Here is a 72,089-nt window from a genome sequence, read left to right on the forward strand (position 1 = left end):
TAGTGAAAACCAGGGGAAAATAACTAGAAGCATTTTTAAAATAATCTGTATACATAGACCTATTTGGTTCAACGTAAAATAGACTTTGGGCAATTTTTTTTTTTTTTATATAATCAGTTTTTGAGGCAAGGTAATATTGGGTAGAGGTAATGGGCTTATTATAAAGATTATAAGGTGTACTAGGAGCAGATGAAAATGAAGCATGTTTAATAGTAGGAATACTACCAAGGTAGTAAACCTATTAGTAATATCTAATGGAGTAGGAGACTCATTTTTAATGAGCTTAATGTTAGGAATTGGGGGAGGAGTGACAATCTTCTTCTCATTGTCTTTTTTCTTCCTCATGGTTGCTGCAAGAATTTACGAGTAAGAAAATTAGGAATAGAATTTTGAGATCTTTTAATATATTCAATATCAAAATCAAATACAATTAAAGTAGCTTGCCATCTACCAAAAATATACTTAGAAGTAATGTTTTCAATATTTTTTTCTAAAACATATTTAACACTTTTACAATCAATACGTAATAAAACTTTTTATTTAACAAATCACTTTGAAATTTAGAAATACAAAGTACTATAGATAAAATTTATTTCTTAATTGTATTATAATTAAGTTGTGTATTATTCCAGACTCCAGAATGGAAATGAACAATTTGTTCAGATGAGCCTGGGGAAGCAGTTTGTTTCAGAATGACACCATAATCAATGTCCGAGACATCTATTTCAACAATTTTGAAAGAAGCATAAGTACGAATACCAAGACACGAAATATTTTTAACATGTGTCTTGATTTGTTTAATAAGATTAGTATGAATTTCAGTCCAAGCATGAGAGTTGAAATGTAGTCGCTCAAAGATGATTATGAAATCCTTGTAGAATTCTGCAACATAGTTGAGAGAACCAAGAAATCTCTACAACTGGGTTTTATCAAGAATAAAATTGAGAAAATTTTCAGCAAATTCAATAGTATAGCTAATAAGTTGAATTGTGCTTTCAAAAATATCATAACTAAGGAATCTAATATTGGTTTAGAACAATTTGATTTTCTTAGCAGAGACAACAAAACCATTTTTTCTAATGATATCTAGAAACGAATTTAAATGTTTTTAGTGTTCATTAATATACTTTGAATAAATAAGAACACCATCAATGTAAACAATAGTGAAATTGGTGAATGAATTGAAAATATTATTCATAATGTTTTGGAATTCACTAAGGACATTTTTTAGTCCAAAAGGCATTACATTCCACTCATAATGTCTAAATGGGGTAGTAAGGGAAGTCTTATATCTATCTGACTCACTACTTTGAATTAGCCAAAATCTTGATTTCATGTCAAACTTGGAGAAGACTACTGTGTTACTAAGCCTATGAATCAAATCATTCTTATTGGGGATACGATACATAATCTACTCTAGGACTTTATTCAATTGTTTGTAATTAATAACTAGGTGATGTGTCTCTCTCTCAATCTCTATATTTTTCTGGATATAAAATGCAGCACAAGACCAAGAAAACTTACTGAGCTTAATAATACTCCTAGCAAGCAAATCCTGTATTTCAAATTTGCAAAATTCTAAATTCTCAATATTCATTTGAATAGGTCGAGCTTTGGTAGAGATATTTTTCTCAGAAAATATTTAAAATAAGGTAAAGTAACAACATGTTTCGTCTTATGCTAAAAAGATTTGGAAGATCCAAATCTTTAGTAATAGTAACTTTATAAAACCATTTGGAAAGAGTAGTATGATGGATCAAGCAAATTTGATTGTTGTCAGAAGGAGAAGGTTTTTCCTCCTTTTGACTCAAATCTGAATAATTTATTTGCTCATCATTATCATAAGGAATATCTTGATTTAAATGTTTATCAAATTTTAAACACAATAATTCTTGTTTAAAAGAGTCATTCTCAGATTTGAGATTGTTAATCTCAATTTTAAATTCAACAACTTCTTTTTTAATAAAACAACTTCACGTTGTAAATCAATAGTAGAAATTTCTTTGGGTTTGTTCTTTTCAAATCTTCCCAAAGTTTCTTGAAAACTAATTTTTGATTTAGAAGTTTCATGTCCTTGGTGAACCATCGTCTTTTTGAACTTATGAAGATATTCTTTTTTGAGCTCAGGATTAGTAATTTGACTAATCAAGGTTAATAAAAGATTTTTTTGTTCTTCAGCTTTGGTTAATACATTGATTGTTTTATCCAAAGGTTTGCAATAAGAATCATTACAACCCAGCTTAATATTTGGAGAATCAGATTGTTCAGTTTCTAAGTGATAATCATTACTTGAATTGAATTAATTGATATCAGATGATTCAGAGGATTTTGATTCTAAAATCTGAATCAGTTCCTCACAATCATTGTTATCAAATTTTAATTGATTAATCTTGTTTTGAAATTTACTGGGTTTCCTGGTGCATTCTTTGGAGAAATGACCATACTTGCCAAAATTATAACATTTTCCTTTTGAAGGATTTTTGGAAGTATTTTTCTTATAAAATATTTTTTCTTATAAGAAGAAACAATTTTCTTATAAAATTCATTTTTTCTTATAAGAAGAAACAATTTTCTTATAAAATTCATCACTCTTAGTATAATTTTTCTTAGCGTGAGTTTTGTAATTACTAGATTTATCAAAGCGCTTGTGCTTCTGTCTAGAAGGAGCAATAGGATGAAGGCTAAATTGTTCACAGAAATTATCCATTTCATATTTGGCTTCCTTACTATTCTTCATCTGTTGACAATTTTTTTTTATCGTTGCACATACTAATACCAAACTTCTTAATTGTACTGATAATATCACCATAAGTGTAATCATCATAATTAAGAAGTCACGAGATATCAGTAAGATCATCCTTAACTTTGTGAGCAAATAAATGAGGTTATCCATCAATGAACTTTTCTTTCTAGTAGGGTTTGTGACTATCATCCTTAAGTATAACTTTAGAAAGAAAAACTTCTTGATACCATCTATAGTCATACATTTGACGACATCTTAAATTATTCAAATAATCACTAAGACGATTAATAATGTTGGAGAGAGTTCCAACAAAATGTTTATGGATAGTATAAATCAAAATATTAAGACCATCAGTGATACCCCTTCCTATGGTTGTATCAAAAATAGGTAAACTTTTATCATCATGCTTAACTGCATTCCGAATGGTTTCTTTTACTTCTCTTGGGAGATGTTTATCCTACCAATGTCAAAGTATACCAGAAAATCTTGTAGTTAATAGATCAAAAATCTCAGTTTGGCAAAGAGTGTTGTTATTAACATAGGCAATTGCAACCATGGACATTTTATTCATGGCATTGAGAATTTTTTGTTCAAAGAATCCATCAATATTCTATTCATACAATTTATCAGAAGAAACAGAAAACTAGGTTTGAAAAAGTCTTTCTTCAAATTGTAAATCAGAAAGAGTAGGTTTAGGATTCTAATTCTTCGTTAGACTCATTGGATGGAGCCTTTTTGAAGAAAATCTTTTAATCCCAGATTTTCCCAAATCAATATCTTGAAATTTTTTTTTCAAGTAAAACAATATCTTTATTAGTAGAATAATCAGTATCCGATGATTCCTTTGTAGAAAAATCAGAAACAACTTCCTTGTCATTGCTATTTAAAGCACTGGTAAAGGGTTGTTCTTTCTTTAAATCAGCAAGCATTTGATTAATTTTATCAAGAGTGTTGGCCTATTTGGTCTCAGGACCTTGCATATTCTCTAGTAAAATAATCAAAAGGTTTTCAATTTTGGAAGTCGAAATAGAAACAGGACTTCTGATCTTTTCTTAAATACAAACCAATTGCTGACCTATAACATGAAGAGTTTGATTGATAAAATTGTTTTGTTCAATAATCTTTTTTGTTTCAGTAAAAGTGGTAGCTTTAGGATAAACATTAGGTACTTTAAATGGAGAAGCATTTATATCGGCTCCCTTATGAGAAATAACAATTGTCTATAAAGGAGGGTGACTAGATTTAAGCACTGTCCTTCCTTCTTCTTTAACAAAATTGATTTTAACAACATTTAACTATACTTAAGAAATATAATAATGTTCAAAGAAATCAAAGAAAAATATATGTTTCTGTAGGGCATTCATTTTTTCTTTCCATTTCCTTTTAACACGTAATTTTTCAGAATCAGAAAAAGTAGCTTGATAAGATTATCTGTTATCGCTATTTTTAGTAGAATTATATTCATTATATAAAACAATTAAATCAATTTCAAAAACTCTATTAATCACAATAAGTTGGCTGTGATGAATAGAAGCAACCATATCTAAAGCTGTAGGAGATAAAGATTGATGGGCACCAAGATGGACCTAGTCTTAAAAATCTTTTGCAAGTTTCAAATGAGCCAATTACAAGATCAAGAGCCAAGAAGATCAAGGAGATAATGCAAGGATTGGTGCAATCCACTTGGGATGAAGCTAACAAAACTCTAACACTAAAGATGGGTTTCAGAGAAGGAGATCCAGTTTTGATCCACTTGATACAAGCTATGGAAGACATGAGCTAGAGTTATTGTTTGGACCTTGTTTAATTTATTAAAATGGCTTATTTATTAGTTATATGAATTAGTCTAGAATAGTAGGGCTTGAGGATGTTTGGCCCACATATGTTATATGTTTTATAAACTAAGGTTTCAAGAAAAGTTTTTAAGGGTATTTTAAAGGTTGTCTTAATTTGCAGCTAGGGTTTCTTTTGGGAAAGCCATGAATTTCACCCAAAGGTATTTTGAGAAATGATTTTTTGTTAACTTAGGCTCGTTTGTTTTCGCATATGAAATAAGATGAGATGAGATAAATTGAGATTAAAATTAAAAAGTTGAATAAAGTATTATTATAATATATCTTTTAATATTATTTTTGTTTTGAAATAGTTATAGTAATTAGATAAGATGAGATGAGATATTTTCTGAAAACAAACGAGGCAGGGTTTTTGGGGGATTGAGATATGTAAGTTACTATAGCCAAGTACTGTAGCCGCAACACTTTTCACTCAGGGATATTTTTGAAAGATGGGGATTTATTTTGGTTAGAGTTTTAATTAAATTTTGGTTTAAATACTTTTTGTAACCTCATTTTAATAAGTTTTATGAAATTTGATGAATTTATTCATTGTAAGTTAAGTTTATCTCCTCTTGTTCTTGAATGAACTTTTGAACTTATCAAAAGTAAATCACAACTTTTGTGGTATTCTTCCTTATAATTTAGGTTCTTGAGACAGATCTTTCAACGGGTCTAGATTTTCATATAATCTAAGTTCTTGAAACAAATTCTTCAACAGGTCTAAATTTTTCAATGGCTTGATTTTGGCTTTCTTGGGTGAGTTTTTCAATTGATTGTGGGTTTAAAGGATTCTATTCCCACGGGTTCATATCATTTGGTATTCAGAGCTCGGTTTCCAATCAGATCTAATTCTATCTTTTAATTCTTACATCTTTAAATTTAATTCTAGGGCTTCATTGTTCTAGGGTTGCAAAAAAAAAAAACAACAATAACAACAGAAGAAAAAATAGGCTGCCGAAATTCTTAGTATTTTTGGTTTTATTGAAATTTGCATCACGTAGGGTTTCAAAATTTTAGGGTTTCTTGCATCTCTTAGTTTGTCAATTGCATGGAGTGCCGTTTCATTGTATCTCATCTATTTCATTGTCAATTCTTGTATGCTTTAATTTAATTGCTTATTTTCACAATTGAATATTGCTTTTTGTGATTGAATTAGAGAAAAAGATGAGAAAAGAAAAAAAAAGGAAAAGAAAAAAAAATTCAAAAAAAAAGAGGAAAAAAAATGTAGCATATTCAAAGGTTGCTACATAGTTATAACAAAAAGAAAGAAAGACATTTGTTGATTGGACTTTATCATCAAAGGGGTTGAATACATCTTTCTAATTCGTATCTTGTTTTATAATTACTCTTTTGTTCATATAAATTCATTGAGTCTCGTCTCATTTTATTCCTTCTTTATTTCTTGTTTTTGTTTCTTGGATATATATTACTGGTTGGAATAAAACAATTTTGTATTGTCTTGATTTAATTTAATTAGTTCTTAAAAGGCAAGAGAATGTAAGACTATTATTGAGAAAAAATCCATTAAGAGTGAAACACAAGTGGAGTGTCATTATTTGAATGTAAACATGTAAGAGAGTGTGAGATTTTCCACTAACATTCTTTTTGTGCAGCACATTACGATATTTCATAGAAGTGAATCATCACCAAAGGGGATGTCAGATAACTCATCATTTGTATTGCAGACCATCCAACAATAGTTTGAGTGATTGAACTTGGTGTTAGGGGAAGTGAGGGATATGATGGATCATCAAGAAGCAATAATTAGAAATCTACAAGGTAAGAGAGATAGAAGGCGACGTGAGCTTAATATTGAGAATGTGTATGAGAATGGAGAGTATGGTGAGAATGAGGAAGACCTAATACCTGAAGTTGGATTTGGTAGATATAGAGGAGTTAGACGTGAAAGAGGACTTAGGGGAAACCCAGGGGGTCGAGATGGAGTAAATAGAACCTTGGGAGCATCAAAATGAAAATACCATCATTCCAAGGTAGAACTGACCCTGAAGTTTATTTAGAGTGAAAGAAAATAATAGAGTTTGTGTTTGATTGTCATAATTACTCTGAGGAGAAGAATGTGAAGTTGGCAGTAATTGAGTTCACTAATTATGCGATTATTTAGTGGGATCAATTAGTGACCAAAAGGAGGAGGAATCTTGAGAGGCCTGTAGAAACATGGAGAGAGTTGAAAGCTATCATGAGGCGGAGATTTGTACCTAGCCACTACTATAGAGACCTCTACCAAAAATTACAAAATCTTACACATGGATCTAAGAGTGTAAAGGATTACCATAAGGAGATGGAGGTGGCTATGATTCGGGCTAATGTAGTGAAGGATCGGGAGGCCACGATGACTAGATTTTTAAGTGGGTTGAATAGGGAGATAACCAATGTAATTGAACTGCAACATTATATGGAGGTAGTGGACATGGTGCACATGGCTATAAAGGTGGAAAGGCAATTAAAGAGAAAGGGTACAACAATGTATACTTCGGTTTCTAGCACTCCTTGGAAACTAAAGTGGAACAAAAATGATCAAGCTGTAATAAAGGAGAAGACCGAACCACCTAAAGGGAAATATGAGTGAAATAGCAACAAATCCAAAGTGGAATCCCAATGTTTTAAGTGTTTGGGTTTAGGGCACATCGCATCTTAATGCCCAAATATGAGGTAGATGATTATGCGTGACAATGGAGAGGTGATGACTGAGAGTGAGGGTGATAGTGAGGAGATGTTCGGGTTGGTTGATACTAGTGATGATGATGGAGTGGAGTACCCCATGATAGGTGAATCTCTTGTTACCAGACGTGCTCTCAATACATAAATTAAGGTGGATGATATGGAGTAGCAGAGAGATAACATTTTCCATACTAGATGCCACATCAACAAGAAGGTATGTAGTATGATCATTGATGGAGGGATTTGTAATTTTGTACTAATGTTGCTAGCACTATTTTAATTGAGAAATTGAATTTGCCTATCTTGAAATACTCTAAACCATAAAATGGTTGAATGATTGTGGCAAGGTTAGGGTAAATAGGCAAGTGCTAGTTTCTTTTTCAGTTGGCAAATGTGTGGATGAAGTGCTTTGTGATATAGTGCCTATGCATGCTGGCCATCTTTTAGCACCTCTCATTTTGGTGCTGTAAAGCAGATTTGTTATGTAGCGTGTTTGCCGTAGGTGTAGCCCATTTTGATCATGACTTGCTTGGACTCATAGGAAAAAACTTAGTTCACCTAGATCTTTAACAAGAAATGAATCCTTGAGGGATGAAATAAAAGAATTAATTGCAGCCTTGCTTGAACCAATGACTAGAATATCATCAACGTAAATCAATACATATAACTTCATAGATTCAGTGGCATAAATAAAAAGTGAATAATCAGCAATAGATTCAATGAAACCATATTCCAATAGAGACTGGGAGAGACGTCTAAACTAAGCACATGGTGCTTCTTTTAGACCATACAATGATTTATGTAGTATGCATACATAATCTAGGTGATTTTCATCAACAAACCCTTTAGGTTGCTCCATAAAGACTTTCTCATCTAAGAACCCATATAGAAAAGCATTTGAAATATCTAATTGACGGATAATCTAATTAAATGACACCGCTAAAGCAAGGATCATTCGAACTGTGGTGTGTTTCACAACTGGCGAAAAGGTTTCGCCATAATCAATTCCATACTGCTGATCAAAACCCTTTGCAACTAAATGCGCTTTATAGTGCTTAATGCTACCATATGAGAGTCTTTTTTGTCTTAAAAACCCATTTATTTTGAACAACATGCTTACTAGATGGGCGAGGACAGAGGGACCAAGTGCCGTTGGCCATTAATGCGTTAAACTCACGCCCCATTGTAGCACGCTATTTGGGAGAAGATGCTGCTTGTGTGTAGGTGGAAGGCTCAGTTTCGGTGACCAACATGGAGATTACCTGCAGAGGATGATGAGTCGAATACACTATAAAATCATGAAAAGTTTTTGGTTTGGAGTTCCTAGTCATTGATCGAGTTGTGACACGGCTTGGGTTTGGGTTTGTGTTGGTCGGTATGGTTGTGGCTAACGGGATCAGTGGTATAGGGAGTGTGAGTTCAGTTGGTTTGTTTTGGGTCTGGGTTGGATTAGGCGTAGGGGAAAGGTTTTGGCTTTGAAGGTTTTGGTCGATATGATGAGAAGGATTGGGAATTTGTTGGTCTCTTTGGTCGAGTTCAGATGTGGGAGATGGGGGTAGATTCGAAGAAGGAATAACTGGAATGGAAGTGAACATACCTGGGGAAACTTCACTTAGTGAGGCAGGAGAAGATAGGACTCCACATGTTGCAGGAATTTTGGATTCATTGAAGAGAACATTGTGGGACACATACACACGTCCAGTTTTGTAATCAAGACACCTATACCCTCTTTGTTGACTAGTATAGCCGATAAAAATACACTCTTTACTATGAAAAGAGATTTTGTGGTCTTCATAGGGTTTGAGTAAAGGATAACAAGCCAAGCCAAAAAAATTTAGATGTGAAAATTTGGAAATTTTTTTGTGAAGCATGTAAAAAGGAGTTAAGTGATGTAACACTTTTGTTAGGAGTAGATTTATGGGATAAACAGATGTGAGGAAAGCATCGGCCCAATATATATTCGATAGGTGAGACCAAGGTAGAAGTGTTAACCCAGTTTCAACAATATGATAATGCTTTCATTCAGCGATCACATTTTGTTGAGATGCATGAGAACACGTTAAGCGGTGAAATATGCCATTTTCATGTAAAAAATATTTAAAAGAGGTGGACGTGAATTTTCAACCGTTATCGGTTTGTAATTGTTGAATTTTACAAGAAAATACATTTTCCACGAGAGCCTTGAATTGTTTAAAAATTGCAAAGACTTCATTTTTAAGCTAAATGGGATATAACCAAGTGAAGTGGGAAAAATCATCAATAAAAAGCACATAATATTTTACTCCACCGATCGAATACATAGGAGATGTTTATACATCTGAATGAATAAGTGCTAAAGGCCTAAAGGATTTGCGAGTTGAATCACTAAAGGGTAATTGTTTTGATTTCCCTGAAAGACATGACGAACAAAACTCAGAATAATGGGAATTGGAAACATCTAAATACTTGGACCGAAATAACTGATTTAAAACAGCTTGAGACAGGTGGACTAGTCGATCATGCCAGGTGTCGAGAGTGATAGACACACCGAGGTTGGTTGCAAGACAATAAATTTTATTGGAAGGATTTTTATTTTCTGCAATTGGATAGAGTCCGTTCTTAGCTTGCCCTTGGAGTAGAAGTCACCCCGTGTTGTTCTCCTTCATAGAAAAATCATTTCCAATTAGTATGAAATATCAATCATTATCCAAGCAAAAACGATTGATAGAAATTAAGTTTGAGGAAGTGTTTGGACAATGAAAAACATTAGAGAGAGTAAAATTGGAATGATTTGTAGTGAGAGAAGTGGTACCCATATTCTATATCACCAAACCTGAACCATTTCCAACTGTGATGGTTTCTTCCCCTTCATAAGGCTACGAGGTGGTGAAATTTTCTGTGTTACTGGTAATGTGTGCATTGGCCCCACTATATGCATACCACACCTGTTGAGCATAAGAAGTGTTGCCTTCAACAGCCATAGCAGCAAGATCCGATGGTGGTAAGCGGCCTTGATAGGAGAAATTAAATTTATTATAGCAATCAAGAGCCTTGTGACCCTTTTTATAACAGATTTGACAAATGGGCCGATTGTCAAGTGACTGTTGTGCATCGGGTCTATTGCTGGAGGAACCCATAGGAGCTGGGGGTGATTGGGTGAGCAAGCTTGTGATGAGAAGCCAGGTCCTTTGTTTTTCCTTAGGGGTCCTGGTTTTGAATGTATTGCTGCAAAGGCAAAATTTGTCTCGGCAGGTACCAAGGTAGAGGAAGCCTCCATTAATGTCTCGAAACTTAGAATCTCAGTTTGAAAATCGTCCAGAGAGAACTCTTTGTCTCTTGTTGCGAAGGTAAAGGCAGTTACAAATGGCATGAACTGTGGCTTGAGCCCACTCAAGAGATAAGTGATGAGATCTTATTCATCCACAGGTTTACCGGCAGCGAACAATTGATTGGAAAGAAGCTTGGCCTTTTAATGTAAGAAAGGCAGGAGCGATTACCTTGAAAAATTGTTTGAAGTTGTTGTTTGAGGAAAGCGATTCAGGATTGCGATGTGGATAAGAAGCGAGCTTGAAGGGAGTCCCAAACCTGTTTCGAGGTCTCTAGGTTGAGGACTGTGGAGACAAGTTTCTCCACAATGGAGGCTCTAACTGAGAACGTTGTTGTCTTGTTGAGACCAACGTGTATACCCTGGATTGGGGGAGTTATCGGGTAAAGTCTTTGCTGGAGCAAAGTTGGTGCCATCAACTAGGCCAACCATGTCATGGCTCTTCAAAAACACCAAAAATTGGATCCACCAGGTAAGATAATTGGGGCCATCCAATTTCATAAATTGAGGGGTATTGTGCATGGAATAGGCCATTGGATTTTGTGGTGATGGTGTTGTGGAAGCAAGGTTGTAGGATTTTCTTTGTTGGGCGTTAGCCTTAGCTGGCTAATACCATGTAAGAAAATAAACTGAATGGACATGGAAAAAATCGAGAGGCCAACTTGCCTTCTTCTTCTACTTCATTTGATTTAAATATTACAATAGAATTTTACAGAATACAGCTTTACAAAGCTAAATATGGAAGTCTACAGCTTTACAAGAGTAACTATGGTAATTTACAAAATGGAGATACAAGGGAAAATTAGAGAGACACATCACATTGATTTAGAATGAGATTGAGGAGGAGATTGTGTTGCTGCTTTTAGTTTGGAATTTCCATGTACAACAGCTCGAGATTGAGGAAGAGATTTTATTGTTGTTCTTGTTTTGGAAGGTCCACGTATAGCAACTCCAGTTTTGGGATCTTCATGAATACTCTGTCAAACAAGCATGGCATGGGTTTTGTTGCGAAGATCAATCAGTAACTTTTTCTTCTCCTCCCTTTCTTCTCTCCTTGAAAATGCAACTATTATGTTATGGAAAATCTTGTGAATGCTGCTCATAATATCTTCAAGAGATGACTTTACTTCAACTACTGCCTTCTTCTTCATCTCCAACGAACAAACAAGTACAGTATGGCGGGCATTGGGGGCTTCGATTTCATTACCAAACTATTTTATAGTTGCAACATCAGCATCTATCTTAGCTTGGAGAGTTCTAAGCTTCTCCTTAGACTTAGAGTATTCTTTGCACAAACAAGCAACTTTGAAACAGTTAGATTTAAGATCAACCAAGGACTGTTTCACTCATTCCTTTATTTGAAGGACCTCCTTACTCAAAGAAGGAATCTCCTCAGTGATCAGCTTCAACATGGCAACTTTAGCCAATAGTACTTTAACCAATCTTTATCTAACTGCATGCTTTAGTGATGCCAATAATAACATACCTTTGATATATAGACAGATGCATGTAGTGCGTACATGATTATCAGGGTGTGGCTCAAATATGAAATTTTAAGCAACATTCATCATGTCAAGGACTACTAGTTGATAGCCATTGTTATTTAGGTTTTCTTCTTCAAACCAAAACGGATAATCATATTATAACATCATAGAACAATGAATTTTTGCAATAATAGAATGGTAAATGACTTGGGAATTTTTTTTTTATTGAGAAAAGATAGATGACAAATAAAATGATCAACTAAAGTGACAAAAACCTAAAACAAGTGTATTGTCTATTCCTTTTTAGACTCATATTCTTCAAAAGAACTCTTTTAAATGTGATAGATAAGATATAACAAAAAAAATGGTATATGATAAATTAATAAACCGAAACCCTAACAAACTTTTTTGTTTCTTTTGTTGTCGAGCTCGGATTCCAACAAAGAATTCTTTATATTTTGACACGTGTGATAGTAGTTATAATACTTTAGAGCATTTTAATTATATGGTATATATATTGTGATAGGTTGGGAATACCACGTCATTCATATTCTGAGACATGACCTAATGATCATTTCCCTTAGTTTTATCATTTGGCTTATGTAACGTACTTTATGCTTACTTTAGAGCATCTATTTACTTATCTTCTATCTTAGTTATTTCATGTCAAGTTTTGAATGAATATTTCTTGCGCTTAACATTATTTCTTGTCAAATTTAGAATGAATGTATATATTTCTATATATATATATATATATATATATAATAGGCCCAAATTTTCTTATATTTTGTTTGCAACTCTCTAGCTACAAGAAAAATGGTCTTTTTCAACACCCAGTTTCATCGCAAAAAGTATCTAAAATCACCACATTTATGTTTTTCTGTAGTTTTTTAAGTCGTTGCACGTCGGATGCCATTGTTTGTTCACTTCTATGCTAAAGCAATGAAGATATTCCCCAATTAAGTTATTTCTCATATTTCCTTTTTATAATGAGCAACTATCATTATCTAAGTTTAAACCTATTCTTGCTATTCTATGTTTGTCTTCCACTTAATTAATTAAACTTGGATGTGGTTCGGGATAAAAACACTTATAGCTAAAGCTAAATCTTTCTATAACCAATGGTTGCATATATATATATATATATATATATTCTTTGACCTAGATTTATGAGAGATATGCACTGAAGTGAAGACATTAATTATCCAACCGAAACTAATGTTGAAGATTTATCTCAAAGCAAAGGTTTATCAGTATGTCAATTGTCAAATACAACATGCTGGGAAAAAGGATAAAAGAATATTACTAGCATAGTAGTTAACTAGTAATGACATTTTAATCATGCGTTAATACAAAACGAGAGCACTTACATTTCGTTTTCTCTCCACCAATGGAGTGAAATTTAGTACTGTTACTTTCTACATTATTCCACACCTTCTGATATTTCCATTTATCCATCTTAGTCATTGAATGAGGCTTTTTATGAGGAGGAAAACCTGGATCCGGAGATACTTCACGATCATCTAATTTCTTAGAAGTTTCCCAAGTATCAACTCTCTTTCCCTTGTGACGGGGAGGGAAGTCTAGAGGGGGAGAGATTTCATGATCGTCATCAACATTTGAAGTTTTCCAAGTGGCAGCTTTTTTTCCCTTGTGATCAGGAGGGAAACCTAGAGGTGGACATACTTCACGACCATCATCAGTGTATAAAGTTTCCCAAGTGGCAACTCTCTTTCCCTTATGATGGGGAGGGAAGCCAGGAGGGGGAGAGACTTCACGATCATCTTCACTAGAAGCTTTCCTAGTGGCAACTCTCTTTCTCTTATGACAGGAAGGGAAGCCTAAAACCTGAAGAAACAAAGAGAAACTTGTGGGAGGAACTGATTGAATGAGATTGTAGAGTATATATACATATATGTATAAGGGAGGAAGATCTTGATCAATATATAAAAACTACATATATACAAAGGGCGGGATTTGTATCTCACATGTGTTTGTCTAGAGGATAAAATTTAGGTACCGAGTACTAAGGTATGAAAAATGTATGCATGAGAGAATGGAGGCCGCCAGAGGAAAGGTATTGAATATATATAGAGTATGAGAAAGGTTCTGTACGTACTATGCTAACACTACAAGATTCATCTTTATATATATAAGCGAGATCATGAGAGCTCGAGGATCGAGGAGAGACTTCTGGATCATTTTTGTTTGTTTGAAATCTCCCCAATAGAAACCCTTCATTCCCTCGTGATTTCTCATTTTCTAGGACAATATTGCAAGTACTGTACATGAACGTGAAAATTCATTTTAAAAAATTAATAAAATCAGAAAGGGAAGAGATCCAAGTATATATACAGACAACATAGCAATCCCCCCACTCCCAATGTTGTGTTCAAATTTTCCTTTATTTCTTTTTAGCCAAATATGAATCTTAATCTTACAAGCTGCAGAAAACCCCACACACACATGATACAAACTGCAAAAAATCCAAAAAAATGTTTACACCAATATGTATGTATGTGTTTAAATAGAATGATAAAAATGACAAATTACATGTTGGTGTATGATGTAGGTCGGGATGATGTGTAGATTTTTTTTTTAGAGCAATGCTATGACTGTAATGCAAGCCTAGATAATTTTATTTTTAAAATTTTTTAAAATTATAAAAATATCTCTTTTAAAATGATATTTTTTCTCATCTAATAAAGAGTCTGCATATACAATTTCCAACTGTGGATTGCATATAAAATTTCTCTTTTCTTTAAATGTAATATCATTAATCATTATGTCATGTAAATGGTGTACGTGTGAAAAATACTTAAAATAGAGTTATTCTATTCCCAATATTCCTTTCACTATTCATTCACACTAGTCACTCGCACAATGTGGTAGAAAATGATTAATTCTATTCTATGTTTAAATTTGTTTAGAACTTAATTATATATATATATATATATATATATATATATATATATGTCTTTATATATATAAAGAGGCTATTTAACGGAAAATCTTATTTTAACAGTTTTTTTTTTTTTCTGTTAAAGTTAATGTTAAAGATAACGCCGTTCGGAATCTATATTAATGATCTATAGAACTCATAAATTCTCGCCACCTTTGCTTTAAATCACAGTGATCCACTCAAGATCTTTCCTCTTCTTTTTTCTTTTGCACGAATCTCAATGTCTCTCTCCCCGTCTATGAGGCTCTGATGCAGTTGTCTCTTTCCTCTTTTTATAATTCTTTTTTTTAAGTGGATATAACATGTTAAAATTCTATTTTAAAAAACTTTAACCGTTTTTTACTTTGTTATGAAATTTTAGTATTGAAATTTGCATTATTAATTTAAGCTTTCATTAAATTTTAAATTTAAGCATCATTTTTCTGCTTAAAATTTTTAGATATTTGAGAATCTCTTTATAATTAAGAAAGTATTTTTTAATGATGTGTTAAATTTATTTTATTTTTTTTAAAATATTTAAAAGGGTTAAAAAATCTACTTATTTAGTGACCCCGCGCCCATTGTTGGAAATCTTTCCCTCCGATATTCATTTTATAAACAATTACTTTTCACCAGATATGAGTTGATGAATGATTTGCAATCAATGGCGATATTTTATTTTATTAATAATAAATTAAAATATTTACACAAACATTTCTTCTAAAAATTGATTATAATTTGACATAAAAAGTACAATTCTAGATAGAGGTAAAGATAAATGTGATTGATTTGGCCCAAGTATTTTATTACATGTCATGTGTTGGTTGTAATAAGGGACTGGATATAAATACAATGAAAGCTTCGTTTGTATATATTACAAAAGTCAAGAGATTTGCAAACCACAATAAGTATCTTACAATTTTAATTTATAATTGATATCTAATTTAATTTAGAATTTAACACCATTCAAATTGAAAATAATATATTCAATGCACTAAAAGTGCTAGGGTATATGTTGAACTGGATGATAATACTAAAAAGATAGCTACTACTATGTTTAGTGAAGTAGCAGAAGAGGCATTTGATTGTTCAACAGTTGAGTTGATGGAACATGCTGGAGAGGTATCTTTTAAAATTTTTATAATTCAAAAATTGAGTTTGGCTATAATGAGTTAATTAAAAAATAATTTGGGTTTTTATTAATTATGTAAAGCTATTCAAAATTTATTTTGTAGGAATATCGACCATATATTAAAAGCGTTGTGGAGAAATTATAAAAAAAATTTGAAAGATTCAAATTTATATAGATCTAGAGAAACTGAAGGAGAAAAAATATAAGTATTTTAATGTCCTCTCTGTTGAGGCAATGGAAGATGAGAAAAATACTGGATTGTCATCCTATAATCAAAATTATCTCAAACAACTTTCATAAAATTATGAGCGATGTTTATTTATAAGACCATGTTATAACTTCTATTGATGCTCTTCTTTTATAATATATTACAACGTGTAAATATTTATAAATTACAAAAATATTATATCGTTATTTAATTAAACCAAAAGTATTAAGTCTATATTAATAAAAAATTAGTTTTTAAGAAAAAAAAAATTAAATATAAACTAAGCAACATGCATTGCACGTTGCTTTCACCTAGTGTGTATATATATATATATATATATATATAAATATATATGAAGTTGTTTAATATGAACTTCTTCAATTACTAATTTTAATGAAATATATATAAATGAAAGAAGATTGAGTTTTTACTGGCGAAAGAAGACGGAATGTTTGACCTTTAAATTTTCATAACTTTTTAATTAAGCTAATTTAAATTTATGATCATTCAACAAATGAAATTAGGAAAATGTGGCTCAACTGAAAAAGACAAAATGCTAGACATGCAAGAGAAAGAAAAGTGTTTAATCTTTAAAATTCTATGAATTTCAAAACTCTCTTTTAAATTTATTAATGTCATTTATTTTTAGAAGTAAAAACTGAAAAGCATTTTGGGAATTAGAACAAAAGGGTCTTTTTGTGCATAATAAAGAGTCATTTAAAATTTTAAATGAAATTAAATGAGAAATAACAAAACACCTTTAAGAAATCAATGATTAATATTACAAAATTAATTAAGAAAGTCATTACAAAATTATTGATATGCTTATATATTACTTATTAACTGTATAAAATTAATGGTTCTACAACCATCCATGCATGCATGTTCCAATTATAGCATATAGATTTGTACCTTTGTCATGATTTAATAACATTATAGCTCACAAGCTTATTATTTTATTCATGATGTTTTCATATTATTATAACCATGATTTAACTATATATTAGCTTAATACCATACTCATATTGCAGTATAATCAATACTATGAATTTTACAATATTATAATTTTTTAATTAAACTTTATGATAGGCTTATCTCACATTTCTAAGATTAAATCACTGTAACTTTTAAGCTTAGTCATATCTATAATTTTTATATAATCTTATGTCAAAATATAATAAGGTATTAATAACATTACTTTATCAAAGTCAACAGAGAATAACCAGGGCCGAAGGCTACTTAGATGTAAAGGGAAGGGCCGAAGGCTAATGGTAAAGCCTCCATCGTGTTCACTTATTTCACACAATTCAGAAAGTTTGAAACCCTAACCTAATTCTAGGACTCGAGATTCACCTCCCTCCTAAAAGAGTAATGATTTGTGATCTTTGAGATTGATTTACTGTAATAATTTCTTTTTAATAATAATATTCCTATAACTCTATTACAACTCATTTTGATATAATCACATCACTTCAAAATAAAAATAATTGCAAATTTACAAAACTACCCTCCATTTACTAATAGAGTTGTAAAAAAATTTTCTTTTCGTTTTTCATTGTGAGATATGTCCATGCTTATTCTCTATTGTTTGGAGTATTTGTCTTACTCTTAATTTCATTCATTTTATACTTTCACATAGAAGTCTAAGGCCCCGTTTGGAAGTCCAACTGAACTGAAATCAACTTAATTCAATTTAATTTTAAGTTGAATCTAACATCCAAACACACAATTCTTAAATCACTAAACTCATCTCAACTCAAAACCTCTTTACATATGAGACTCACAATATTTTTCAACTCAACACCTTTTTACCCGCAATATTCCCAACATTTTTCAGTTTTTTATAAATACATATAAACTCATCTTAACATCCAAACACATCTAAACTCATCTTAAGTGAACTATACAAAACTCATTATATCATCTCAACTCACTATTATTCATAAAGAACTAAACTCATCTAAATATCCAAATGGGATCTTATGTGTCTAGTCCAAATTCAACATCCGGCAAAGTCGCAATTGGAGTTGTAGTAGGAATCTTGGATTTTGACTCCAAGTATGTGGCCGGGTGCCCACCCCTAAAGATAAAAATGGTTGACATGGCCTAATATATGAGCAAAGGAAGTGGAAATTTAACTTGGCAAAGCCAGTCATGATTCTCACCTGGACAGACGCAGTTTACAGTTATGGGTGTAAAAGTTCAATATTTCTCCAAGTGACATTCCACAAAGCTCAACGCGATTATGGAAAGTAATCTATATGGAACTAGCAAATATTGTGATCATCTTTAGCACATTTGTGTATCCACCAGTGTGATCAGTTTCACTCATGTTATCATTTTCAAGCCAAACAAATTAATCTCTAAACTACACTGACAGAACAACTGATCATCGGCATAACTGAAAACAGGAAAGCTTATTATTGTTCAATTGAAACAACGACTCTCCAGTCCAAAAGTATTACGTACTAATAAAAGAACCGCCAACAACTTGGTTCATCAGAAAATATGAGCTTGCTATCAGCCCTACATCCGCCCTCATATTGCCATAAGATCACCATAGTTCCGCATCAGGAAAATTGATCCTGCAAAAAGCCCAACAGCACGCAGCAATTTCTGCAGAGATGAAGAATAAGGGAAAACGATTCTTCATTATTAAACAGTATCTTATAAAGTAGATAGCCAATGTGTTCAACATATGCGCATAAAATGATACTTTGCTAAACAAAACAAGTATTACAGGCATTTTTAATTTGCAGGGAAATGGCAGTGGGATTAATTCCCAAATTCAGGGCATGCAAATCGTGAAACTCCTGCCCATTCACGAATGGAAGGAAAACCATTTCCACAAAGGGGTAATGATATACCATTACCATTCCTATTGGGGGGGGAAAATCAGCATACTGCCGATGAATAATAGGTAACCCCACCCCAGGCAGAATTAGTAAGCCGTGCGATGGGCAACCATCCTCACTCCCTTTTAGGGCAGAGTGCCATGTCATCTCAGAAGTGCACTTTGAATAAACACCGGACTTGGGGGATGTTTTCAACAAAAATGAAGATTTGAGTCTACCTCTTGTTTTTGGGCTAGATGTAACATCTATCATACATATATATAATGGAAAATTGGATCCAATTGTCAACTTCTCCTGTCAAAAAGACTACAGATTCGACCTATGGCATGTGGTTTCAATTTTCCTGACTTAAATAAAGCAGGTTTTACATTAAGAAGGTAGCTCAGCGTGTTCTATTCAATATGGGTAGGAGAAAAAGGGAAACCCACATTCTTTCTTCCCCTTTCTGCACTACAGGAAAAAAAATACTAGAAAGGATGAACCACAGGGAATAATTTTTTTTTTTTATAAGTACAGGGAATGAAAATCTCCCGATCCATGAAAATACACACACATAACACCATCACAACCATTTGTTGGGGTTCTTTTTTTTTTTTTTTTGGTCCACTACTACAAAATCCCACAACATTGACTATTCATTCGCCCTCATCATCATCACTCCAGCCTCTTCACTTAATCTCTCTTCTTTCCCTATAAATTGATTTCATCACGTTTTCAGCTCCCCACCCCCCCCCCCAAAAAAAAAAAAAAAAAAAACACAAACACCATTGGCAAACCAAATCAACAGATTTCTTTCAATGCACATCTCCCCATTCTGGTTATAAAATAAAAAATAAAAAATTTGCATCCATCCCCCATTTCTTAGATCAAACAGTCCAGTCCATGTCTAACTATGGCGTCGGCAGGTATTAGGTGGCAAATTTCTGCTCCCATCAATACTATTCTATATTATTTTATTTTGTAGTGGTAAAATCCCATCTAAACATCATTATGTAAAAGGCCCCTCTAGCTCCCCGACTCTTCAGTTTCCACCAGTTCTCCCAAGTCCAACACTAGTTTTCTCCCATGTAGGCACATGAGCATGCCTCTAGAATGAGTAACTTTTAGAACTATTAGTTTCCAGAGAAGTTTCCCGTAACAAATTTCCAACATTTGAGCAAATTATCTACTCTAAACTCACTAAAATTTCTCAAAGATCCCTGCGTCCATCCTCCCTGCCATAGTGTTTAAGAAGCATTACTATTACTTGTCAGTTGCATCACTTATCCCCGCTTCTGCATGCACTTCATCTCATAAACATGAAACCGAACTTCATTATGCTTCGTTGAAGGCCTGGAACAAACCTAGGTTCTTAAGAAAGCAAAGTTTTCACCACATCACTGGACAATGTGCAGGAATGCGGAACCAACTGAAGATTGAATGAGTGAACTAGTTGAAACATCTAACTAAAAAGATCTAAGGTTTTATGGAAATGATGGCAACCTTGTAAAAGATAATAATTTGTTAGGTCAACAAAGGTCAAGCTGCCACAAACTACAACACACACCACACAGCCGACCTACAATCCTTATAATGTCATATTTTATTGCTTCTTCATTATGTCATAATTACTTCCATTGTCAAAATGCCACTCTTAAAAGATAATCCTAAATTTTCAACAAGTCATTGAGACTTGTCCTGGGCATGAACTCAAACTATTAGACAACTCACTAGCTAGTCTGTCCTCTCACTTCTTTGTGTTACTCCATAAACACAGATCACTGTGACAAAGGATGAAAATAAGGAAAATAGCCAAGTCTACAGAGAAATAAAAAGAATACAACCAGAAATTCATAGTCAAACGGCTCTTGAAAGATAAAAACTCCAGCATTGCTCTACATTGCTATGATAAGGAAATATGTGACCAAACAGTCCGTAGACTCTGTTTATTTTAACAGGGAAGAATTCCAGAAATAGTTTTACAAAAAAAGGGCATCAAGTTTGGCTTGAAGAAGGGAGTACTATTCAATTAGCTTTTGAGGAAAACGTTTAGCGTCTAAAGTCTTTTTTTTTTTATAAGTCATATTAACTTATATTCAAGAAGAATTTCCACTAAAACTAATTGAACGTAAGACCCAAACAAAAAACTATAGAATGGATGTATAAAATCAAAGTAAACTAATTGCTTTCACTTTCTTGAACCAGGCCTGGTAAAACAACTCTTTACAGCACAAAATTTTGAATTTGTTGGTTGCTGTCACCTAACTTCGGAGAGAAACATAAAAAAAATAATAGGAAAATAATAGCACAAATCTTTTACAAAAAAAAAAAAAGAGCTTACATCAACATCAAGAGAAAAACTTAAAAAATGGCATGCCAATCATCAGAAATATAATACTATTTCACTCTGGTTCATGATTACTAAAAGAATCCAAGATACCAAAAACATATAATACATCAAGTCGGAAGAGGAGTAGAAATTTCGGAGAGAAGTACCGAGTTGAGGGCCCACTTCTCCTCATCATAGTACTGAGAATGCACGAAAGCTTTCAGCTTCTCAACCGAAACTACAGAGTCCGCCATCGAGTTTAGGTTAGGGTTTTTGCGTTCTGAGTTTTAGACGAGAGAGAGAGAGAGAGAGAGAGAGAGAGAGCGCGAGGGTTTATGCCTTTACAACGCGAGATGAAAAGAGCGAGAGGGATTTCTCTTTTCTGCTTGCTTCCTTTGTTTTGTAAAAACATCTCATCTCATCTCATCTCCTTTTATCATTATAATTTTTTTAATTTTTAATATAAAATAAAATAAACAAGTTAACTTTTTTAAATTTTAAAATAAAAATAATATTAAAAAATATATTTTAATAATATTTTATTTAATTTTTTAACTTTAATCTCATTTCATCTCATTTCATCTTTAAAAACAAACAAAGCCTTATGACGTTGGAAATGTGAAATTAAGGAACTGTACGCCAAAATATACGTATTCTAAACGGTACTTTGGGAACTATTTGTATATTTTTTTCTTTGGGAAAAATACAATAATGGTGTGTACTGTTTAGGAGTGAATTATTTTCCAAACTGGTTTAAAGAGAAATATAAATTAAAAAATAAATAAATTTTAAAAATGTTAGAAAATACGGAAAATCGAAATATAAAACTAATATAACTAAAATCAGCAAAATCAAATGAATAACGAAGAATACTTATAATTTTTCTTTTTATAAAAAAAACTAAAAGATAAATAGAATACTTGATAACCTAAATTTATAAAAAGATGAAAATAAGGTTAAATTTTAAAAAAAAAAATCATTAAATAAAACCTAAATAACTACAAACAAAATAAAAACTTAATAACCTAAAACTAAAAAGAAATAGACTAAATTCAGAAAAATACAAATTCAAAAGATTGCGAAAAATAGAGTAAGAAAACAAAAAAGTAGAAAATACTTCAATAAAATAATTTAAAATAAATACTTTCTCAAGGCTGATACTGTGTGTTTTTAGTTTTTTATCTTTTACTTTCCGTATCTTATACTTCTTAGTTTTAATTTTGGAAGCTTTTTTTTTTTAATTTTATATTATTAGGTACTTATTTTATTTGACTGCACAACTTTATTCTAAATAAAGAGTATAAGATTATATGTGTATCATCGCTTATTGAAGTTTTCAGTTTATTTAATTTTTAATTATTTCTCATAACTGCAAGTAATTTTTTTTTCAATTTTGGTGGAATTGTTTAAGTTTAGGATGTTAGTTTTTTGTTTATTTTCTATTTAAAAAAATAATTATTACATCAGCATTTTCATTCCAGCAGTTAAATTAAAAAAAAATAAAAATAAAAACTGGATGGACAAAAAAATCTTTGTCAAACCTTAGGGTTAGTTTAAAACTATTTTATTTCATTTTGTATAATTATATAAATTTTTTAAATTTTTACCCAAAATGTAATAAAATAATTTAATTTTTTTTAAATATTAAAATAAAATTATATTATAATAATATTTTATTTAACTTTTAATAAAACATTTCATTTTATATAGGTTGCCAAAGTTTAGTGAAAAACACTTAGATTTTTTCCAAACACAAATCTAAGAAAAATAATAGTCTCCTTCCAAAGTAATGATGAGTGTGGGGCAGAGCAATATCAGTACCCATTCACGCACTGCCACGTGGACATTGCAACCCCAAAGCCAATCCATGACTTTCTTTGTCTATCATTCATTCATTCAGAGAGTAAACCCAGACCCCATCACCCATCACTCATCACCACCAGCTTTGAAGTTCCACACGAAGGAAGAAAGTGGAAGCCATGACAATATGTAGCAGCAGCAGCAGCAGGGCAGTCCCAGCTATTAACAATTGTACAAAGAGAAAGAACGCAAGAACACACAACTCTGCTGCTTTTACACCCCTTTTCATTCGATCCATGGCTGCCCAGAAACCTCTGCCATCTGCTACCAAAACTGTTAGCTCTAGAAAGGTCAGTGCTTCCCCCCCAAGTTTACAATTTTCTGCTTGGCTAAGCATGTTTGAAAGAGACATCTTTCATGGGTCCCGAATTTGCAGCTATCTTCCTGAAAATTGACAGAAGTGCATAGCTCTCCATATGTTAATGATGGATATATAGTTGTTCAATTGTTACCAATTTTATAGATTATGTTGTCAAATGACTACTCCTTATCAGATTTTATATGATAATGGAGAATTCAGCTGTTTTCTCTCTTGGAGAGCAGGGCCCTCGGAGCAGCTCCTTAACGACTTCATCGCCGATAAAGCTACTGACAAGAGTGGAGCAGCTGAAACTACTAACTAAAGCAGAGAAAGCTGGCCTGCTATCGGCAGCAGAAAAGTTGGGGCTCTCTTTGTCGACTATAGAGAAACTGGGACTTCTCTCCAAGGCAGAGGAAATAGGAGTCCTTTCTGCAGCAACAGATCCGGGAACCCCGGGGGCTTTGTTGAGCCTCAGCTTAGTTCTGCTGCTTTCAGGTCCCTCGTGTGTTTACCTTGTCCCCGAGGACTATCCCTGGCAGATAGCATTGCAAGTTGTGGTTGCTTTACTCTCAATACTTGGTGGATCTGCGGCTCTTGCCACATCAAATTTTGTATCCAACTTGCAGAAATCAAACTGAATATGGCAGTTCCAACCATGTGTCAATGCCCTTTATGGCTTTCAATCAAACTCTTTCCATTTAGCAGCATTGATTTACCTCCATAGTGACTCCATATCCAAGGTCCTGCCGCAACTTGTCGGAAAAATAATGTTATCAATTTAACTTTTGAATTTCCGGACATATTTTCTGAGCTGAAAGGGAAGAGGGTAAGGGAAGGAGCAGCGTCTTAGCAATGCTAAGAAAAGCCATATATCATAACAAGAAATGCTATGTATCAACTACTATTCACTCTCACATTCCATAAATATAACTTTTTCATAGGATATAGGGATATTTTTGAAAATATTTTTCATAGAATGTGAGATGGTGAATAGTAACTGATGAGAAAAATTTTTCTATCATGACATCTCTGCAATTTGATGACTTTACATTCCTTTTTGAAACCACAAAATAGCATCAACTTAGGCAGCTGGAATAGTTCCACCACGCATTAGCCGAAGAGTAAAACAAGAAGACAGTCAAAGCTACCGCAAACGTAACTTCAATAAAAATCCCAATTTTATTGTACCCAAAATTTTTACATCAACTTGAGCAGCTTGAAATCAGCCGCCGATGCAAAGTTTTCTGCATGTGAAGGGTCGGATACAGAGATTTAAAGTTACAAAACAAACATGCTTTATGATAGGATACATAACCACACCGAAATGCCTTTTTCATGTCAAGTAAGCTTTTATGGAATAGTGGAAGAAAGAAAAATCATAATATAATGCTTTCATTAACATTTGGGATTGGGAAATTGAAAACCTGAATATCTAGAGCTATAGAACCCCTCATTGTAACTGTCAAAAAATCATCTATCAACCACTTTCTTCAATGTTCAAGTAGCAGCATTACGGTTCACGCCACCTTGACGCCCACCCCTTCCACTGCCATTCTGATTAGCCCGCTGATGACCCTCTCCATTGCGACCAATTGAACCCCTCGGTCGGCCTGAAAACTCACCCTGGTTTCTGAATTCATTCCTGCCATAACCTCGGCCACCACCAAAATTCACACGGTTCTTGAAACTGTCACTCCGAAATCCACCTCGTCCCGAAGAATACCTCCCTCTCCCACTGCTTGCAACTGTAAAAAATAACAGTGTCCTCAGTTTCCGTGAAATATTTATGCATGTCCTTGTACCGTCAAACAAGTTGGCTTGAAGCTGCACAAGAACAATAAAACTAGGAACTTACCTCGGGTGGTAGTTCTCTTTTCCTCAACAACAGCCTGACGATCCCCAATTGTGATAGGTGAAGCCTGCATTTTATTTTTCAAAAGATCTATGTCAAATATGCAAATTGATTTAAACACCAGAAAAATAGCATGCAATGGTACACCATCAGCATAAGTGGAAATACCAGCACCAAAATTACCCACTTCCTCTTAAGCCCTCAAAATTTATATAAATTTTACAAAAATAAAAACAGCGTTCAGGTGCTTTCTTGACAATGAGTCAGTGATGAAAGTGAGTATCCACATATGTTTCACAAGACGCAACGTCATCAGCCCATTCCTAAACAAGACAGGAACTCAAGATTAAGAATCCACCATTTTTTATTGAATGTTACATGTGCACCGTGAGGGTTAGAACTCCCAGCACCATCTTCACCGTGTTCTTTTAAGAGAATGGAGAGTTGCAGCTCATTGAAATCTCCACCAACTTAGTAAAAGGAAACATATTTTCATTTTCCCTAGTAAATGGAAAACAAAAAGGTAAAACAGGCAAAAAATGTCTTAAGCTTTACGCTAGCTAGGACTTATAATAACTAGTTGAGTGGAGTTTCTGGGATTATGGGTTATCAGTTGTGTTAATGATTTTCAGTGGGATTCAAAACAACAAAAAATGCTTTTAGGACGCTTTTTATGTTTCAGCCAAAACATAAAAAATTAGCAATTATTTTAGCACATCCTTTCTATTGAAAATATTAATGTCGAAGAAACCTACCCAAAGAGTCAATGTTTTATGGGTGTGGGTGAGTCTTTACAACAACTTCGATTAAATTTCTTCTTTTTTGCAAGTAACAAAAATTTCATTAACAGGCACCTTCCAAATGCACAAGATATATAAGAGAGATGCCTATTTTAGAGAGAGAAAAAGATACAAGATAGTCTATAGAAGCTGTCCAAAGGAGGGTATTGAAAAAGAAAGCCCTGAGCTCCATCATTGTCCATTCATGGTCCTCAACTTTATTAATCATATGAATAGGCAAGAGCCCAAGTACATGGGACATGTACAAGAGCATTGCCTATGCATGATGCTCAAGTGATGCAAGAAATTCATAAATGTTCAAGCCATTAAAATCAAGTACAATCGACCAACAGAACAAAGTGTTAAAAAAGAGTTCTAAGCGCATCCATTGACCGCTCACTATCTTCAAAGCTTTTCTCATTCCCCTCTCTCCAAAGACACAATCATAGGCAAATCAGTCTTGTATACATCCAATGTACTTGGCTATTTTTTTTTTCTTTTTGATAAGTAATCAATAATATTATAAATAGAGATAGGCAAAAACCCAAGTACACAAGATGGATACAGGAGATAAAACCTATCTAGGTCAATGAAAGGGAAGCTAAAAAGTCATGTACATTCAGGTCATTAAAATCTATAGCAATGGCCCATAACATTAAAGTACGGAAAAGTAAAGCTCTAAGTTCCCCTGGCGACCGCTCCTTGTTTTCAAAAGTCCAATCATTGCGCTCTTGCCAAATACACCACATGATACAGATCGGGATCATTTTCCACACCTCCTTAATTTGTTGAACTCCTCTCGGAAGTGTCCAACTGGCCAACAGATCAACCACAGTTTCTAGCATCACGAAGGGTAACTCTACTTGACTGAAAACTTCCACCCACAAGGCTCTCGTTATCTCGCAATGTAACAATAGATGTTCCACTGTCTCACCTGATCTCTTACACAAGCAACACCAGTCTAGTATAACTAACCGTCGCTTCATCAGGTTGTCAGTGGTCAGAATCTTCTCCCATGCTATTGTCCATGTAAAGAAAACCGCTTTTGAAGGCGCCTTATTTCTCCAAAGTCTCTTCCATGGGAACTGAATGGTTGTGGTGTGGAAAAGGGACTTATAGAAGGATCTAACTGAGAAGATGCCCTTACCCGTCGGGTTCCACCATAAGCTGTCAGCTTGCTGTCTATTCGGCTTCATAGAATATATGAGGCTGAAAAAGGCTTCAAAAATGTCTACTTCCCAATCTTGTGCCACTCTACTAAATGTCACGTTCCACTGCACATGATCCCCTGATATAATCATGAGGTCCTCAATGGATGCTTCCTGGTTGCGAACCACACAGAAAACAGCTGGAAATGCATCCTTTAGGGCCTCACTCCCACACCAAATGTCCTCCCAAAACTTAATACAGGATCCCCTCCCCAACACCATTTTAGAATGAGTAATAAAGTCCCCCCCCCCGCGCCTAATGTGTTTCCATATCCCCACTCCACTTGCCTCATTTACCTCTTGTGCACCAGCCCCCCCATAAGCTTCCATGTTTATAATCAATCACCAGTTTCCATAGAGCTCCGATTTTCAAATTATACCGCCATAACCACTTCCCAAGCAAAGCCCGATTGAATGTTCTCAAATTCTTTATGCCCAACCCACCTGACGAGATTGGTCTACACACCTTGTCCCAGCTAACTAAATGAAATTTGAATTCATCCCCTATCCTACTCCATAGGAAATCACGATACAGTTTCTCAATCCGAGCCGCTATACTGACAGGCAATTGAAACAAAGATAGAAAGTACGTAGGTAAGTTAGAAAGGGTACTCTTAATGAGAGTAACCCGGCCACCTTTCGACAAATACAATCTCTTCCATCGATATATATATATATATATATATATAATATTATTACTTATTAAAAGAAAAACAATCATAGGCAAATCGGAACCATCTTCCAATTGCTGCAATATGTGAATTGCCTTGAAGGCCTCTCCAAGAAGCTAGGTCGATCACCCTTCTTTGCATCACCCAAGTTAAACCGTTGCAAAGAATTCACTCCACAAGATCATGGCAATATCACAATGAATTATTAGATGATCAACGGACTCCCCACACTTTTTGCACAAACAACACCAATCCATGACAATGTTTCAGTATTTCCTTAAGTTGTGAGGATCTTCCCCAAGGAAGTTGTCGATACAAATAATGTTGCCTTAGGGGAGTCTATCTTCCAAACACTCTTCCATTGGACTTGCATTATGCATATTCATGGTTTGGTAGGAGTGAACGGTGAACTTCCCTTTCTTAGAGGGGTGGGTGCCAAGAAGCTCATAAAACTTCGAGAGAACACCAACTTCCCAATCTTGGGCAGCTCTAAAAAATGTCACATTCCATTAGGGAGTGCCATGGACAAATCAAAGAGGTCCAAAATTGAAGTTTCCTTCATTCTTGCTATACCATAGAATCTGGATAAGCTTCCTTGAGTGCCCTCTTCCCACACCATATGTCATGCTTGAACTTAATTTTAGACCCATCACTTACCTCAAAGCGGGTGTAGCAAAAATATGTATCCCATCCTATTCTTATGCGCTTCCGAAGCGTCACCACATGTAGCCCACTCACCTCGTTCGAGCACCATCCTCCCCATGCATTGCCATACTTTGAATCTATTATAATTCTCCACAAAGCCCCTCATTCTAGTTGGTATCTCCATAGTCATTCACCCATCAAAGTCTTGTTTAAAATCTGCAGGTTTCGAATACCCAATCCTCCTTTTGAACTAGGGGAACATAATGTGGTCCATGCAATGAGGCACCTTGGTGGGAAGCAAAAATAATGATAGGGCGTAGGTCAGCAAGTTGGAGAGGATACTTTTAATAATAAGTGATCCTGCCAACTTTGGATATACATCCTCTTCCAACTAGCCAGTTTCTACTCCATTTATTCTAGCACAACATCCCAAATTGATATCAATTTGAATGGAGCACCCAATGGGAGGCCAAAATATTCATTGGCGAGCAAGATTTCTTGCATCCCAAAATGGAAGCTATACTCTCCACATTAGGAAAATGCCCCACGGGAAATAAGAGATGAGATATATTGATAGAACGAGTGGTCCATTATTTGCCTCTAACGTTGAGAATCCAGATGGGAAACCACCCTCCGCGATACCTAGGATCACTTTCTAAAAGCTTCCATCACGAAAACAAATAATAATGGTCATAGATGATCATCTTGTCTCAAACCCCTGGAGCTTTCAAAGAAACCCCTTGGTAGTTCTCACAATTTCTATAACGACATAAAGTTCTCATACCCTTAAACCTCTTCATTTCCCTCCATACGCCATATGAGGCAAGTAGGAACCATTTTCTACACTGCTACAATTTGTGGGAAGGACCACAATTCTTCTAAGCATGATTTGTTGTGCTTCACAAGCCACATAATTTTTTGGCTGGTAGTATCTCGACCCTTAACTACTAGAGCCTTATAATATAAGGCATTTTGCCAAGAAAAAATTCCAAGCCAAACCACACTGGCTGAAAAATCATCCCCAAAGCACTAAACATCTTGTAAGGAAGTAAAGGGCGATCAACAAACTCTTACTCCTCTTACACATGCAGCACCAATCAATCATAACGTGTCTTTTTCTTGAAATATCCATGGTGAGAATCTTTCCTAGAGAGACTCTCCCAAGGGAAAAAATAAAATAAAATACAACTCTTAAAGGTTCCTTAATCCACCTAATACTCTTACAAGGAAATGGAGAACTATCACGGGGAATAAGGACCTAACTGAAAGATGAACATAGAAACATCTCTTTCTTGGAAGGAACCCAAGGAAGCAAGAAATAAATTACCAACATGGGGGATAAGAACCTTATAGAAAGATGAACATGGAACATCCCTTTCTTGAAAGGAACCCAAAGTAGTTTGTCTTCACCTCCTCGTCTTGAACTAATAGAGTATAACACATTAAAGAATGCAGTAAAGGCTTCAAAGTCCTACCTCAAAGTGTGGAATTTCTATGATAAAGCCACTAATGGGGATCAAGATATCTCCAAATGGTATGACACAGAAGCAAGGCTAAAAAAAACAGGGATCAGATTTTGAATCGGACAAGGACCAACTCATTGAACTGAACGATTCAAATTCCAATTCATGACAAGTTTGAATGGATATTTTAAGGTTAATAAAACAGAACTGATAAAAATACATTGGAACTCAATAATTTCAAATCACGTAAAAATGAGCTTAAAATATGAATTCACTAACTAGTTTCAATAAAAATATGATACGACTCCAAATAGCTTCAATAAAATGCAAGTCCTGAATCTAACTTACGATGTCTTCATTTTTTTTTTTTTGGCCTAAAATTACTCATTTACAAAGACGATTAAGTACCCATAAGTTACCAGGTCATGTAATGACAGTATTTTGGGCATTGTCATAAATTCAATACAAAGTACTCAGTTCTTCACTAGTTTTTTTTCTCTTCAACCAGGTAAAGTAAAGAATTATATTTTTTTATCCCTTCATCTTTCTACCAGTTTTACTGAATACAGATGAAAAAGTAAACATATGCTCAGCAGGATCATGGTACTGATACTATTTTGTGCATAGTCATAAAATTCATGCAAAATACTCGGTTTTCACCTAATCTTTTTCTCTTCAACCAAATAAATTAAAGAATTCTATATCTTAAAATCTGATCTTTCTACCAATTTTACAATACCCAAGGATGAAAAAGTTATACCTGTTCAGCACTCATATTTTCGAATGAGAGAAAAAAGGAAAGAAAAAAAAACCCATCACAAAAATAAATTAAAAAAATTAGTATTCAATCGGCTAGAGACCATTAGAATTGGTTCCGAATCTTTAGATTAAACTGGTTCTTTGGTCTCAATAAAAACACACTGAAATCAGTTTGGTTTCTAACCAAAAAAAGTTGAAACGGTCTGAACCAAACTTTTTTAGCCATGTATAGAAGAGTCCTTAATATGAGCAACGCTACACATCCGAAAAAGCTTCCTTAAGAGCCCTAGCCCCAAACAACACATCATGTCAGAATCTAATCCTGGCTCTGTCTCCCACTTCACGTCTAATATAATTAGAAAACTTCACAAACTTTTCTCATGGTCTTCCATTATCCAACCCTATAAGGTTTGTAGACCTCATTAGATCATCCACTCACACACCCGTATTAAAAGTATCCCAGGCTCTATTGATCTAAGCCTAGTATCTAGGCCCTCGTTTGCTAATAAGGACAGAATCCAGTTTGTCTTGCTCTGAAACATGCATTCTGGGCTTTCAAAATGATCTTCTCTATCACCCTGCACAATTTATTGACAAGACATTTAGAGATGACTTGTAAAACCCGCTCACCAAGCTATTAGGTCTGTAATACTTTCATCCCCCAACACACACACACACACACTTTTTAGGTGTGAGGGTGATGAAGGTAGCATTAAAACCTTTTTCAAGTTTAACATGGGCATTTTAACTCATGAAACACGCACATAATCGCTTCTTTATTCGTATCCCAGTATACTTGAAAGGAAGCCATAGAAAACCCACCGAGCCCTGTGCCTTTCCAATGTTCAAAACTTTTACAACTTTAAACACCTCCATCTCCCCAAACAGCCTCTCAAGACTTGAGGACTCCTCCACAATGAATTTAAAAGCTAGGCCATCTAGCATGGATCATTTTTGAAAACCAAAAATTTCTCAAAATTTTCCTACTTCCAATCCAAAAAATCTTTACACCAAACCATCTCAAACATTAAAATATCTTACCGCAACTTTCTTAACAAACAAAAATTGGAACTACCACAAGACTCAAAACTATTCACAACAAATTTTTTTTCCTTCATATTTCAATTGGCCCCACTTTAGGTAGGAAGGCCCATTGTCTAACCCTATGAACAAAGCCTTCAGCTCTTAAACACATGTTCTCGAGTTTGAAGTACCTACTACCTCCACATGATCTGTTACTCGTCAAGCCTCGCACCTCACACCATGCAAATTTTAAATTTCTTCTATTAAAGAAAAAATTTCATCTTTCCTTCTAGGTTTGTTTTCCAGTCATTCCATCAGCACAGCAACAAAGTTACAACCTCACACCTTGCAATTTGACAACCACCAGAAAAGTCCATTTGAAGTAACAAATAGTAAAATACAACTGCATGGACATGTGATAAGCTTGGTAATGGGATCTTCAAGCATAAATTGCTCACCATCATTATACAAGGACTCAAAATAGTATAAAGATTTAAAATTGGTATACTTTGTGTATAACTGTATGAGGTGTCATTGAAAAAGAGCCAAAAGTGCAAACACTTGAAATCAACACATTGAATACAACCATGCTATAAACGAAACCTTACTATAATAATTGGTGACATATGCAATAATAAATAAATGATAAATATTTCATTCAATTCGGATATCTATAAGGGATGTACCTCAAGCGCACTATGCATTGAATGGATTGTTTCAAATTCGACAAAGCCAAAAGTGAATCCCTGCTGCAGTACACAAGAAACTCATTACTAGTAAGCACTGCATCAGGACACACTCACCTGGGGGCCAAATGCAAAAAATAAAAAAACCAGACCTTGTTACTTCTAACTTGGATCCCCCCATGCTTGATAGGCCCAAACTTTTTGAACTCTTCCTCAAGTTGTGTATCTGTTGCATTGTAAGGTAAGTTCCGCACATATATGGAGTGACCTTCAGCTGTAAATAGCACATGGAAAAATAATTATAGACTTCAAAAAAGCAACACAGCATGAAAAGAATAGGATAGAAAACTCTGATGATGAAGAAAATGACCTGCCAGATCCACCACACTGGCTTCGCACTTCAAATTTAATCTCTTTATATCAAAGTTTATATTAAATAATGGATTACATTTTGATACTGAAACAAGTAGCCAATTAGATCTCAACCTACAATTTTTTGAAAGTTGATAATGATCTTATCAATTTGTGTCAACACTAATAGATACCTTCCTCAGGAACATCACTGCTTTCAGGAGCACTGTCACTATTAGGAGCTGATGCCTCAGGTGCAGGAGCAGGTTTTGCAGAACCGTGTGACTGCTGATCAGGATACGTGGGTTCCACCCTCAACTTTCTAATGGAAACATGGGCTGAATTAGGCACTGTTCCTTTCATTACCTTAACCTACATCAAACCCCACAAGTTAACATAATTCAGACACTTGGTCAACACCAACAGGTTTAAACAACTATGAACATGAACTCACAATTGACGCATAAGACTTCTTTGGGACATCCTCCTCAGCTGCAGGAGCTGAATCAACAACTGTGGAATCAACCTCTTTAAGAATTTCGTTCTGAGTAGAATGAGCTGGGGATTGAATAACCTCGTCTTCAACAACTGATCCTTCCTCATTATCTGAAGGATCACAAACTTCAGGCACATCAATAATATCTTCCTCCTCAAAAGAAGACGCAGGTTCAACGGCAGGAACCTCAGGAGCATGAGCAGGCTCTGGAAACAGATATTCAAGCAATTGCAAAATGTCAGAGTGACATAAATCTCAATATAACACTTGTAGAAGAATTATTCCAACCTGGTTCTGGTGTCAAGGCAGCTGTAGGAACATTTTCATTTATGCTGTGGACAGCGACAGAATTGGTTTGCAACAGGTCATTTTCCTCAATGTACCTAAAGACATCATTTAAAACATAGTAGCCTTTGTCTTGAGGAGCGAGAAAAAATGTTTGTGTGAATTTCCTCCTCAAATTGTCCTTTCCAGTCAAACATCCCGTAACTAAAACAATCACCCCTTTTTCATACGAGTCCTGAGCATCTGCAGTTTTTATCTCCGCTGTATAGTCATCATAGTTGAAATCCAGTATCTTGTCATTGATTGCCTGCTCCAACATAAGCAATGCAATTATTTTAACAACCTACATTACCAACCATGCTAATCTAATGATCTCAATTAAATTCAATACATTAAGGGGTTGTGTACAGAAAATAAGCACTCCTTTATTCAGCTTAGATGTGTCATTCTATTTTAAATGAATATTCGTAAAAAGAAATCTTAGTTAATTCCCTTTATTTGGTAAAAATGAGGATAGCAATAAGAATCTTGTTTACTTTTGGTAAAAAGCCGAGGGTAATATAGGAAAATGTAAGTGTTTCCAATTTAGAAAGTGTACAGAATTATTTAAATTAATATGAATAGGTAAGAACTTTAATTGAACAAGCGAAATAGAGTACACAACCTTAAAGAGATCTTTTTTTTCTGATAAGTAAAAATATTATATATATCAATAGGAGTAACCAAGTACATTGGACGTATACAAGAAAACACCTAGTCCATACTAGCTAGCCCCAAATGACCCAAAAAGCCCATGAAAATTAGAAATCTATCCAAATTACATCAAGCCCGAATTGGAATAGAACACACCTCCCCAACCCTCACCCCCCATAAGACTAATACTCCACCCGAAACTCCCTATACAAGGACGTCTTCATAATGCCCTCCCTTTCGTCTTCCTTCAACTTGAGCTACCTCCCTTAGCGTCGTAATTGGTTGCCCAAGAAAGACGCTTTAACTCCTAGCTTTTCTTAAAACTTGATTTGGTTTCAAACAAGTGGTCCGCCTCTATCGCAGTAAGTAGTGCTTTAAATTGGTCTTCACATCCTCCGTATGTAAGACCCACAATATGCTGAATTTCGTTAACCTTATGTAGAACCCAATCTGATGGTGAACCTGCTATGTTGTTTGTCGGAGGAAGAGAAACTAAGGGAACAACATTATCCCCAAGCACTGTTCCCAACTGCTCTCCCGACCCTAGGCATTCCTCCTCACAAGGCACCAACGATAAACCCGTAATTTCCTCCCTGTAGTATTCTACATTCAAATCCTGAACCTCCTCAATAGCTATATTGTTGTCGTCCATTGTTGTTGTCACCATTAGAGGTTCCTTCACCTCCGACATAGGTGTTGTCGTTCCATCGACAAGAACATTGCTTGTAGGTGCTCCAGCCCCTGACGACCCTTTCTGTGCCACTTTGTCAGACCCTACTACTCCCTCAAGAGGCAAAGAACAGGTAAGGAGAGCACTACCTTCTGTTACCCCATTTTCATCTTCTGAAAGAAGCTCATCTGCTTCTTCCAAAGTACTCAAAACCCTGGAAGGACCCCCATCTTCAACTGAAAGTGAACCCTAGAAAAAGGTACCAACCCCAATTGAAACTGGTGACTGAGGACAGTCAGACTGCAAACCGGCATCAGCCGTAAGTTTGCCCCGCCTTCAAAAAACCCTACCCCCCAAGTCCGTTTTCAACCCACCACCCAAACTCATGACCAAGTCTAACCTCTTATCTACATTAATCATAAGATCTCTCACATACTCCATAACTCCCGTCAATTGAGCTTTAACAGCCCACAAGATCCCCTCCACTTCTCCCACACTCAAACACTCGACCGATGCAGCCATTCCACCATGCACCACATGGTGCTTATCCTCCATTTCTCTCAATTTCACCCAGTAGCATTTGTCTCCTACAAGTGTCTTACCTTTTCCTTCCGTCGCGGAGCTATTCTCGACCAGACTACCCGCCGATAACCTCAACACCAAGGCGTACGAGGCACCTTTGACCGAGGAAGGCCTTCCCACTGTCTTTCCATCTACAAACTCCCCTCTGTTTGCATGCTTCAAGACAACAGCTTTGGACCCAATGACACTTCAAATGGAATTCAGAAAACCTTTCCATCCGATGCCGTTTGCGCATGTACTTCTAGTAAAGTAATTGCTAGAAGTCATGACAAATGGAGCAATTACTTCTAGTAAAGTAAAGTAATTGCTTCGGATGGAATCCAGAAAACAAAGCATTACTTTACTAGAAGTCATGACACAAAAAATATATAAATTAATTGAAAATCTGGTAGAATGCAGAGCATGATCTGCATCATGAATACATCCCTGCATAATATACACCCCAACAAACATGCATCACAAGTACATACAAAAAGGACTTACTTGCATGGATGTCACTGTTGCCATGTTACCATTAGCATCTGGCCGGCTTAGCAAACTTGTATCCTGATAAAATCTATGCACCAAGTTAGGGGATTGGTGAAGAATATGGTAGTACTGCTCCACAAAGGCATTCCCAACAACTTGGGCACTGGGAGCAAGGGTGGGACTTGCTTCCTGCATTGCCATCTGCAGATAATCTTGAACAGAAACATATCGGTAAGAAACCAAACAATAAAACCAATGAGAACATGGAAACAAATCATAAGACGAGTAAAAAAAAATAGTTGATTCAACATAAATGAAAAACAAGCATAACGATGCAACACCTGCATCCCATCAAAAAATGAAACAATGGGAACCTGGTAACAAATGCACTCTGGGAAATTCATCAAATCATCAGAACATTATAGCAAGATGTAGTACACTTAACCATGGGTTGAAACAAGAGGGGAAGAAGCCATTTCACATTTCCCTTTTGTGTAGAGTAAAAGTCTATTCTGGAAAGCGGCAACTTTAACCCTATTAACATCTAATACTCACTTTATAACTTATATGTCGAGACTCTTCAAATTTGGTGGTGGTGGTGGTGATTGTGGTACAGCAGTTTGTTCATACACATAAAATCCAGAATAATTATGATAACGATTACAATAACTCCACAACCAAAAGCATTATTAGATCTTGTTACATAAATCTGAAAAATACTTCTAGTAAAGCAAACCCAGAATATAATAAAACCCAAGTACAGAAGTATCAAGGTAGACCCAAAATCCAACTCGGCCAGTCCCAAACGAAAAGCTACAGTGGAGAACCAGAACACAACAATATAGCAATCAAGTCCCAACAAGAATACCTCGGAACTGAAAGTCACCCACGAAATCAAAACTAACAGAGTAATTTACGACATGATAATTCATAGGGAGACACGTGCAATAAAAAAAGGAAACTTTATTAAATTTCCTAAAAAAAAAAAAAGTAAGAAGGAAATGAAAAACCCAGAACAGTAAAACCGTAACAGAAATGGAGACGATTACAAAAACCAAATTGACCTGAAATACAAGATATTGAAACAGATCGGTCAAAGCCCATAGTAGAGTAGATCAAGAAGATGAAGATGTAAAAAGACCAGACAGCTGACCTGGGTGCGTATGATTTGAGCTGAGAGAGGGAGAGGGAGAGAGATCTGTTGGCTTGTAGAATAGCACAGCGGAGAGAGGCGGAGAGTGAAGCACTTCGTTTGTGAGTTTATAATAGTTTATAGAGGAATGGAATGAAATAGAAAGAAATGAAATGGAACCGACGGAAATTTCTTCCTTTTTTATGTTTTAAAAGAAATGAATGAAAAAATAAATAATCTGATTTAAAGTATATAATAAAAATAATGGAAATTACTATTTTGTATGAATATTACTATTATGTGTTCCTTTAAAATCGAAAAAAATGAATGATTTATGAGTAGAGAGAGAATGAAAAGAAAATATAGAAATGAAAATGATAGTGATGGGTGTTTTAGTATTTTAATAAAGAGAAAAGATACTTACAACCGTGAATTGCGTAACCGCCGCGTAATCGCTTTGAAAAAAATGAATAAAATATGGGACCCACATGAAAAAAATTAATTTTTTAATAGTAGACCCTACTCTTTTTCAAAGCGATTACGCGGCAGTTACGCATTTCACGGTTGTATGTAGAATTACTCTTTAATAAAATATAATGGCTATTAATAGGATTTGAATGGAATGAAAATTGAGATTATAAGAGAAATTAAGGAAATGGAGTTCCCTTGGCCTTCTTCCACTCAATCTATTTTCTCTTAATTAAACTCTCAAATAGGAAAATAAATTGAATTATTCTAAAAAAAAAAATCTATTTTTTCTATCTTACCTCCCAAACAAGCTCTAAATCTTTCTTTCATACATCAACAAATATTTTTTCATTATCTTTATTTCATTTTTACTGCTAAATTATTATTATTATTAATCTTATATAATGATTCATTTAGATATCGTTTAAATAGTGAATGTGTTTCATCTCATCACATCTTATCATTATAATTAATAATAATATTAAAAAAATAATATTCTAATAATATTTGATTCAACTTTTAACTTTTATCTAAAATCATTTCATCTCATCCCACTATCCAAACCGTACCATAGAGATTAGGGTGAAGCCTTTCTATTTGTGAAAAGCCACAAAATACCTACTTTGCGTTCACAGTTTATCTATTGAAAAGAATGATTAATAAACGGGAATTAAAGAGATTGGATGCTATGGAATTTTCATGTTTCATAGAAAATGTCAAAGTTAGGAGTTAGGCCAATGCTGGGTTTGTAGTATTTCGTTCTATAATAGCACCATTGTAGGGATAAGGTTAATTTGGGTTTAATCAACCAAATGAGAGAGAGAGAGATGTGACTGAGGTATTGTATGTATTAAATGCTCATGGGTTCTGTGTGTTTTCTAAGCCCATTTTCTTTAGAGATGTGCTATGCATTTGCTTACACCCGGCACACATTTTACATATTTTTTTTTTTTTTTTTTTACACTCAATGCATTGAGTGTGTGCCGGTGTAGGCAGATACAAAAAATTTTCCTTTGCTTTATAATCATCCAATCTGATTTTGTTAGACCCTTTCAATTATATTGTTCAATTTGACCGTTTGTCAAATTTTTTTTTTTTATTTAGTGATTTTAAGTGTGTTGAAATATTTTTTTTTATTTTTTTAAATATTTAAATATATTAAAAAATAGAAAAAAAATAAAATAAAAAATAAAAACCAAAAAGTGAAGTGCGATAGAGCGGAGAGAGTAGCCCGACTCTTTGCCATTATGTTTTATCTCATGTATCTCTTCTCTATGATAAAATAGTGAGGTTGAGTCCTATAGCATAGGTTTTATTGTACTCGATTGACCAAATTGTTCCTGCTGCTGCTGATTCAAAGTTGGACTAAAATGCCTCTCTCTTTATCATATTAGACCAAAATGACTATTGACTACTACAAATTCCAGTTTGAACTAAAAAACCCACTACAAATTGAATTGGACTAAAATACCCCTACTACAAATAACAGTTTGACTAAAATGTCATTCCTCTAAATCAAATCAAACGATCAAATACAAACCAGATCATATAAATCAAATCAACCATCCACAAATTAAGCCAACCAACAAATCAAACCAACCAAACTAGGTGCATGACAACACGAGAAATATAAACCCACAACTCACGACAGCGTCGTAAGTACGGGTACCAGATCCACAGTGTTGCCATGGGCTCTCAAACTCTCAAATTCATCCCAACTCAAAATCTCTTTACACGTGAGATCCATAATTTTTTTAAACTTAACATTTCTTTATATTCGAGACTCACAACCTTTTTTAACTTCTCATAAATATATATAAACTCATCTTAACATCCAAACACATCTAAACTCATTTTAAGTGGGTTCCACAAAACTCATTCCACCATTTTAATTCATTACTATTTATAAAGAACTCAACTCAGGTCAACATCTAAACGGAGTCTTAATGACACCATAAGTGGTATTATACAAGAAACTAGTATCTTGTCTTAGAACATAATGTAGAACTACTCCAATGAGATGTCTTGGCACTTAATCGTTTTTTAAGGGATGGGGTTGAGGGAGCAATAAAGTTAAGTTTTTCTTTTATTTCTGTCATAGTTGTTGCAATTTATCTTACTCGTTATCATATCTTGATATAGAAGCTACAATCAATGCTCATTACTAACATGGGATATTCGTTAATGCATAGATTCATTAAGTTTGACTTACTCAAAATGTTCATAGGCTGGCTGATGAAAATTTACATTTGGAATTAGAGGCAGATGTTGAGGAGGAATGCACAAAACTTGATCCACTAGATTGAGGGGATTTAACTATTATATATACTTACCTGAAAATTAGTTTAATTTTTTATATATCAGTTTGATTTACCTTTATAATTATTTTGAGTACTTATTAAATAATATGTCTAAAATTCTCATTTAATAATTTTAAATTAGAATGGTTTCTTCATAATTGATAATTGCTAATTTTGAAAACAATTCACATTAAATAAATTTGGGGACAAAAAATGTGGGAATTTTCCATTTAAATATGTTGGGGGAATTTTCAATAAATAGTTGTGTTTTATTAATAAAACATATCATTCCATTATTACACAAATTTTAATAAACCAATTATTGATGGAACCTATAATTTTTTTAAATTCTCATAAAAAGTTAAAACTATCTCAATTTACTTTATATATCCAAGCATATCTCAATGGAACCACACTCTTACATAAATTCACTCAAACATTTTAACTCAAACTATTTATAAATATTATGAGATATTCTAGAATACTCTCGGTATCCAAATTGGCCCTTCTGTAATCTTTTTGGGATACTTAAAACTAGTGTACCCACTTTGTAGGCCTTCTACCCACCCTCTTCGAGCGGGTAGTTGCCCTTTCACACCTTGTCCTTATCTTAGCCCCTACTAATTCGTATTTGTTTAACAGATTTGCAAAAATATACAAAAAAGAAAAAAAATGCAAAGACAAATAATTTGCAATAAATCACATACAGATTTTTAAAACTCAATTAATTTGAAAAATATTGCATATATATTTGAATATGCACATATAGAAACCTATACATATTCTCAAAAAATTACAAAAATAGACAAACAAATATGCAAAAACACAAATCTCGACACCTCCTCCAGCAATACCACAGTGAGGTCGATACCTTTCTGACTTTTGAGAGAGGGAACTGAATTCTAAGACGTCATAGGTCTCACTAAACACAAATATGAGACTCACGGTATAGAATACAGACCTAAGAGCCATGGTTGCCCCTTGGGTCTTAATGAATACAAATATGAGACTACACAATGTGGAAGTAGGTTGCAAATCCACCACATTAGAGGCTAGTGAATAAGACCAAGGAAAAGGAGGAAGAAGAAGGAAAAAAATGAAGAGAAACAAAAGACAGAAAGAAGAGAAAAGAGGAAAAACTAAAAAGAATAGGAGAAGAGACGACAAATAAAATAGGGGAGGAATAGTGGAAGACGACGAGAAAAAAGAGGGATAGGGAAAGAGTTAGAAGATGAAAAGAAAAGAGAGAGGAAGAAAAAGAGAGAAGAGAGGGAAGAGAACAAAATTCGAAATGAGTAGGAGTCTGCTTTTATATACTAAAAATAATATATATCATTAATAAAAGATACACGGAAAATGAATTATGGGCGGATGAGGAGTCTGACCTATCAATTGCCCCTGCATCTCTATAAAAAGAGAGAATTCACCTGCTCGCTTGTAAGGACTGAAAAAGCTATCTGCCTATAACTGGTAGAGAGTATGTGGGCCCGATATGGGTGCTTGGAACACCCCTACTCCTACTCCACCAAAAGGATACTTGAAGGTTATGTTTGGATGCTAAAAGTATCTAAGGTCATATGCGAATAATAATGAAATAATTTATGAATAGTAGTGAATTATTTATGAATAATAGTAAAATAATTTAGAAATCTCTAAAGAGTCCTAAGTTGTTACTGTTGTATATGGTCGTGTAATCCCAAGGGTGACATCGAGGACTTCAAACCACCAATTGCCCATCGAACACAAAACCTCACTTAAGCCGATGTTTTTAAAAGTATTTATGTTTTTATATAGAAAATACATTTATATTTTGTTAAATAAGGACTCCCCTCCACCCGTCCTTATTAGGGGTGTAAAAAAAATTGGTGAACCGTTAAACCAGACCGGACGTGACCGAATTAGTGAGTTTGGTCCGGTATCGAGTTTGATTTGGTCTGGTACCGGTTTTATTTTTCTTAAAACCGGTCAATATCAGTCTGGTTCTGGTTTTTCTTTTTCTAAAACCAAATCGGACTGAACCAGATCGGTTCATATATATTATAATTTTTTATATTGTATATACTTTTTATATATAATATATAATTATATATAAAATAGTTTTGTATTATAATATATCACTATAGTCTATAATACAATTATAATATATACTATAATATACTACAATATATTATCACTATAGTATTATATATTATAATATACTATTATATAATATAGTATATTGTATATTAAAATAAAAAAATCGGACCGAAACCTGTAAAACTAGAAGTACCGGTTTAGGAGGTAACCAGTGCGGAATCAATTCTTGAAAATGAAAAACTGGTGCATATCGATTAGGTCACAAATTTTGTTTAAAACCGGACCAAAGCAGACCGATTACACCTCTAGTCCTTATATTGAAGTTTTTAAAAAAATTTATAATAATTTATTATTATTATTATTTTTGTTTTTTTCAATTTTTTTGGTTCTAATTTATGTAGCTTCTAATTTATATAACTCATTTTGTCTCTTAATGTGATATTATAATATTATGTCACTTGTCTTATTAAAAAATTAAGAAAATTAAAAACACAAACATAAAAAATAGAAAGAATTTAGAATTTTAGTCTTCGTTTTTTTATATTTTCAGATGTCATTTATTTTAAATATATATTTTTAAAATTTTCTTAATAAGTCACGTGATACCACGTTATGGTGCTATATCAAGCAAACAATATGAGTGGTATAAATTAAAGAGCATAATAATATTACTCTAATATGATTTGCTGATTTTGTAATTTTTTTGTCACTGATTTTGTATTTTTTTTAAATATTAAATGATGACTTTATATGATATATATTTTTTTAATTAATGCTATGCCAACATTTTTCTCCATAAAGCCATTTTCAATATCAAAAAATCTTCACAACCTCCTAACAGTATACACTCTTCATTATTTTTATTTTTTATTATCTTTTTTTTTATTAAATATTTATTATATGAATAATGAATAAAAAATTTGAAATAATTTTAAAAAAATAAACTCAAAAAAAAATTTAAAAAAAATATTAAAAATTTAAAAAATTTAAAAAAGTGTGGAATGTGAAGTGTGGTAGAGGTTGTATATCAATACTCTTTCAATATTGACCGTCACCCAAGAAAAAGAACCCCCCTCCTCCATCATCCAAAACTTCCTAGGCGTGAAAACAAGGCAGTGGTGTTTCTCATTTCTCTACCAAAATGGCGAAGACTGCGTCATCTCTCTTCCAGAACCTGAAGCGCTACTTCAAGAAGCCCTGGGAGATCACAGGACCTTGCGCCGACCCAGAATACAGGTCAGCTTTGCCCGGAGCCCTCGAGTACAGGGTCACCTGCCCCGCCACCATCAAGATCGAGCCATGGATCCCCAACTCCGACCCCGAAACCGTATTTGACATCAAGTACTACACCCGCGATCAACGTCGCAACCGCCCTCCCATCCGCCGGACTGTGCTTAAGAAGGCCGACGTGGAGAAGCTGATGAAGGAGAAGACGTTCGGTGTCTCGGACTTTCCGAGTGTCTATCTGACTGCCAAGGTCGAGGAGGATGAGAATGCTCGTGGCGGAGGGTACCAGTAATAGGTGAGAAATCTGCCACTATGTTGGTCTCGGTTGGGATGTTTTGAGTGGTCGGGGGATTAGTCGGGCTTTGTTATCGGACACCCGGTGCCTTTTTTGGGTTTTTATCAGGGCCTTTTTCTCCTGTTATTTTAGCATTTTTCTGCATAGCTTAATTTTTTGCTTTGGAGATGTTTTTGTTGGTTTGTGGTTGCATAGGGTTTGTTAGGGTGTGGATGGTTTTGTTGATTTGGGGTTCAGAGTAATGATTTTTGGGTTTTTTGAGTTGGATATGTGTTTGATTGTGAGTTATGGTTGGTGGTGATGAAGGTTTACATTGAGATGATGGTGACGTATTTATGGGAATGAATATGAAGAACTAAATGAATACACAATCTATTATTAGTTGATCTGTTTAGTTTAATATATTTTAACTTATAAAAAAAAATATTTTATATATATAAACATTGAATATGGCGGGAAAATATAATAGACCTTCTCTAGTCGTTGATCTGTCTACTCCTGACCCTCAAGCATCGACATCGTCCTGGGACATTAAAAACATAGAATATACGAAAAGCGAGTTGAGGACTCAGCAAATCGCATATCATATTATAAACATAGAAGAACGTAAACTTAGACTTTTACCTTGGAAGTGTTCATGAATAGTTATACTTATATCTCTTGTGGATCATTTAACAGTAACATAACATATGCGGCACTCATAGAAGATGTGGGAGCGACCATGGAAATTTTAAGTGACGAAATGTACATCATGGTCATGGATGAATGAATGACTGAATCTCTAACATATTCCATGCATGACTTGTTAATCTTGTCTTTCACTTGCTTGGTGGCTATCATATCATACTTTCTGTGTGCATCGACCCAATTGTTGCTAACCACGTCATAATTTATAAGATCTATGGAGGACCACACCTTCACGTAAACGTTCTTTAGTGTGGTTTGCACATTCACCCACAACATCATTGGTCAATCATTAAGGCTTAACTCATTGTTCACATGGTTTTTTTTAATCGTCTCTTAACATGATCCTTGTGAACATATACTTCTTGATGATTCATGTGTATGGCACACTAATCGTGGCATAATAACATTCATAAGCATGATTATCATAACATCGCATCCATTCAAGACAATCAACTTAGTAAGTATAACATACATAATTGCATCCATAAGCAACATTATCATAACCCAACCAAGATTCATGAAAAGGGGCTGTTCATAGCGATGAAGTTACGTAGAATATAAGTAAACAGCATTTTTCAAGCATAAAAGAATGTATATCACACACGTAAGGGTACAATTATGCTACTTACCTTATCTCCTTAGCTCCAAGTATAAAAAAGCGAGTCAACAATCATCTATTAAACATTCATGTATTACTATGTCATTTTCCCTTCAAAGGCTTACTACTCAACTAAAGAATGAATTATATTCAATGAGATGCAGGAATTTCCAGCAAGGTATGGATCTGTTTGGATTCTAAAGTATCCCTATTATTGGTATTGCCAGTACTTTTCCACTTAGTGTGTAACGTTCTAATGAAAGGTCCAAATCATATGGCTTATACTCCAAAATGACTAGTCAATGATACAATTGGAGCCTTATAAAGAGCAATACTTCTCCTGCCCAAGCAATGTGAGATCCCATACACCACCTACCCTTATTCTTATCATATGGAATATCACAATCTGCATTCCTTAAATTCCTGACGTCCTCATCGGGCTAGTCCGTGGTAGGTGGCACGGCTTAAGTCCCATATTTCTGGTTGGGATAGTTTGTGATACCATTTGTAACGTCCCGATGGAAGGCTCAAACCACATGACCTATACTCCAAAAGGACTAGTCAATGATACAATTGGAGTCTTTTAAAAAGCAATAACTTCTCATTCCTAAGCAATGTGAGATCCTATACACCACTTACTCTTATCCTTATCATATGGAGTATCACATAGTGGCAGCAACTAGACATTTAAGAATCTGATCTGAGTCCTGTTTACTACCATTAAACTTTACCATGTGCTGTATGTGTGAATTATAAATCTTGCATGCATAATTTTGACTCTGGCCATTTATCATAGAAAGAGAATTTAGACTTTTAGGAGTACTTGTGGTTGTAAGTACATGAATCACTACATATTAGGATTTTGTATTATCATGACATGAGCTATGCAAGAAAGTTCATGAGATTGGTAACACAATCACCTAGGGATTTAGGCCACTCTTAGGGCAGCAATAAAACACCCAAAATTCTGTCCCTTGATGCTGTAAAACATTTTTATTTATCGGTAAACTAAATTTTATTGATTGCAAGAATACACAAGAGCCCAAGTATACAGGACATATACAAAAGCATCACCTATATGTTCTAGTTTAGTGACAAAAGAAATTCATGAAAGTTCATGCCATTAAAATTAATTACACTCGATCAATTGAGTAAAGTATTGAAAAAGAAATTTCTAAGCTCATCAATTGACTACTCTCAATTTTCAAAATTTATTTTGTTCATTTTTTTCCAAATACACTACCATAGGATATGGGGACCATCTTCCATATTGCTGCAATATGAGAATTGCCCTAAGGTCCTCTCCAAGAAGCTAGGTCACCTTTCTCAGCGTCACCAAAGCCAATCTCACCAGAGCAAAGAATTCATTCCACAAGCCTGGCAATCTCATAATGAATTATTTGATCGATGGGCTCTGTGCTCTTTTTGCAGATACAATACCAATCCGTGACAATGATTCGGCCTTTCCTTGAGCTATCGAGTGTGAGGATCTTCTTCCCCAAGGAAGCCGTACATACAAAGAAGATTGCCTTTATGGGTGTCTGTCTTCCAAATACCCTTCGGATTTACAATATGAGTATTCATATGGATTGATAGAAAGAGCGGGATGGTGAACTTCTAAAAAGTGTCAACTTCCCAAATAGAGTATACTAGATCGTAGAACATCTAAAAAGTGTCAACTTCCCAATATTGTCAAGGCTTCTTTCATTCTTGCCATTCCATAGAATTCTTGATAAGCTTCCTTGAGTGCCCTATGCCGCACCATATGTTTTGCCAACATTTCATTTTGGATCCATCACCGACAAGTGGGTATTTCTAAAATATGTATCCCATCCTCTTTATGTCTATGTAAAAAATAGACAGCAGTATTCTATAAGAGGTATAATCACATAGCTCAAAATTCACCAAAGAAGTGCATACATTTATGAGAATTACCTACTTAAGAGTTGCTGTAATATAGGGTGAATTATAGAAGATTGAACTCTTCCATTCTTGACCTGGACTACTGAAGTAGAGTGGGATTTAGTGCATGTATCTGACACAACACAAAAATAGGAAGGGTTCTCTAGTTTATTTCTCTCCTTGGTTGCAGCAGTGCTTTTTAGGGATATCTAGGAATCTCTTGGAGGCTGGCGTCACAAGCATATAGCTAGGGTTTTGTTGCTGAAGGTTTCCTTCTATGTAAGTTTTTGGTTTTTGGGAAATAGGCAGCAGCTTCCTGGCACATGTGCATGGGGGTTGCTTTTGTTTTCCTGGCAGCTCCTTGTGGCTCTTGAAAATATAGTTAGGGTCTTAGCCCATCAAAGTGGCGAGAATAGTGCTGGAATGTCTGGTCTGGACAGATTTACTCTAGACTTTCATTGGGGGTTGTTGAATTCCTTGAAAAATTACGTTTCCTATAAATCTACGGAGTCGGCTGCCACATATTGAGGGTTTTTCATGGACATAGCGGCCCTGCCTCTTGGGAGTTTCCCTGCTTATATAAAAAGAATCTACTTTAAATTAGTTCTATGGTGCAGCAAGGTCAAAATATTGCAGAAATTTCCCCTAGCATTCTTCCTGTTGGCTTGATTGGCAATTAAGCCTAAAACTTGGGCACCAAGTTGATGCCACAAGGGAAATTTTGGGACTGGCCACAGGTTTCAGAACAGAGGGGCAACATTAGGGGCTGGATTATTGGGGCTAGTTTGCGTTTGGGGAGAAATGGTGTGGTTGGATTGCCCAGTGCGTCTCTTTTGTATGATTTTTAGTATTGGTGAATGGTACTCTCGAGGAGGTCTTTAACAACATGGTAGGGAACCCTATCAAGTTTGGGGAATCGGAATCGAAAATCTAATAAGAGGACCACCACTGTCTCACCATGCCAAATCCATATGCTTTAAATCACGTGTTTTCAAAGCCTTACTCATTGCTATCTAGGTGGGCCACTCTTATCTCAAGATCAGCTTGCTAGAAGAAATTGGGAATGAAAGAGGCTTACTAGCTCTATAAGTTATGATTCTATGGAAGAGAATGCAAGCTGCGGAAGGACCGAAGGAGGGAGTCAAACCTTCCTTTATGAAGCCCAAGATTCTTTCATGGAACATTTGGGGCTAAACAATCTGAAAAAGCTCCTCCATATTGAAAATATGATTCGGCATTGGAAAGCGGATGTTGTTTGTTTGCAGGAAACAAAGTTGAAAGAGTTCCGCTTCTAAGCGGTCGGGCTGATATTAGAAGGAAAGCAGCCCTCCTTTCATTTGCTGCCACGTCAGAAATTACACAATAATTTCAATAGTCTCACTCGCACTAAATAGTCTCACTCCACGAAGAAGAGCTCGCTGCCCCTCCTCTTTGCTATGCTTCCGTCGCATTGATTTCTGCCGCTATTGGTCCATTGCCTACCATCCCAGTCACCACCAGCAATCCGATGCCAACCAACTGGCGTAGCCACCCACTCCGACGCAGTCACCACCGTCCTACCATCGTTCTCCAATCAATGTAGAAATGGTTTATTTTTTTTTTTTTTTGTAAAAACAGTAGATTCTGTGATTTTTTTTCTATGCCAAATCTGCATGTGATTTATTTTTTCCAACCCAAATAAAATGCAAGGCATTATCTAGAACAAACAAGGATGGGCTATGTTATTTTATTTTTCCCAACCCAAATAAAATGCCAAATCTGACAACATGCATTACAAAAGATGCAAGGAATTATCTGGAACCTAGACAATCAAAAACAAACCTAGCACCTGTGATAATTGGGGTGGGTGGTGTCGATGGAGTGGTGGAAAAGAGGAGAGGGGGCGACGTCGATGGATTTGGGGGCGTCGATAGATCTGATCTAGTAGCAGAGTGATGAGAGAGAGCAGAGTCATCGAGCATATGAGGGATTTGATTTCCATCATGGGTTTTTTCACTGTGTGCCGCACATCCATTATTAATCCATAGATGGGCTACGTGGCAGAAAATTATTGAAGGCTATTTTCAACCTAATAACAGAATGATCGTTGAAAAGATATTCTCAAGTTGAAATGTATCGATATAAGTATCATTAGAAGTTTGTGGGGATGTTCTTATGTGGGTTGGGTGTTTCTAGCCTCTAATGGGGCTTTGGGTGGTATTTTTTGTGACTTGGGACAAAAGGGTCGTTGATCTTCTTGATGAGTGTGTTGGGGAATATTCGGTGGCTTGCTCTTTTCAAGCAAGTGGAGGATGGATTTGTTTGGGCTTTGCGGGTATCTATGGGCCCAATTTGGATAGTAGCAAGAGAATTCTTTAGGATGAGGCTGCTAGTTTGTGTGGTTGGTGGGATGTACCTTGTTGTATCGGAGGGGATTTCAACATCACTCGTTTTCCTAGTGAGAGGTCAGGGGAATCTCATCTTAGTACGACCATGGTAGATTTTTTGGATTTTATCTTTGACTTGGATGTCGTTGATTTACCTCTTGTCAGGGGTGCATTCACATGGTCCAACATCTAGGTTTGGTATAGATTGGATAGAGTTTTGGTGTCTCCTTCCTGGGAGGTCCATTTAATGATTTGTGTCTAAAGAGACTTTCGACGGTATGTCCGGATCACTTCCCCATTTTATTGGATTGTGGGGGAATCCATTAGGGTCGCAGATATATCAAATTTGAAAAGACATGGTTAAATGCCAATGGATTTGCCATGGTGAGACAGTGTCGGTCATCTTATTAGATTTCTAGTTCCCCAAGTTTTATAATGGCGGCTAAGCTCAAAGCTTTGAATAATGATTTGAAGAAGTGGAATGTGGAAGTCTTGGGGAATGTTGATTGTCAGAAGACGTCTTTCCTTGTGGAGTTGTAGGGCTTGGAGTGTAGGGAGGAGATAGGGATTCTCTTGGATGAGGAAAGATTTAGGGAAAGTTCTGTGGCAGTCGAACTTGAGAAGGTGATATTGATGGGGGAGATCCTGTGGAGATAGAAGTCTCTGGTTCGCTGGTTGAAGAAAGGGGACAAGTGTACTAAGGTTTTTCCTTGTGTGGCTAATTCTCATAAGCGGAACAATATATTTGAGATGCTCCATTTTAATGGTGTTCTTTCTGATCACCCTGAGATCAAGGACCATATTGTTCACTACTATGGAGGTCTCTTCACAGAGAAATTCTCTTGGAGGCACAAACTTGATGGTTTACATTTCAAGCCCATTGATCTTTTGAGTGCCAATTGGTTGGAAAGACCATTAGATGAGGATGAGGTTCATCATGTGATAAGAGGGTTGGCTAAAGACAAAGTCACTTGGAGCGGATGGCTTCTCCATGGCATTCTTTCAGGCCTGTTGTGATATTCTTAGAGAATCCCGTGAAGATTTTTCATGAACTCTATTCCTATTAGAAGTTTGAGAAAAGTCTAAATGTGACCTTCATTGCTCTCATTCTGAATAGGGCAAGGGCCTCAGATGTGAATGATTATCGCCCTATCAGCCTTGTGCATAGGATATATAATATCATATCCAAGGTTCCTGCCAATCACATGAGCATGGTTATGGAGAAGATTATCTCGAAGTTGGTGAGGGATTGAGGATCAGATTTTGGCATGACATTTGGTGTGGTTATTTGGATCTTAAGATTGCTTTTCCTAACCTTTTTTGGATAGCTTATGATTAGGATGCTTCGGTGGCAGATATTCTGAACATCTCTAATGGGTATTTATGATGGAATGCTGCTTTTGACTACCCTAGATTGGGAAGTGGGGGTTATTTTCGAGCTTCTCAGGTTGTATGCTTCGAGCATTGAAAGTGGGGAGATGGATAAGTTGCTTTGTATTTATATGATGGGAGCAAGAAGTTCACGGTCTGTTCTTTGTGTAAGGTGATGTTAGGTCAAACCCAGAATTCCTTCCCATGGAAGTGTATTTGGAATAGTAGAAGTTGCCTTTCCAAAGTTGCTTGCTTTGGTTGGGCGGTTTCTCATGCGAAGATCTTGACTGTGGATAATTTGAGAAAGCGTGGACTTATTGTTATGGATTGTTGCTATATGTGCAAAAAAGGTGGTGAATTTGTGGATCAGTTACCACTCCATTGTGAGGTGGCAAGGGTTTATGTGATGAGATTTTTAATAGGGCTGGAATAGCTTGGGTGATGCCTAGGAGGTTGGTGGATCTCCTAGCTTGTTGTAGAGGTCATCTGGGTAACTCCCAAATTTTCTGCAGTGTGGAAAACCATTCCTCTTTGTCGTATCTGGTGCATTTGGCTTGAAAGGAAATCCCATGGAATGCTCTTTGGATGAACTTAGATGTTTCTTTTGTCGCACCTTATTTTGTGGGCCTCTGCTATTGTTTTCTTTGGGACTAGCTTTCATGATTTTCTTGTATCGCTATCATCTACATCTAGTCCCGAATTTGTAACCAGGTGGTGTCTATTGTATGCTTCCTGTGTACCTGAGCTTAGCCTTGTTACTTGTTTCAATAAAATTTTATTTTACTCATAAAAAAGATTCATTCACAGCGTTATTCTAAATCACTCCATACAGGGATGTTTATGGGGTGGATTGCTATCTACTCTCGCATGAATCTATTTAGTGGTGTGTTGTAACCTTTGTAAGAGAGGCTAATGACTGGTAGGTGGATCTCATTATATCTTTCTCCAATAGATTTTATTCAAGTTAATGTTGAAGATAAGATGGTGCGGTGACTATCCAGGAAATGATTGTTTAATGTAAAAGTCATTTTGCAATGTATTGTGCACTCTAGATAGTGCCACTTTCCCTTGACAGCTGAATATGGAGGAATAAGGCTCTTCCCAAAGTGAATTTCTTTATTTGGACTGCAACTTTGGGGATGATTCTTACCCTGAACAGTGTAAGGAAGTGAGGCATGGTAGTAATCAATCGGTGTTGCATGTCAACAAGAACAAGGAAACATTGGATCATCATCTACTGCATTGCAATGCTGCTGATGTCTTCTGGAACATGGTTTTTTGGCTTATTTGGAATTGATTGGATCATGCCTTTTCGAGCAGTAGATCTCTTAGCATGTTCGAAAGGGCTGTTTGGTAGATCCCTTTCCCACATGTTAAGAGATCTACCACTTGAAAAAGCACAATCCAATTAATTCCAAATCCCTATGAGCCCCATTTAGGTTAGATGTCTCAACAAGTATAAACGAGCTAATAATGTCAATGTTAGGAGGCAATATTATAGGTCTAGGAAATGAAAAGTGGAAGCAAAGGGGCATATTTTGGGAATAGAGTTGTATTCCCTCCAATCATTTGATTATATACTTTTACAAGGTTTCTTGTCCCTCTTTCTTTGTTTCTTTTTTGGGGACTGACACTTTGTATTCTTAGTTGTACAAGAAAATCAAATGCTGGTTAAACTTGAATGTCATATTGGCTCAGATCTGGATTTCTGGGTTTGACAGATTGTGTGTGTGGTATCAAAAATCTGAATTGATGATTGATAATCACTTTCATTGTGACTTCATAGGCATGGAAGTGTAAAGCTTTCTCATTAATGAATCTTATGAAAGATCAATTGCTTTATGTTAGACATATTACTGTACAAAGACTAAAAAATGCAAACTCAAGGAGCCTAATGATGTAATAATATTTACACTAGCCATTAGTGGGGCTTATATTCAAGTTAAGAATCATTGCTAAATGATATAAATTCCCTAGGCCCTATTAGAAGACCCTTATAAATTTCCTTAATACTAGGTGACTTAATTTCAACATGACGTAAGGGTTGAAATTATCAACTAACTTGTGGGAAAAATTATGGTAAAGCCTTTCAGTGGGGTGGCCGGCTTTCTTCTGGACTTCTGCTGCATGATTTGGATTTTTTTTTTTTTGATAAGTCTGCATGATTTGGATTATTCCAAAATGATTTTTCTGCAATTAGTGTTTTTTGTGTTCTACAAAGAATTCATGGAGTTGCTTATAACGCCTCTCCCCCTCTCCCCCTCTCCCCTTTCTTTGGTTGTGGTGTGTGGGGGGTTCAGGGATGACCCTGTTTAGAAACATCTTGAAGTTGACCATATACCACCGGTTCTGGTGTTTGTTTCTTAAAAGCCTGTAAAAAAAGAGTTTCCATTTACCTTTCCTAAGAAATACAGACACTGCACTTTTCAATTATACTTTTATATTGTTTTCCAAGTTGGGTTCTTCAGGCTATGTATTTGTATACTTTCCCTGTGTGATGAAAATAATTGTGCATGTGTATTTTTTGATGCCTTCACATGAGATGACCAGGTTTTGCATGTCAACAGGCCTGTAGGATCGGGGAGAAATCGTGCTTTAGTCTTCTTTCTGTTTTTCTAGCTCGATCCGTGACTGAAGATGGGCAAGGTTATATCACAGAGTACAAGGGATTTCTCTGGACTTTTCATTTTGAGAGGATAGGGTGCATGAATTAATAAAAATGGTTGCGTGCACTTGAATTTCATTTCCTTTTACTTCGTGCATTGATGTGTTTATTGTATAAATTCCAAATGTAACTGCAGGTTGGGTGCTCGATGAATCAACTGATGTTTCGAACTTCTAGATTTTTTTTTCACATGCAACCTTCTGGTGGAACTTTTGGAGTATCATTTATCTATTTGCAACTTGCAACTAAATAAACACTTGGGTGTGTGTTACTTCTCCTTCAGTATCACGCCGGGATACCATTTATAAGATGGGCTTGGTATAGATGAGTTATGCTATATACTCCACTTTTATCATATTACCATTCTATTGTGCTGATGAGCAGTATCTATCATTGCTATCAACTAGTAGATCAGCTCTTGTTTGCTAAAATGGAAAATTCAAAGGTTGGATAATGCAACATCATCCCTGCAGGATAAAAGTATGATGAAGGTGTAGTATTTTACAATATCAAGTGTAACTTTAGCAGTCCTTTTATCCCAAAGGCTTGGCTCAAGTGTTAAGGTCGGTGGTCTCTCTAAGGTTCCGTTTGGATTCAGAGATGAGATGAGTTGAGATAGTTTGTGAATAATAGTGAGATTGTTGAGATGAGATGATTTTTGAAAATTTTGTCTGTTTAGATTGGAAGTGAGATGAGATAGTTTTAACTTTTGGACATGAGATAGATGTGGGTTTTACAAATTATTGCATAGTGTTTGTAATGATTTTGTTTTATTTATAAATATATTTATAAATAAGTAATAATAATTTATAAATTGCCTCCCCAATTTTTATTTTTTATAATATATTTCATAATAATATGACAATATGTTTTTCTAATCAAATTACTTTTTAAAATATCAAATAAAAATATTAATTATTTCCAAAATTGTTAAATAATTATTTTTTATATATATATATATATAAAATATTTTTTTTATAAATAAATTGTGCTTAAAATCATTTTTCATATTTAAGTACTAATGGTTATTTTGTCCAGCTTTTGACCGTTTCGATTATGATCAATGATAATAAATTAGATAAAATTTTCATCATTAACTTATAAAATCATTTTATTTTATAATTTTATTATTATAAAATTAAATATGGACCAATCATTTATTAAAATAAAGTTATGTATAGACCTTATAAAATTAATGATACTAATTTGTAAAGAAATTCGCTAAAAACTTTCCCTGGTATGTAATTAAGTAATCTATCACGACACTCATATTAAAATTAAATTTTTAGTGTTATATATCATCAAAATTTTAAAACAAATATTACATAAATCATAAATAAATTTGAAATGTACTTACGAATTTGTACTAAGTTTGAATAAGCAAACAACATCCTTACAATCCCAATATTTATTATATACATGTCATCATGAGCAACTTACCATTCAATCACCACCCTTGTTTGTCATAGCAATGGCAATGTCATTCCTAATTGCAGCCATAGCTTGCTTCCACGGTCATGTCAGGATGACGTGTTGAATTTGCGACGTCACCAACCGCATGGCCGCTAGGACTGAGCTGCACGGTTCTCCAATGCTTGAACAACCAGTCGTTTGATGTCGTCATTCTAATAAAATTGTGTAACATACAACATATAGTGATCAGGAGCCCTTGCCTCCTAACTGAATACACAGACATGAATCTTAAAATTTTAAACCGTGATTTTAAGACTCAAAATGTATGTTCTATTATGTTACAAATAGTTGAATGAAGATAATTAAAATAATCCTTATAGCTTCTAAATCCTCGTTGACCCTGATGGTCACTTCTATGATATCTTTCTTTGGGATTGGAGGCATGAATCTCCGAGTACATGGGAAAGCCGAATCAACTAGATAATAATGTTTTGTTAACTCATTAACAACAAAAAACTCAGTTACTTACCAACTATTACCAAAAGTGTAACAAAATACATATAAAGACTAATAATTTGTTTTAACAAAACAATTAAATAATATTAAATATTTACCATCCAGTGGCCATGAAAATTGTTTTTGACTTAATGCATCGATGAATATAAGTGCGTCATGCGTGGTTCCCTCCCAACCAGTGTATAGAAATGTGAATTTCATATCTAAGTCACATACACACAAGACATTTGGGCAATTCACCCATGCCAGTTGCGAAATGCCTCACGTACCTCTTCAGGTACAATGACGTCGATCATGGTCTCATCAATTGCACCAATGCATTGCTGCAAACGAAGAACCCATCTTATTTTGCTTGCGTATGTTCAAATAATTAATTTAAGCAAAACTACTATAATCCGAATAATAATTTATTATGTATGAAAAAGTACTTACCTCAAACTAAGGATAACTTCTTGGGTTGGCTGCGATTGTTGGGTGCACCTCGGATGTGTGTGTTGGGTGAATAAGATGTGTCCCAAGCCTACACAGGGCCCATGTGACTTCCCATATGTATCGGTTAGTATGTTCTGTTGAATGTTGAAATTGCTAAGCCACAACCTGTTGTTCTTCTCCAAGCACCACCACTGATATGAACATGCCTAATTATTCCTCGATGGTCGGCCCTTTTCTAGTATCCCTCAAAAATCCATTATTCCGTAACAAGCTGCATAATGCGTGGAAGACATCAACCTCCATTCAGAATAACTCGCGACAATTCCGTAGATTTCCATTCAAAACTTCCAAAATAAATTGATGTCTCTGCAGATCGAAATTTTGTTGTGGTTGTTTAAGATTTTGTTGCTCTCAAATATTGAGATTCCCAAAGAATTCGATTGTATTAATCATGTCTTCTACAAATTCATCACTGCTATCACTCGCACCCCCATCAGGAAAGATATCGTACGCATCGAGGTTTGCGTCCATCGAGGAGGTTCCTACTGATCAATTCACATCATCCATGTTATGGTCACGTTCTACTATGCTCGACCACAGTCACTGTCCGCAAAAAAAATTGAAAATTATAATCTGTATAATTCCAATATTATATTTTAATACAAAAAGCATAACTATATTTCTACTCTTGTTCTCACCAACCATCCAAGATATACTTGTCAAGAAAATTGTGTAATAAAAAAGATGGCATTAATACCAAATGCATATCATCGAAAAAGTTGAACACATCACAATTAACAATAACATAAACTCATCAAACTAATACATTAGCAATAACATAAACTCATCAACTTCATACCGTAGCAATAACATAAACTCAACAAACTCATCAATTACCAATAACATACATATGGCCTCATGAAAAAAATAAAGTAACAGTCACGAAAATAATAGAGGATAAAACAATTATCCTAGAGACTCCTCAACAGTTTCGGACCCAAAATTCCCTCCCATTTTCGTCCATCGACAAGAAGGCTTGCTGCATTTAGATCAAGTAACTCCTTCACTACACGATACCACACTGGCCCCTCCAGTCTTGGGAAAATCTCGTTGAGCAATTTTATAAAATGACGTGTCGGATCGTAAGTCCCATCGCTACCCTCAGTAGACTCTGATCCTCTGCTGCGCTTCATTGAAGACATAGCACCAGCCTCCTCATACCGCTTACGTCATGCGATCTGCATGCATTTCACCTCCTCGAGGGCTGTAGAAATCTCTTGATCGAGCTGGCTCATTTTCTTCTTTTGCCTACGTGATAAATGTGTCGATACACCGCCTGAAGATGACCCCATCCCCATCAACTCATCCATGTCATCAATCTCAATGCGCAATCCTTGTCGATTGCCCAATGTGGGAGGGCGCCGAGCTTGCATCTTTGAATCAAGCTGCCGCTCGTCGTCACTATCTGGGGGCAGTTATGTTGACGCGTGTTGCATAGTCCCGTATGTAACAAAAGCGCCGAATATGGTGCACAACTCCTCGTGCTTTGGGCAGCCGAATGTACGAAACCTTTCCCATTTCGATTTAACCTAACAGTTCCATAATATACACACATGTCAATAATAAATTCTGTAGTGAAAAAACTTGTTGTTTGGTGAAATAAATATGCTTAGTAAGTTTATTTTTACCCTAATGGCATTTCCCAGGCTTCATCGCTCTCCATTATCGTCTTCATGTTGGGATCCCAACCCATCCCGATTTGGCTCACTAGATCGGTAAACAGATGTTGGGCCTTTAACCTCTGGATTTTGTCTCGAATCTAGCTCGCGTCAAACACCCGCACATCAACAGCGGTGAGCCGCTCAACATAAGATGTATGCTTCCTACTTGTGATCTTGTCAGTCCTTAATCTACCATGAAGGGCGTCCTAGTAAAGCATGTCAATGAATACCTCCTCCATGCCATCGCCCCAAATTTCACAATCATGACTCGTGTTTTCCTGATCATCCATGTTTAATAGCTAAGAAAGTGATAAAATGACAATGCAAGTAATTGTTCGTAAGATATCCAAAATTATAACCTCATGTCAATTTGGACAGTTCTTTTGGTAGGGTAGATAATAAAAATAGAAATATGGAGAGGGTATCTAGAATAGGTAAAATCAAGTCGACAGTCATCCATTATAAAGGAAAAAAAAAAGGTCATATTAGGCCACATTTTCTAAGACCAGTCACATTACATCCCCTCTATTTTACTAGACATAAGTTTACTCATGAAAGCAGCCACATTCAAGTATGCATGCCTAAAAAAACTAAGGCAGATATATAAAAACAACATAGCAGGTGGTACCGAAATCATAAAATGTATTATAAAGAACTAATACAAGTAATGGGTGTGGAGTGAAAGTCTACTCATACCCATTGCGATGCACGCAGATGGAGAAGGGCGTAAGTAGTACCGCTATTAGAACAACAAAGTCAAAAGTGTATTAAGCTTAATATAAACTAATTCAAAAGTACATATAAAAATATGTAAGGAATAAAAACAGGAATCGAAGGCTGCCTGCATACCCACCACCTTGATATCCCTTTCTAGTGGTTAAACATTTAAAAGAATGTTTTGAATGTTTATGAAAAAGCTGAATATTTTTTACAGAAATAAAAATTACCTTTTAAAAATAAAACTGGTCTCTTAGAAAAAGTTTTTTAATTGGTGCCAAGGTCAGTCAAGGGTTATTACGACAGCCGTCAGCTTATCAAGCTTTGGCAGTGGTGATAATTGGGTACTGTCAGGCCGACCTTTGTTTTTATAGCCACAACTAAAAACTACTACTATATGTGAACCTACTTTCATCTGAAACTACTACTGCAGTGGTGATAGTTGAACCTACTTTCATGTGAAACTACTACTGAAGTGAAGACATCTTGGAGGAAAAAATTATGACAACATCACCAGATTCTTGTCAAATAGATCAACAGCATCGATAAACTCGAGTATGCAAAGCAGGTTTTGGATCATTCATTTTGTTTGTAATAAGCAAACAAAGCAGCCAACATTGAAGTAGAAAAAAAAAAAAAAAAAAAAGTTCATGCATGAAAAACAACATAGCAAGACTAGCAATGCAAAATCTGTTTGGCATTATAGCAGTCATGATAATTGGGTACTGTCAGAAAATTTATTACAAAGAAATAATAAAGGTAATGGGTATGGAGTCAAATAGTTCATACTTGTTGAGATGGACAATATGTAAGCGAGGAGCGTAAGTAGTACCGCTATCAGAACAGAAAAGACCAAAGTGTATTAAGCTTAATATAAACTAATTAAAAAGGTACATATAAAAACAATAAAGAATAAAAAAAAGGACTGGAAAGCTGTTTGGCTGTGAAGAATGTAGTATCTGTGCTGTGAAGGGTGACCTGTTTCATGCTTCAAGGGTGACCTAATATTGATGTTGTTACTATCAGGCAACTGGTAGTTATAAGGATGCAAAAATTAACTCCCATGAAAAAAAAAAAGAGAAGGCAGTTGGGACAGCAACAAAGTTAAGGTCTTTGTTCAAGTCAAGCGAGCTTAGAGCAAGAGAGAGGTTCTCATGAACTTTAAAATGTAAGTACTGAAAAAGAAAATTATGGCATACATTTAAAAAAAAAGAATTATGAAAACACTTTTGGGAGGCAGTTAACCTTGAAATATGAAGAATTTTACTTTCAAAATGGATAATTACCCCTGATTTTGATACATACAAACGTGTATAGTATCTTATTATGCACATATGCATATAAACATGTATATACATTTAAATACGTATAAATAGGTATTAGTGCTGACTGAGACCTGTTCTCGAGTTAAAGATGTTAATTCGATATGAGTAAGGAATTCAAGTAGTTATTTCAAAAAGGATTTGCACTGTTTATTTAAAACTATGTGATAACGGGTACAATGAAAATTGTAGGATACAAGACCAATGCTGTAAGCTAAGGAGATTTGTTTAGATGGTGAAGAATGGAATGACTGGCTAATAGCAACAATAAGGGAGCGGCTATGGCTGTGTTATGAATATTTTAAGTAGTTCCTATTATGCTCTGTAATCTATGGATGTTAGAACTAGATGATTGAGACTGTTGATCTCTCATCATCTATGTTGTAGCAGTTCAATGTTTCCTACCAGGTATGATAAAATGCAGTTAATATAACTGATCTGGTTTTATCAGGTTCACATGGAATAAGGCGTGATCATTCAAACAGATCACATCACAATAATCTGTTTGAAATTAGTCAAGTTAGTGAAGCTAATATAGCCCAGGAATTGCAAAGTATGCACAACTTTTTTCAAGTTAAACCACTTTCATGCAAATTTTGATCCTAATAATTGAGATAGTGTCACAGCTTAACTGCATTGCTTGTGTTAACAACAGACTGGTAGTCCTTATGTGGCTTTAGTACATATTTTCCCAGTACAAAGTCATATTAACATATGGTTTGGCCATTGTCTACATGTGTGCATGTGTTAATGTCAGCCATAGTTTATGTCTGATTTAATAGGAAGCAAGATAAGTGAGATGCAACATATCGGGAAAATAATGGAAGGCATGAGAAATGACCATGTCAGCCATTGTTTAGCTAGATCAATTGTAGACAACCTATGTACTTCCAGTTTCTTCTTCTTATAATTTTTATTACCTATATTACTCCACCAACATCCTAAAAGCCAGTCATGGATAAACTATCTATTCTACGAGTCAAAATCAACCACTTTCCAATGCCGGAAGATATCTTGTATCCTTTGTCTTATAGTCTCCTAGATGATTTTCTAGACAGCTGAACCTACCAATACATTCTCCTAGATGATTTATGATTGTCTTTATACAGAGAAATGCACATGGTTCTACTGCTTCTATAATATATTTCATCATCTTGCTACATGAAAAAAGTCGTTATTTCACAATTGATATTCTGATCAAACTTCTTGTGAGTTGACTGATATATGTAACTTTATGTAATGATAGTGTATCATGGATGCTTCAGGTAGCTAAGATGGCACAAGTTGCTCCTATTGATACGCTTTAGAAATGATGGAGCTTCTTTTGTCAAATAGTTAAATATATTCACAATAAGAACCAGGGCAGCACTCAACCACACAAGATGAGTTTGAACTAATTTTTTCAGAGAGAGCATGGATGAAAACTAGTGCTTGAATTCTAGTAGTAGAAGGGTGCGAGAATGTCCAAACCTACTTCCACTGGTCATGAACAGAGGGGTGCTCAAGATGGATACTTATTTTCTAACTTAAATATTATGAACCTTCAAACATTATATACACTAATTTGGCATGGCAGTCAGATCTAATATCAATTAGCAAGTCATACAAAATGAAGAAACTACTCAAACAATGACCACCTAAGGCCACCAGCAGTAAGTAATAAAAACTTTAAACTTGCTAAAAGGGAAAAACTTGCTAATAGAAACCAAGTAAGGCCACCACCTAAGGCCACCAGCAGTAAGTAATAAAAACTACAAGATGATATTTGTTTTCTTCAGGGCATCGCATGAAAACAGAGTTTCTGCAACCTATGATTTTCGACTATACTTGGTTTCTATTAATTCCATGAAACACAATGATCAGCTAATGCACGCGTGAAAACCAATGCACAGCATTAATGCGGATAGAAAATTTTCACATACAGAGAAGGCGCGCGTCCTTGGAGCCGTTGTGGTCACAGTATGAGACCAACGGCCTCTGTGCTTAGATCTGGGGATTGGGCTACAGTAAAGGTGCCGGGGTATTGGAGTAATGGGTTTGAGGGCTTTCGGCATGATGTATTTGTAGTTGAAAGTGCCATATAAGATGCCAAAATTGACCATTGTTTATGAGATTTTGAAAATCTCCACTCCCTGCACAAGGGTTCCCTACGGACATTAACTTTAGGGCAGGGGCAGGGGAATCTCTACCCAAACTGAGAAGACAGAGTACTGATGCTTGGACACAGGAGTATACGAAGGGACTTACACAACAACACATATGCCCATTTGCCGCAGATTTCTTTTACGCGAATTAGTATGTGGAAATACGAAATAGACCTGAGAACTTTTTGGTGCTTATTAAAGTATCCATCCAAATTTTACATTTTCACCAAGTATTTTCCCCCTCTCAAACTCGATGTCTCTGTCGTCTTCACCTTCAAGGCTGCAAGTATTTGTCTATGAAATAAATTTCCTAAATGCTATTATTTACGATCTCTTTTTTTTAGTCTGCAAGTGTTTACTATCTCTTGCCGATATTCGACAGCTCCATGCATGGCTAAAATGTAGTTGATAGCAAGAGGGGAGGGTCCTTGCACGACCTATAAACCTTCGCCTTCATGGAAGGAGACTCAAGGTTGGGGTGTGAATCTAGGTCTCCATGAAAGTAATTTTCTTTCCCATTTATTTTTCAAAATGTTTTCAATGAACTTTGCTTAAATCTTGTTCCCTTTTTGATCTTTTTTATTTAGCACGAAGATTTGGGATGCTCTGCTTTAGCGACAATGTCAATAATTCCCACCCATGCCTCATTTGGGTTTGTATCATCTTATCTCATTAACGTTGATTTTTCGGTTAGTGGGTTTGATTGTTTTATGACTTTTATGAACTGGATTTTAGTTAATTACAAGTGAAGATTGGGATTACAATGACAGAGAAGATATTAGCTACAGCTTTGAGAATACCCAGTTGAACTTAAATTTCCAGTTGCAGTTTCAGAAATTCAATTCATACCAATGAATAAATAGTAGTTTAAAAAGCCAGCCCAATTGCAGCTTCTGAAGAACAAATGGTTATTGGTGGAAAAAAAAAAAAAAAAATTCAAAAGAACTTACCCAATTTCGAGGGCTGCAAAACTGCAGGAAATTTAAAGAGATTCTCAAGTATTTCAAGTTGTTAGAACACTACTAATGAAATTTGTATTATACAAAAAAATATAAATAATTTGAAGAATTATTTCAAAAAGAAGCTTAATCCGATTATGTAAAATGAATTGTAAAATACATTTAGTTACAGTATCCCGCTACATGTAGCGGGTTTTGTTTATCCTGTAAAATTTTTTTATTGTTGATATTTCATTTTCTCCCTCATTTTTATTTACTTTAATTTTTATCATATAAGTAAATTCTTTTTATTGTTCATCATTTAAAATACATATATTTCATTTTTTTCTAAAAAATATCTTAGAATTATTTTTAAACCAAATTTTCATATTTGATTTTATTTTTAATTTTTATTTGACTTATATATTTTTGTTTTATGTATATAAGACTGAATTATTTTACATTATATATAAATATAAATTGCAAATATAAAAAAAATATAGATGTTGTAAATTTATTGGTAGAAATAAAATATTTAAAAAGAATAAAAAAAGAATATTTAAATAATATAAAAAAATAGATAAATTGATGGATGACATATTATAAAAATTAGTATGTAAAATAGAAAAAAATTAATTTTAATGATATATTTTAAAAGATAAGATAAAAAATCATTGGGAGTGCTCTAACTACCGAATTCTTCAGCAAATGATAAATAAGGCAATTTTGTAGAAAGAGAAACCTTTTTGCTGACAAAACCAAAAACTGCAGAAAAGCTGGAAAAACTTCAGTTTGTATAAATACATTTTTGTCGATAGAACCAAAACTGCAGAAAAATCATAAAACCATACGACGACACTAATTAACGCAGGAAATGGACAATCTTTTTCCACCAATTTTGCTAGTTCAGCAAATGCTTTTGTGAGGAATTCATGTTCACATAAGCTGCAAGAAATTTGGTTGCAACAATGGGTTTATTCTCCGAGCACCTATTTGAGGCGAAATCTAAGGCATTTGAGACCATTTTTTTGCCTCGTTTGACCTACGATGGAAATCGAATTTGGTGGAAAAATGCTTTTTGCTGCAGTTTTTGATATATTTGCCATGAGTTGGACTCGCGATAAAAATGCATGTGTTGTAGTGAATTACCATGCACGTGTGAGCAAAACCGGTTCAGTGATGTGAATGCCTTTGTAAGACCCGTGGCCTTCCCAACCACCAATATGAATGCTGTGTACGGTCAATTTGTAAGCGGCAATCGCAGACATCTTAGATCATGGCTATTCTTCCTTTTGGAAAATTTGGACGCACGATCTCTTTGCTTTCCTCCATCCTCGGACTAGACGGGCACTGTGAACCACATAAGGAGGCAGAGAAAGTTGAGGTTTGGGTGCGAAGGGATGCGAGGTGAGTTTCGAATTTGAGGAGATCGTGAGGGGAAGGGGAAAGAAATTACCAGTCGTTGGAAGTCTTCACGGTTCTCCCGTTGTCCTTTCCTCTGCAAAAGCTGGGCTTGATAAAAAAGAAAAATGCTAGAACGCACGACAGTTTTTAAACACGAATGTCCAAACACAATCTCATGTATTTTCAGACCATCCTAGGTGTGTTTTCAGATCATCCTCACCCACGAGCATCAGTCGCATTTCTCATTCGTGAGCATTAAACCCTTCTCGGCCATGGCTATTGCACCCACATCTGCTCTATTTTTGCACCCACAAAACACTGCAAATCTTGTCTATGACTACTGCTTTGCATTTATTTTCAAATTTTTTAAGCTGCACATCCAAATGAAAATAAAATAAATAATGAGATGAGATAATTTTAAATAAAAATTAAAAATTAAATAAAATATTATTATAATATTATTTTTTAATATTATTATTATTTTAAAATTTAAAAAAATTAAATTATTTAGGAGACGTTTGGATTCGCAAGTCATCTCAGCTCATCTCAACTCATCTCATTACTATTCATTACTATTCAGCAACTTTAACTCATAAATCTCACTACTATTCACAACTCATCTCATTACTATTCACAATCCATCTCAACTCATCTCAGCTCATCTCAAGTCATCTCAAGTCATATTCGAATCCAAACGTCTCCTTATTATATTTTATGTAAAAATTTTAAAAAATTATAATAAAAAGATGAGATAAAATAAAATAAAATACTTTTTACTATCTAAACATAACCACACCTTACTGTAGGAGAAGTTTTTATTTTTGTTTGTTTTCTTGAACCTGGGCGGAGGATGAAAGAGCTGTACAAGAGAGGGGGAAATGCTAGGAATCGTAAAGAAGTTTCCATTTTACTTTTTTTGTTTTGTTTTGTTTTGTTTTATTTTATTTTTTCTTACTTATTCGACTCGGTACTATTCGTACAATTAGTGCACTACAAGGGGCTTTCTTGTAGCAACACTCGATAAAAAAAAGCAATAGAAAGTACAGTCTAATAAAAAATAAAGTAAAGGCCATTTGTCATTAGTGAAAACAAGGAAGAGCATCTCAGAATTGGATAAATGCGTGTTTGAATTTGAGGGTATTTTCTTATGCAAAATGAGTTGAGATGATTTCTTGTCATAAGTTTAACTCATCGGATCTCAACTTATCTCAGCATCCAAATTAGGGCTAAGTCTAAGGTTCAATATAAATAATCTGGCACGGCCCATTGGTCAAATGTTAGTGATTTATCTGGTCTATGTGACATATGATGTGTGATAGGGGTGTTTTACACGAGTCCAGAGTTAATCTAGTTAAAGAAGCACGGTCTTCGAAATTTCTTGTCATAGAAAAAAAAGATAATTTTCCTTTCCTAGTAGAAAGGATATTCACTACAACATAAGCTAGCTTTTGCTGCGGTTTTCTTTTCTCACGGCTAGATTTGGTCGCAAATTAGCACCAACTCATGAACATCAAATGCTATTCCGTTGCTTAAGGAGATTGCTAGAAATTAAACTTTTTTGTAGCGAAAGATGGGTGCAGCTAATGCACTCACCGCAAATGACACGAGCTTATGCGGCGCTTTTCCTGACTATCGAATGTTTATACTATTTGCTGTGGTACTGTGTCGTCGGAAATAAGTCCATCAATGGAAAATTGTCAATTAGATGTTGCGACGACTATATTTCCGCTGTTAAAAACCAATAGCTGTGATTTTCTTTGCCACCAACAAAACCGACGCAACAAGATATAGCTTCTACAGCGAAAGTCTAGAAGCAACGAATAAATGGAGTTATTGCGGCGATGTCATGATTGCTGCAATAACAACTAATGCTATATCTTGTTGCGGCGATTGTAGGATTAGGTTTCTTAGTGGTGAAAACACATGCGCCGCAATAGAGTTTTCCTACACACGTTGCGAACTTGACAGAAGTGGAGATATAATTGTAGCAAATTTTTCCCCTACTGCTTTAATGAATCTCTCTCAACGAGTTGTTGCGCTGCAACTCCTGGCCAAGTGAGCCTCTACTACGCCGTCGTCTCCTCGTCGAGTCTAGTATTTTTATGGGTTCCCTTTCTCTCTCTCTCTCTCTCTCTCTCTCTATCTATCTATCTATCTATGACTCGTTCGACCCTTTCTCTCCCTAGGCTACCCCACTGGGATTCGGCATCCCCATCGTGTCTCCATAGCAGCCCATACCTTTTTGTTTACAAACTACAAATTAATTGAAAATTGATCAGTTTTCAAACCCCCATTTGAAATTATTTACTTCTTGTATTTTCTTTTCTTTTTAAGTTGCTATGAGTTAGTTGAGATTTTCAGTGATTATTGTATACTTCCAAGAGCTAGCAGTGTAGAATTCTGTGTTTGCTTAAGATGGACATGTTGATAAGTTAATAACTGTTTAACTATGTCTATTGCCTCTCTATCTTTATGGAATTATGCTTCTTGTTCTTTGACTCAATGCAAAAAGTAGAACTGTTGTTTGATAATTGCATCTCTTTATTTACTAAATTTTTGGAGACCTTATTTTTTTTTTATTCAAAGTGAGTTTATGTTTGTGTTGAGAAGACGCCAAAACAGTTATACCCACAGTCTGTCATGACAGGGGAATACCACTATGTAAACTTTTTAGAATATCATTCAAGTAACATAGTCTTCAATCTATGTAATTAATGTTTTATCTTAGTTTGTTATTTGTTGTTGTTTTGATAGATCAATGTTATTTGTTATGGTTTAATAGGTGATATGATATATATACTACTATAAACATGTTTTAATTTTGGCTTATACCAACATAACAGCTTATGAAACAATATGGAATATTAATGTCAAGAAGGAAGCTGGGGCCTAAGCTTAATTATATATAACAAATCCTTGTACTAGTAGTTTGAGAGAGATCAAAGGGGTCCAAGGCATCTAGAAAATTATTAGATCTAGGAGTTGCACTCATGGTATATTATATAACATTATACTCGCATAGCCTAACATGTTAGAGAAAGCATTGGTCATGATTTTAACACTTGTTTTTATATATATGAGATTGAAGGACTTCTCTGTTGTCTAGTTCAATTATTAGATCTGTCCATTATTTATATCCTCTTGTAAAGTGTCTTATGTGGTGCGTCAGAGAATCTTTGCTTCTTTGCTTCTTATATGTTATTGGCATGTTAGAGTCATATAAAAAATTAATGACGACGTATTACCAATACTTTCTCAATAAGTTTCAAAAATATTTATTTCCTTGTTCTTATATCGTTTAATTAATCATTTTAGCAACCTAGCTTAATTATTTCATTGATTTGCTTAAGGTTTCATTCATTTCGCTTAATCGATTAAGCTGAACAATGAATAAGAATTGGATGCATGCGGAAAGTAGGTCTACCTCACGTGAATATGGTGAAGGGATAGATAATCTCCTCACCATGGCAAAAGCCCATGCACCTGGACGAAGTACCATCAGGTGTCCATGTTAGAGATCCTGTAATAACGTATTCCTACCATTCATTGAAGTTAAAGATCATCTATTCACGATAGGTATTGATTCAAGTTATACAGATTGGATATTCCATATGGAGGGTGACCCTTGGAGTGTGAATTCATCAGACTCTGATAACGATACTAGTAGTGAATCTAATAATTTAATTGATGATAAGGATGAGATGATAGAGGACACCTGGGCTACATCATTCTTTGACCATGCGTTCGGTGAACATGGCAGTACTTCAGAGCCCGCCATGAGTGATCGGCAATTGAAAACATTTGACCAATTGTTTGACGATGCGTGACGTCCCCTTTATCCAACTTGAGAAAGTTTTCTAAGCTCTCATTTATAGTCAAGCTGCTTCATATCAAAACTGTTGGTGGGTGGACTATCAAGTCATTTAACATGGTTTTACAATTGTTAAAGGCTGCTTTTCCAGATATTCAGATACCTAACACATACCACGAGGCTCGACACTTGGAACGTGGCTTGGGTTTTAGTTATATGAAGATTGATGCTTGCCCAAATGACTGCATGCTATTTTGGAAACATGATGCGGACAAAGAAACTTGTTCTAAATGCCTTGAACCAAGGTGGGTGTCAACTAGGGGGTAAAAAGGGAAGATTCCCCATAAGGTATTGTGATACTTTCCTCTGAAGCTGAGGTTACAAAGACTTTTATGTCAAAAAATATAGTGAAATGCATGAAATGACATAGAGAAGAACGAGTTGATGACCATAGTAGTTTAAGGCATCCTGCTGATTCTAAGATGTGGAGACAATTTGATAAAGATCACACTTGATTCATCCAAGATGCTCGCAATGTCAGACTGAGGCTAGCCAGTGCTGGGTTTAACCAATTCAATAATATAAGCAAACCTTATACCATATGACCAGTCATACTTGTGCCATATAACTTGCCCCATTGGTTATGCATGAAAAGATCGTACTTAATGCTATCCTTGCTCATTCCTGGCCCCAAAGCACTAGAAAACGACATCGATGTTTATTTGCAACTTTTAGTGACTGAACTCAAAAAGTTATGGGAGGATGTTGTAGATAGCTAGGATGCATCAAAATCTGAACACTTTTGTTTACATGCTGCACTACTGTGGACTATTAATAACTTTCCTACATATGCCAATCTTTATAGGTGGAGCACAAAGGGAAAGATGGCTTGCCCGTTATGCAATGAGAATACAGATTCCATGTGGTTGAAACATGGTAGAACACACTGTTACATGGGTCATCGTTGCTTCTTGCCATTCCCACCCTTGGAGAAAGAAAAAGGATGCATTCAATGGATATGAGGACCATCGGTTGCCTCCTCCAGAACTCAATGCTTCTTTTCACCTCCACCAACTATTGCAAGTTAGTAATGTGGCATTTGACAAAGGTGCTCGAAAGATAAAACGCTTACTAGATGAACTGAATTGGACCAAAAAAAGTATATTTTTCAAATTACCTTACTAGTCAATATTGCCTTTACGACACAATCTCGATGTAATTCACATTGAAAAAAACATTTGTGACAATGTCTTAGCAACAATGATTGATATTGAAGGAAAAAATAAAGACACAGCTAATGCACGTAAGGACTTGGAAGAGCTTGGGTTAAGAAATGAATTACATCTACAACCTACTACTAGTGGGTACTCATGGTGCTTGGCTCCTACACGCTGGATTTAGATCAGAGGAGACGTTTCTGTGAATGGCTCGCAGCTATTAAATTCCCAGATGGTTTTGCCTTGAACATTTCTAGATGTGTTTCAGTTAGTGATGGAAATATATTATGAATGAAAAGTCATGACTGTCATGTCTTCATGCAAAGGTTACTACCAGTTGCGATTGGTAGGTTTTTCCAACCTAATATACGACTTGCATTAGCTAAGTTAAGTTCATTCTTCAAAACTTTGTGCGTACGAACATTGACATTGGAAGTATTGATGCAACTACAATACGACATTGCAATCATTCTCTGTAAGCTTGAGATGATTTTTCCATCTGTCTTCTCTGATATAATGGTACACCTCGCCATCCATTTACCCCGCAAGACTTTTTTTGAAGGACCAGTTCAATATAGGTGGATGTATCATTTTGAGCGATATTTGAAAAAATTCAAGCGTTATGTTAGAAATAAGGCTCGTCCAGAAGGCTCAATTGCTAAAGCCTATGTTCATGTTAAATGCTTGACCTTCTGCTCCTTGTATATCCATGATGTTGAGACCATATATAATTTGGAGGAACGAAATAGGGATATAGATAAATCTACTGAAGGTGGAAATAACTTCAGCTGTTACATAGAATATCTTGAGGATAACATGTTGTATAATCTAACTGGATTAGAGAAATTGGCCCACATATAATCTTGCATGCTATTAAATTACATAGGTCATAGGTGGTAGATAAATTGGCTAGCTTTGAATTTATAGCCTATTGCATAGAGATATCCTCTTATTTATTTAAGTGGGTGTCATTTGTAGGTCTGCTTTAATGCTGTAAAAGATAGACAAGTGTAATTAAATCAGAGCTATTGTTATAGTGCTCTAGTAAAATAGTTTGAGATATTAACATTAGCCAATTTTGTAAAACTAGAATTAGTCTGAAATTACTGCTATTATACACAGGGTTCTTGTATAGGCAATATTACATATGGAACAAGTTATGATTCCAGTCAAGGTGGTACACAAGAAGTTGGTCATGGCCCTATCAACATTAGGTAAATGTAAACTCATGACTTTGAAATGATCTCATCATCACAATATTTTCGAACAGGCCATTAATTTCCAGCTTGTAACTAAATGACATGTAGCCCCTTCAAGGAATTTTGTTTATGGAATTTTGTTTAGGTTGTTTTAGGCTGAAGCTGGAAAAAAATGAGTGTTTTGTTCTTTTGGCCATTGTAAGTACTTCATGATGCATAATAGAGGGATGACCAAAGAGTCATTATAGGTTGGTGGTTGTATGGAAGTGGATGCAGAATATGGTCTGATTTGATGAAATTGATGTGTACGTGTTTTGTAACAGGTCAATCCACCTTCTAAGGGCAAAGCTTTTCTGGGATGTGCTAGCCAATACCCCAAAAAACTTCTAGAAGTCCAAATTCTTGTGGAGTATGTACATGATGGACATGTAGAGATAGTAGAACTGTTGGCATGTTGAAATAACAAGTATGGATGCATTGTGGCTAAACTAAGTCATCAAATATAAACCTTTTAAAGATTAATTTCTAGCTGATGAGATGATGATCTCATCAAGTAGAAATTGCCCTCCAGTTTCTTTTATATATGGCATTCTCTCTACTGGTTTTACATGCATGCAATTTGGTTGAATGTTGTACCTACAAGGATTAATATTGATTTTTGGCATGTTTTAAAACCAGATGTAGGCATTGGTTTAAACCATAGTTTTGTATGCTTGGTTATGGCCAGAACACGCGCGGTGAGATTGATCAGGACGTATTTTATATAAGGCCTATATGTGTGTGTGTGTCATGATCATCATGTGTAGGAATTACCATATCATCTGCAGACCCAATGGAGCTAAAAAAGTAAGAATAACATGACAAAAATGTACCTTGAATGTTTATGGTGCCAATTAATTGCAAGTAATTTATTTGTAATTCATCCAGCGCAAATCATGCTCAAACATGATTTTGTGAGCATGATTTGCTCAAACACCATAGATCATGAATATAGAACTTTTATAAAATATAAGAAGTTTTATAAAATTTATGATAGTTTATGAAATTTTAGACCCAAATTAAGGGAATTACTTTAACAATCGTTAGATAATGGAAAAATTTTGAAACCTAAATTAAATCCCTAATATGTTGAAAAACCCTAAAAAAATTTACCTCACTTGATTTGGGAATTGACATTTTGGGCAAACGACATGAATAATATTACCCGTGGGTTCCCAACTTTCCTCCTGTGGCCGATTACACTGTAGGTAACTTATTGGTAGTTTTTGAAATCGCCACAAAGGAGGTGATCATCTCGACGAACTTCAGATCGCAAGGAGTATTGGTGCAATTTTGCGACGATCAAATCATTCCTTTGGATGTTAATAACGGTAGCTTCGTTAATGGGTTTACAGCATGTAAATCGACGAAAATATCGCATATTAGCGGCAGTTCTAGTATTTGCAAAAATCAGAGCAAATATCAGCGCAAAATTGCGGCATTTTGTCTACGATGAAATAAACGTGCCTAAAGGGTATTTTCAGCAGAACACATACTTGTTGCGGCGATTTTCTTGCGCTGCTAAAGACATCACTTGCTGTAGTGATGAGTTGTGCAACTGCTGCACACTCATTTTGAAAAAGAGTGAAGTTTACTATTAAAAAGTTAATTTTTTCACGTGAGTCTTGTATTTACTTACTTTTTTTCAAAATGAGTGTGCAGTGCATCTTGCGCACTCTATAATTACAAATATTATTTCTCTATATCAAATAAATATATAGATGATGAGATTTATTCGTTTATTTCTTTCTTTCAATCAATTTCATTTGTCTATTTGCATGACCTGACACATCCAAATACTTCTTATTGGATGAAAGTCAAATTCTTGTTTTACAAGCGGAAGGAACG

At 35.0% G+C, this 72,089-nt stretch overlaps 4 protein-coding genes and 1 long non-coding RNA gene across 8 annotated transcripts; 2 read left to right on the forward strand and 3 right to left on the reverse strand.

The window, feature by feature from the left end:
* Positions 1-18,569: 18,569 nt before the first annotated feature.
* LOC108994224 (mitochondrial import receptor subunit TOM5 homolog) lies at positions 18,570-21,893 on the reverse strand. Its single transcript, XM_018969355.2, has 2 exons — positions 21,657-21,893; positions 18,570-18,942 (listed from the first exon to the last, which is right to left on the reverse strand). The coding sequence occupies exons 1-2, from the start codon at positions 21,741-21,743 to the stop codon at positions 18,865-18,867; spliced, it is 165 nt and encodes a 54-aa protein (XP_018824900.1). The 5' UTR covers positions 21,744-21,893; the 3' UTR covers positions 18,570-18,864.
* A 1,487-nt stretch (positions 21,894-23,380) lies between these two features.
* LOC108994202 lies at positions 23,381-24,369 on the forward strand. Its single transcript, XM_018969325.2, has 2 exons — positions 23,381-23,639; positions 23,893-24,369. Exons 1-2 carry the CDS (start codon positions 23,469-23,471, stop codon positions 24,286-24,288), a joined length of 567 nt encoding a protein of 188 aa, XP_018824870.1. The 5' UTR covers positions 23,381-23,468; the 3' UTR covers positions 24,289-24,369.
* Positions 24,370-24,806: 437 nt separating this feature from the next.
* On the reverse strand, positions 24,807-37,588 carry LOC108994200 (nuclear transport factor 2). 4 transcript variants are annotated; one of them, XM_018969322.2, is made up of 9 exons: positions 37,435-37,588; positions 36,297-36,493; positions 33,872-34,175; positions 33,542-33,789; positions 33,282-33,459; positions 32,889-33,010; positions 32,737-32,799; positions 25,506-25,569; positions 24,807-25,395 (listed from the first exon to the last, which is right to left on the reverse strand). In XM_018969322.2, the coding sequence occupies exons 2-9, from the start codon at positions 36,480-36,482 to the stop codon at positions 25,148-25,150; spliced, it is 1,413 nt and encodes a 470-aa protein (XP_018824867.1). In that variant the 5' UTR covers positions 36,483-36,493; positions 37,435-37,588; the 3' UTR covers positions 24,807-25,147. The 4 variants fall into 4 exon arrangements, with proteins under 4 accessions (XP_018824867.1, XP_018824868.1, XP_035543298.1 ...); XM_018969323.2 differs by having other exon boundaries at positions 36,297-36,482; positions 37,435-37,587; XM_035687405.1 differs by having other exon boundaries at positions 32,737-32,796; positions 36,297-36,482; positions 37,435-37,574.
* A 5,703-nt stretch (positions 37,589-43,291) lies between these two features.
* Positions 43,292-53,707, forward strand: LOC108994217. The gene is made up of 2 exons (XM_018969349.2): positions 43,292-43,779; positions 53,271-53,707. Exon 1 carries the CDS (start codon positions 43,399-43,401, stop codon positions 43,774-43,776), a length of 378 nt encoding a protein of 125 aa, XP_018824894.1. The 5' UTR covers positions 43,292-43,398; the 3' UTR covers positions 43,777-43,779; positions 53,271-53,707.
* Positions 53,708-56,545: 2,838 nt separating this feature from the next.
* On the reverse strand, positions 56,546-61,771 carry LOC108994182. The gene is made up of 3 exons (XR_001996647.2): positions 61,412-61,771; positions 57,418-57,728; positions 56,546-57,318 (listed from the first exon to the last, which is right to left on the reverse strand). It is a non-coding gene; the product is annotated as an uncharacterized LOC108994182 (long non-coding RNA).
* Between the last annotated feature and the right edge of the window lie 10,318 nt (positions 61,772-72,089).

The sequence above is a fragment of the Juglans regia genome, chromosome 2 (assembly GCF_001411555.2).
Source record: "Juglans regia cultivar Chandler chromosome 2, Walnut 2.0, whole genome shotgun sequence".
Taxonomy (NCBI): Eukaryota; Viridiplantae; Streptophyta; class Magnoliopsida; order Fagales; family Juglandaceae; genus Juglans; species Juglans regia.

Excerpts from the sequence above, each read along its gene's own strand:
- LOC108994224 (XM_018969355.2), bottom strand. The coding sequence starts at position 21,743 with ATGGCGGACTCTGTAGTTTCGGTTGAGAAGCTGAAAGCTTTCGTGCAT. Across the intron at positions 18,943-21,656 it reads AGAAGTGGGCCCTCAACTCG|AAATTGCTGCGTGCTGTTGG; the intron begins GTACTTCTCTCC and ends TCATCTCTGCAG.
- LOC108994202 (XM_018969325.2), top strand. The coding sequence starts at position 23,469 with ATGACAATATGTAGCAGCAGCAGCAGCAGGGCAGTCCCAGCTATTAAC. Across the intron at positions 23,640-23,892 it reads AAACTGTTAGCTCTAGAAAG|GGCCCTCGGAGCAGCTCCTT; the intron begins GTCAGTGCTTCC and ends CTTGGAGAGCAG.
- LOC108994200 (XM_018969322.2), bottom strand. The coding sequence starts at position 36,482 with ATGGCAATGCAGGAAGCAAGTCCCACCCTTGCTCCCAGTGCCCAAGTT. Across the intron at positions 34,176-36,296 it reads CAACAGTGACATCCATGCAA|GCAATCAATGACAAGATACT; the intron begins GTAAGTCCTTTT and ends ATGTTGGAGCAG. Across the intron at positions 33,790-33,871 it reads TGCCTTGACACCAGAACCAG|AGCCTGCTCATGCTCCTGAG; the intron begins GTTGGAATAATT and ends ATCTGTTTCCAG.
- LOC108994217 (XM_018969349.2), top strand. The coding sequence starts at position 43,399 with ATGGCGAAGACTGCGTCATCTCTCTTCCAGAACCTGAAGCGCTACTTC.